The 72,089-nt window shown below is 47.8% G+C and overlaps 1 long non-coding RNA gene across 1 annotated transcript; it reads right to left on the bottom strand.

Moving 5' to 3' along the window:
• Positions 1 to 3,483: 3,483 nt before the first annotated feature.
• Positions 3,484 to 37,697, bottom strand: LOC144767460 (uncharacterized). Its single transcript, XR_013598214.1, has 3 exons — positions 37,546 to 37,697; positions 24,652 to 25,010; positions 3,484 to 5,439 (listed from the first exon to the last, which is right to left on the bottom strand). It is a non-coding gene; the product is annotated as an uncharacterized LOC144767460 (long non-coding RNA).
• Between the last annotated feature and the right edge of the window lie 34,392 nt (positions 37,698 to 72,089).

Raw genomic sequence — 72,089 nt, forward strand, 5'->3', positions numbered from 1 at the left:
AAAGTGACTGCTCCCTGTATAAATATGTGCCATCAGTAATCGGGATGATTGTTCTGCTGATACGCACAGCAAATAAAGTTTCTGGGACTGTACGTATTGGCCTAAATTTTAATTGCTAAAGTTTCATGCAGTTTCGCTGATGTGCACAGCTTATAAGGTTTGTGGATATTGCGCACTGTAAGCAGATCACTGAAGTTCACCCTTAAGTAGTAACTAGGTCAAAACATAGTACATACATAACGCAAAATGTTAATGCCCCTCCCTTCTTTTTGACATCTCCAGGAGTTCCTCCTTGTTAGAAATGGGATCTCTGGTTGGCAGAGGCTTGCGCCAAAGCCAGGCAGAGCCCACCACTCTAGTTAGGGCAAGGCAGTTACACTCCAAAGATAACCCCTGCTCAGCCCCTTGGTAGCATGGCACGAGCAGTAAGGCTTATCCCAGAGGCAATGTCTAAAGCATTTGCGCATGCACCCACCAGCAACAACATCCCAGGCTCCCCACAAAAGGAACTCCAAACAAGGTTATATCAAAAATAGCCTTTGATCAATAACAGGGAGGCCTAAACAATGCAGCTGGCACTTAGTGTGTAGGCCAAGGTAAGACGAAGGAGTGCATCTCACTCCTAGGTTCAAAAGAACATGTCCCCTGAAAGAAATACCTAAACGGTGTAGCTGCCTACTACTTGCTGTGCAGCTGGGAAAGCAAAAAATGCGGCATAGGCTCTCACTGGCCCTCAGAACAAATTGTGCCCAACGTTGGAGCCCTCTAGGCTCTAGAACAAATACTGCGGGGCGTTAGAGCCACACGGGGCGCAGTAAATAAATAATGTACCCCTGGGAGGCATCTGGTTCTGCAAACCACTGGGGCCCCGTTGGAGCCATGGAGGCTCTGGAATGAATCTGCCGCATGGAGCACCCTGGCTCCTTAGATCACTATGCGCTACTAGGGAAAAAGAACTTGCCCCTAAAATACTGTGGAGCGCACTGCTGCTTTAAAACAGGACATGCCCACTGGCGGAGCCACTCGGGCTCTTGAGGCAATATGCAACTGTTGGAGCCATCTAGGCTCGGAAAAGAAAAGCTGGGGCAACACGGACCCCTCGGTATGGGGACCTCTAAAACAAAGAAGGAAGCCCTCACTCACCAGGCTCTGGAGACTCACTGGGCTCCTCGTGTGCTCCGGTCTCGGCTTCCCTCCTTTCGTCGCGGCGGCACGCGGGGCTCTCCCTACTCATGGGACCCCCGCCACGTCAGTGCCCTGGTTCACCCGGTCCCCCATCTCAGGACCGGGACTTGGCGTGGAACCTGTGAGGCTCGGTACGGCTTCTCCCCGGCCGGGGAGAGAAGCGGAAGTGACCCTTGCGGGGCCCGCCCCCAGTCAGGCAAGAATGCCTGACTTCCGGGTCGTGCCTACACAACACCAGCAGCTCGGCGGAAGGTGTAGAACGTGGCTCAGGCCGTGGCAGTGAAACGCAGGGTGGGCACCCGCTTTAGGGCTAAAATAAAGAAGCGGCCATAATCGGGGTGGGCACCCAAAATTCAATATAAAAACAGGCGGATACGATGCATGGTGGGCACCTGCAAGTCAATACAAAAATAAGCGGGGTGGGCACCCACAAAGTTCACAGGGAGGAGGGAATCCCCAGGTAGGGGTAATCCCTTTTCAATAGCGGCACGCAGTCAGCGCTGCAGCGAGAATGCAAAGCAATCTCAGGGTACTAGGCCTGCAACAAGCCCCGGCAAAAGCAACAACAAAGGGAACAAGGTCCAGGAAGTCCTGGGCATCAGGGAGGGCAGTGCAGGGCCCAGGGGCCCGCACACAGGGCACTCCAGCAAGGAGACAGCCCCCATGGCGGTCCCTCCTGGGCCCCACCAGCAGCAAGCCCCCCTCTGTCAGGATCCAAAAGTGAGAAGGGCCCCCAAGAAGTCCTCCAGGCATCCAGGGGCAGGGCAGGGCAGGGCAGGGCCCAGGGGCCAACACACAGGGCCCTCCTGGGCCCCACCAGCAGCACGCCCCTGGTAGATTCAAGTAGCAAAGACAAGAACATTTTCATGAGGTCCCAGCCCCTTCTTTTATACACAAAATCCATTGTCTCAAAGGTGCAGGCAAGGTGTAGTAGTGAGCCCCAGCAAGACCTACCAGTGCTAGGGGTTCGCCCTTCTCTGCACAGAGTCCTCAGACCATAGAATAGAAGTTGACACAGAAGCTGGAATAGAAAATACAAGATTTATTAAACCTCATGAGGTGGAACTACATTCACACAACACCCTTCGGTAATGTATGAAGTAGCACCCTGAATGGAAGGAGCTTGCAGCCTGATTCATGAAAGGGCCGTTTTGCGAGTCTTTAATAGCGATTCATAAGGAATCGCTATTACAAACTCGCAAAACGGTATTCATTTAGGAATAGCAAAATAAATTGCGATTCCTACTCATTCCTTATTTGCGATTAGCAAATTGCTAATCGCAAATAAGGAATAACTCCCCATTCATTCCTATGGGCCTAAAGGCCTAAAGGCCCATAGGAATGAATGGGGAGTATTCCTTATTTGCGATTAGCAATTTGCTAATCGCAAATAAGATAGCGATTTCAAGGGTGCTAGGGGTGTCCAAAGGACACCCTGTAGCACCCCTGAAATGTAATTTACATTGGTGTTGCGCACACACGTCCGAAGGACATGTGTGTGTGCAACATGCAACTTTGAAAAATGCTTTTAAAAGCATTTTTCTAAATTTTCGCTATTTACCACGAGGTTTGACCTCGCGGTAAATAGCGGCCCGAAATTGCGAATTCGCAATATAAAAATGGTTGATGAATTGCATTTAAGGAATCTCAAATAGAGATTCCTTAAATTTAATTCCGCGCAATTTAGCGAATTAGCAATTACCGATTTTTGCATTTGGGATGATGAATCCTTAATGCAAAAATTGCGCTCGCAAAGGGCCAGATTCTCAGAATCTGGCCCTTTGCGAGCGCAATTCGGCTTGATGAATCAGGCTGTCGGTCCTTTTATACCCACACAGGGGCTCAAAAGAAGGCGGGACAAGTACAAAATGCAGGTTTTAGGTACATATAAGGTCATACAGAAAATGCACAGTCAACAAGTGGGAGGAGCTAACAGTTGCTAATTCTGGTGAACACATCCTGACATTTACAAACTAGGGACAGCTGCAAGGACAGCTGCAAGCTCAACGAGCATGTGCGAAGCAGAAGAGGCTAAATATAACCTGTCTCTAGGCAGATTTCAAGGGCAGACAACAGCAAGGTAGGACAGAGCACATGGTGAGCACACGGTAGCACATGGCAAACAAGATGGCTGCCAGAAATACAAAATGGATTCCACAAAATGGACAAGATACCTTCTAAATACAGGATGGCTTCTGCTAATGCTAGCCCCATCGCTGCCAAATTACAACAGTTGACCCTTTTAGCATTAGCTGAAGACAATTATTTATCTGGGGTAGTCTAGATATGCATCCTGTACATCTATTATCATTATTTCATTGATCTCTTTATGCAGCATTTGTTGGGCTTTTATTTCAGCAACATTTTTCTTAACAGGTGTACAAGCAGTGATGCAAATAGAGCAAAGCATAGGACCACAATGTATACATATACAGCATGTGAATAGTATCACCAGTTGTATGCATAAGCTAGTCAGTAGCTTCCAGCCCCAAGTGATAAAGAGTGTCCATATCCAGTTTGAAAATGTCTCTGGGTGGATCTCTGCAGCGATCTAATGCAGTTTAGAGATTGCATCATATACTGAAGGTGAGTGGTCCGGGATGAAGACACAGCAACTACACCCAATGATGTGACATGCACCACCTCGATCAGCCAGTACCACATCTAGAACCATTCGGTTCTGGAGAGCCGCGATCCTTGCAACTTGTATCTCCTCTGTAATGTTCGCAAGTGCCATAGCTGTCTGATTGTTAACAGCTTCCACAACTCTAGTCAATCGCCTTATCTTTCTGCTGTTTAATGCAGCGCCCACAAAGAAAAACAACCCTAAGTTGAAATCCACATACTGTTGCAAAGTGGTATCGGTCTGGTCCACTTCATCCATACTTATTGTTCTCTTATTTCTGTTCTAGGAAATGTCATTGTACAGTCTATAGTCCTTGTGATACGATGCAGGTGCCAAAAACACTGGGGGCAACAAAAAGGACACATAGCAGATCCCGGACCACCCAACAGGTTGTTGATAGTATCCCTTATTTTCGCACACATAATAAGTATTATGTGAAGATGTAAAACTGCTGTTATTAGCACCTTCAATGGTCAGAACTACAGTACATTCACTCCTCCCGACTGGAATTCTCCCAATACCCCTAATTCATAAATCTGCTTTAGCTCTTGTCACAGAAATTACGAAAGGTCCATTGTTTTTAATATTTCTAATATTCGTAAAGACATATTGTGTCGAAATATTGTCAGGTTGATACCCTTCCCACTCCCATTTAGTCCCTTTAGCTTGAAGATAACCATCTTTGTCTTGATAGCATACTTTATTGAGGTGAAAGTTAATCCCACCTACTGAAGGCTTTCCAGAGACAAACAAAAGCGCAAACCAAGCTTGACAAGAACCATTGTGTGAGAATGGAAGAGGAATGAAAGGTGTTCCTCTCTTTTTCTGATGAGCAGGTATTCTCCCACACACCCTACAGTTGCTACTATTCATGGCATTATGAGTATGATGCAATATTTGAATAAAAGTGTTGTTCAAGTAAGATTGTCGATGCTTCTGCTCATGATACGGAAGCGTGAAGTAATGATGTTCCACTGGCACGGGAGTAGTGGCAACAAAAAGCTGTCGAACAGGGGTCACCTTCTCCATGAACCAAGCTACTACTGCTATAGCCACCATAGTAACAACAAACCCTACAGCACAAATGATTCTTTTGTTATTCATTCTAGCACCAGCAATAATCGATCTTTCTGCAAAACTTGTTGAAACAATTGTTGGAGCTCTTATCCCTGGGCAGCCACTGATTTCTTCACCGAGGGTCAAGACGGGTGTCACTACACTACGCAGGGCTGATCCCCCCCCTTGCCATATCAGCGTTCCGTTTCACTAACCCAGGGCGGTAGATCAACCAGTCTTTTTCACAAAGGCATATTCTTTCCTTGGTCTCAGATGGTATCACAATGCTCCAGAAATCGTGTGGTTCCTCAGATTCGTCAGGTGGGATGGCTTGGTTTTTCTCCATATCCAGGATCTCTCGATGGTCGGTCAGCACAGCAGATTCCACAAAGGTAGGCGACACACGTTTGGAGTGAGTGCTGTGAACCCAATTCTTCCGGTTCGTCCCTTGAACTGCTGTCCTCGTAGCCAAGAGCTCCAGTCCTCGCCACCTCGGCTCCAAGTTGTTCGACCTTTCAAAGACCGGAGATCGTGAGCCTCACCTGTAGATCTGTCAGGAAGAGCTTCTCGACCTGTTGATGAAAAGAGAGTAAACTGTTGGTTAACTGTGCCAAATAATCATTCATCAGAACACAAGGTACATCATGTTTGGGGCGTGGCTTAGGAACTCCCCAAATATTCATCGGTCTTCCAAATCCCACCTCGTAAGGTGTGAGCCCGGATCGTGAGTGTGGCACCGATCTTATGGACAACAATGCCAGAGGTAATGCATCTGGCCACTTCAGGGACGTGGAAGCCAGAATTTTCGCTAACTTCAGCTTCAGAGTAGCGTTGTACCTCTCCACTAATCCTGCTGATTGTGGGTGGAAGACTGCATAGAATTTCTGCTTGATCCCTAATCCTTTCAGGACATGCTCAACAACTTGCCCGATAAAATAATGTCCGTTATCACTCTACAAAAATTTACAAACACCATATCTTGGGAAAAACCCCCTTAGAAGCACCTTAGCTGTAGTGAGAGCTGTATTTTCCTATGTAGGGTATGCCTCTATCCATTTACTGAAGGCACATACCACCACTAGGACATATTTTAAGTTATTGCAGCGTTCAGAGGGGGCGCTAGAGGGTGCACTGCGGGATGGCTGCCTGTTGAGACAGCTCCGCCGGACCGACCTCTGTCCCGCAAGTATCACCCTTGAAACAGACGATATTTATCTTCAGCTTGACAGCAAACTCAATCGGAATATGCCAGGCTGCAGCGGAACGCTTCTGCGACCTGATTGTGGGCAGATTTGAGCAAGAATCAGCCTCCGAGCTCTTTGGGCGCCACGAACGGAGCTCAACAAGATGGTGGCCGCCGCACTACCAGGCAGCCGGAGAGCGTGGTGAGCGGTACTGAGGGGCGGAAACACTGCAGCGTGGGTCCAGCTTCAATAGTGCCTATCTCTGATGTGTGGTGCGACAACGGCTGTGGACACCTGCCGGTGCCGAGAGCGATACAGATGGTTGCCGCGGAGATGTGGGAGCCGTGTGAACATGGCGGCCTCCTGCACACTGCTACGTTTGGATGTCTGGGCCATGTAGGAGGTACTGTCTCTCCCCGTGCCTGACCTTCCGTGTCCCTCCTGCCGGGCTGAAACCTCTGTTGGCTGCAGCGAATGCCCCCTGGCTCTACGGCGGCCCCCTGCGCATCTCAAAGTGGTCGGGATATAAAGTGCGGGCACCGGCCATATTGTGTATCCTTCTCGGCCTGAAATAGCAATGTCTATGTGTGGACGGACTGGATGTGGCCACTTGGACGCTGAGTGGGCTGTGGTTGACATACTGCCAAAACATTGAGGGGCACTGGTCTTCTAACTCTGCGGACAACGGTAGTGTTACGATTGGCGCCGCGCGGTGGCCATTTTGTATGCCCCAGGACTGGACTCTTATATTTCAGAGAACAATGGTCCTAAGCAACCAGTAAATTAAAAAAATAATGGAAATAGACCGTGATAGGTTACTATATACATCCGATGTCCAGCCGGACAAGGAGTTTTATTCATACAATGTTGGGAATGAAGTCAAGGATATTCGAAACAAACATTTATAGTGGGGCACAAGCCTGTACCCTGCAACGAGGGGGAGGTGCGGGGGAATGAAATAAGAATACAGACAATTTAAACAAAACCAAACATACAAAAATTACAGGCAAATACTTTGAGCTGCGGGACCTTGCATTTAGAGATACTTTTCAGCAAGTTTAGCCAAAATAGAAACCACAATAGTTAGACACAGTGGACATTTGTGGCACTATTTAGAAATGTCGACGTTTCGATCCCATGCTCATTACTTATCGGGATCATCATCAGGGCTAGAACATAACATTTGCCATGTTAGAACAATAGATGCCAGACGGAATGGTCCTTAGAATGTCCAGCAATTCTAGTTAGGGAGAGTTCAAGTGGTTTGCGGGACAAAAACAAGTGAATCGCTCTTAAGTTCAACGTGCAAGATGTATTGAGCGTGAGGCTCCTACCCGGAATGTGATGGTGGTTGTAAGGAGGAGAAGGCTGTTCTCCTCAAGATGTTTGTAGGGCCGCAAGTCGGGCCGCAGGGTGGCCGAACCAGGGTGGTTGATCGGCAGGCAGAAATTACACAATGGTAATGTGGCTTGGACTGGACTCTGGCGCATTAACAGAGAAAAAACGCACCATGTTGACCTGATCGGACTGGTGTGTTGAGGCGCCTTTGGTGTGACCAATCAATGCTGCAACATCGGGTCCGGATTGCTGTGCTGTGCTCTCTGGGTGCCTCTGTGTGGTGAGTGGAGGTGTTTATTCCACGGTGGGGCCCCTTGCTTTACCGTACCGCCCGTACTCTGACACCTCACATCTAGTGCACGCATCAATCATCACCATGGTGTTTGCGGCCATGGTTCCTCATGGAAGACGCCACCAATGGGTCAGCCTCGAGTGTGGAGGTTAGTAGACCCCCTAGACGCGTAATTCCACGGCATTGCGCTTCTCGCCATCTAGCGCACTCACCCTCTACCTGGCTAGCCCCATACCAGAGGCCTTTGGTCCTCCCCAAGTATAACTGATCACGACTGCCACTGTGGTACATTCCTGCTGTGTGGTGGAGCATCTGCTGTGGTGTCCTTGTGGACGGCTTAGACGACTTCCATCATTGAAGTGGTATTCCGGTCATCTGCTGGTGCTGCTCCATTTTAGTTGTTTGCTGGCGCTCATGGGTGGTGACCCTGTCCTCCACAATGGCTAAACCGGACAAGCAACAGCCGAAGCTTACTTTTGAATCACGAAGGCAGACGAAGGGTTCTGCGGTGCACTCTGACACGGAGGCTGAGACGGACACTACCACAGACAACGGCATGGAATCAGTCCTCAAAGCAATATAGTCCAGTTTACAGGACATTAATGGGAAGCTGGACCACCTTACACATCGTGTGGATAGCATGGCAGCGAAACTGGACAAACAAGGTGAGCGCCTGGACGCGGCTGAAACCAGCATCACGGCAGTAGAGGACGAGGCGCATGCTACTACTACTAAATGTGGCGGGATGGAAAAAGTGCTGGAGGTGATTAAAAACAAGGCGGAGGATTTGGAGGCAAGATCTCGCCGAAACAATGTTAGGATCGCAGGTGTACCCGAATCAACCAACACGGGCCGTATGGAGACGTACATGGAGGAGATGTGTCAGGCGATCTTCGGAGTGGAACACTTGTCCTCGATCTTCATAGTAGAACGTGCACAAAAGTCGCTAGAACCTCGTCCACCACCGGGTGCTCCCCCCAAACCCATAGTGGCTCGTATCCTGAATTATAGGGATAGAGACAGTATTTTGCGGATGGCACGGGAGAAACAACAAGTGTCATATCAGGGCAATCAGCTGGAGTTCTATCCGGATTACACGGTGGCTGTTCAACAGGCCCGCAAGGAATTTGCCAATGCCGAGATGAAACTGAGAGAGCTGAAGGTGGAGTACGCCATGCTCTATCCTGCGTGTTTGAAAGTAACCTGGGACGGTCAACCAACAATCCTCCAGACTCCGAAGGCAGCCCAGGATTTCATCAAGAAGATTGCCACCAAATGCAAAGAACAAAAACGTGCTGACCAGCAACGAGATTCGGACTGAGGTACTGGCACAGCGTGGAATGTCCTGGACCCATATTATTATCATCACTGCTATCTTTGGGTCTGCGTTGCAAACATTCGAATTGGCTGACTCAGGTACCACGTACTCTTTGGGGACTGATCTATCCCTGAGCGGTAAGTGCAAGGTTTGATCAAAAGATATGCAAGCTGGGCCTCCCGGTGCTACACGCTGCACCCACCGATAGATGTCCAATGGTAGGATTTACCAGCAGTAGTGACGTGGGACATATAACCGCAAGACTACTGAACTAAATGGTGGATTTCATGCATATCCTGTCCTCATACTGTGAGATGTGGGCATGACTATCTTCTATGTCAGGGCGGTTACTACTGCTGGGTCCCTCTTCCCTCAGGGGTGTTAACCTCGGACCTATTCCATGCGATGCTTTAGTTCACCTCAAGACTAGGTGGAAATTTGTCATAGGTTAGTTACTGGCAAAGCCGGACCTCAGGTATATATCTTGTCCTGTATGTTGGGAACATGTCGGACGAGAGATCATTAGGTAATGCTGCTTCCTCATTGTTTCCATCATTTACATTTTTGAAAGGGCTGATTGTAATTTTCCTTTTGCAATTTACAGTAGTGGAAGAGTTTGTTCATTCTTTACAAGATTTGGAATTCAGATGCATAGTACTTAGCAAGCATGGGGGTGTGGTCCTCCGGACTAAATCTATATTATTTCACAGGGGGTATGCCGGGCACTGCCTTGTGCAGGTGATGAACTGATTGCTCACATGTTCGTTTTTGCAATAATATGCCGTGTCTGGCTCTCTCCATTGTGGGTGGGGAGGATCTACAAACTGCAGCCTGTTTTGTCTAGAAAATGTATGCACACAGTAATATGGTATGAAGTTTACAGCGACATTTGAATTACTGTCAATATTATTTCATTATTTGTTTGGATTTAGTCTGTACTAATGATCGTGGTCTGTCCACATCCATTGATTTGGATGGTGTTGTGCGCCCTGGGCGGACCGTCACACGGGAGTTCCCCATGAAGTTATGGTTTAGAGGGGGATTCTGTATTGGGATATGTCTTTGGCATGATTGGGATGCTGAAATGGGAGGGGGGAGGTGGTGTTGGGGTTTGGATATGTTTGGCGGACCTGACCACTTGAGATGCATTGCTGAGATCCAATATGAGTTTTTTTTTTTGTAGTGAGATTCTTGTATTACCACACCACAGTTGCTGTATAGGGAAAGGATACTGCACACACGTTACTCTCTATTGTTATTCAATCATCCATGACGGAAAAGACTACCACTGAACCAAGTCGGTTGCACTTAAATCTGCTCACGTGGTTTACCAACCCCAAAAAAATTATGCAAGTGTTTGCTTATTTTGACAGATTGCACGTCGACATCGTGTTGCTACAAGAAACGCACATTGCCCCTCACACTAGCAGTCACTTGGGTTGCAAATAGGCTGAATCAATCCATCATTCCACGTATTCCTCATACTCTAGAGGGGTCACAGTCTTGGTGAAAAAAGGCACGCATTTTAGAGTTGAGCTTACAGTAGCGGGCAATCAAGGTAGATATATCATCGTTGAAGGCACGCTTCGAGGGCAGAAGATAGCGATTATCAATACATATGGTCCAAATATAGACGCACCTGACTTCTTTCACGAGGTCTGTCAGAAATTACACGGAGAGCTGGGTAGAACGTTGCTATGGGGAGGTGACTTCAATCTCATCTTGAACGAACACCTAGACCGTTCAGGTAATACTACAGAACCACACCGGAGGGCAAGGGCTAAGGTATTAGATATCATGACAGAAATTCAACTACACGCTATATGGAGGGCACAGGACCCGGGATGCACGACAGCGACACACACGTCAGCGGCACATGGTAGTTGGTCGTGTATTGATTACTGGATTGGATCAAAAGCGGCGCTACATTGGACCACAGATGTCAAGCACTTGCCCAAAACATTATCTGATCATAACCCCATTTTGCTGTCCCTTAGGGTACCGTCATATGTGCCGCCTCCCTATAGTTGGCAATTTAATGCAAAAGCACTTACAGACTCGATATACACAAATACCATTGCCACGGCTATTAAAGAGTATTTTCGATTGAACGTGCTCTCCACTGAGGACCCAAGCCTCTTATGGGAGGCTTTTAAAGCCACCCTGAGAGGGGTATGTATAAGCACGAATGTTGGGATCTTGAGACATATACGTGGGCAACTTACGCGGTGCGAGGGCAGGCTGAAAGCGCTTGAAAGCGAGTAAGAACTCACACAAAATCTGCAATTACTGGAGGAAATTAGGCAGGTGCTGACTGAGTACCTGTCATTTGCTGAGGAGGAACTTAAATATCTGTCCAGACGTCCCACCGCCAGGGCCTTTGGTGAAGGGGGAAGGCCAGGCAGAGTATTGGCATAAAAAATTTGTGAAGGTCGTAGCTCCCAAAACGTGCTGCAGATACGGGGGAGGATGGTTGTCTAAGAACGGACGCAACTGGTATCTTACAAGGTTTTGTAAAAACATATAGCGCACTGTATGAAACGCAGCCGGTGGCGTCGTCAATGGAGGTTATGGACTATCTGGCAGACGTTGCCATTGCATGGCTATCGGATGCGCAGCGGGCCTACCTGTTGTTGCCAATCACTGTAGAAGAGATAACAGACATTAATGAATCATTACCAAACGAGCCCCGGGCCCCGACCGGTTCACTTGTGAATTTTTTTAAGCTTTTGTCGACCTGGTAGCCCCTCATTTGGTCTAGATGTACGGGGATGCCTTTGATAAGATGATACTCCCCCTTCACTCAGGGAAGCAGTACTGATTGCCCTCCTAAAGCCTGCAAAGGACCCTGAAACCTGTGACTCTTATAGGCCACTTTTGTTACTCAACGTTGACTCTAAGATCTTAGCCAAGTTACTTGCTACACGGTTGCAGCCCCTCATGACTTACTTGGTCCTCCCTGATCAGTCCGGTTTTATACCATCTAGGGCAACTACACACAACACTCGGACGTTGTTCGCGCTCTCCCACTATTTGATACCCAGTACGAAGGCAGTGGCGGTCATGTTAGATGCCGCCAAAGCTTTTGATTCCATCAAATGGTCGTATCTTCTGACGGTGCTCTGGAGGATGGGCTTTCCCCCTATGTATATTCAGTGGGTTCAGTTACTGTACACACAGCCTGTAGCTAGGATCCGGGTCAATGGTTATATCTCTGACCCGATACCTATAGCGCGAGGGACGAGGCTGGGGTGCCTCTTATCCCCTCTGTTATTCACGCTGGCACTTGAACCTCTAGCTTTCAAACTTTGGCAGAGACATCGTTCTTCAGCCTTACAGTTCCCAAATAGACCCTTACATATTTCCTTACATGCTAATGATATGTTACTTTATGTACGTGACCCAGAACCGAAGTTGGCCCCACTATTACGCGAGTATATCAAATTTGGGAGACAGTCTGGGCTCCAAATCAATTGAGCAAAATCTTCAATCATCCTATTGACTGATACTACATTTCCACACCAAACAGAATTCCCCTTGGAATGGCAAACTGACCCCATAAAATACCTAGGAGTCTGGTCCCACCGGGATCCAGAGGTCGTTATTAGAACCAACTACGGTAGAGTGATCTCCTCATTGGAAGAAAAGATAAGTCGCTGGATACAGTTGCCTTTATCTCTAGCAGACAAAATAGCAATAGTGAAAATGGTCATTCTACCAAAACTTCTCTACCTTTTTAATAATATCCCGATTCCCCCCCAGCAGAGGTTTTCCGAAGATTGTCCTCATTAGTGCTTAAATTGATCTGGGCAGGTAAGCAAGCTTGTATAGAGTTGCGAACTTTGACACTACCGTACTCTAGAGGCGGTTTTGGCGTGCCCGATTTCCTGCTATATTATCTTTGTGCCCAGGCGCAGTACGCTACCTATTGGTCCCATCCGAATCCGTACTTAACACACACTGCCGTAGAAAAAGATGATGCGTTGCCAATGCCCTTGAATAGAATTGTAACACACCATAGACCGCCATTGCACTCCAAAGACATTAATACCATTGATGCTACTACTGCGGCATGGCATAAGCTAGGTAGTTTAGCACGTAAATTACCCCTCTATGCCCCAGCATTACCACTGCATCATCACCCAGAACTTTCTGTTACGAGAGAAGAGGTTGGTATGCGCTTGTTACATCAAGTGGGGATTGACAAAATGGGAGATCTGTATCACAATGGGGTATTCAAAATGACGCAAGATTTATCATATATTAAAATCAGACATTATTGTTTTGCTTTACATATCACAGACTTCAAGGGGCGATTAAGAAATTATACTCCAGCTACCCGGTAGAACCCCCACAGCTGAACACGTTGCAACTAATTATATCCTCCTCAAAAACACGCATTTAGTATCACGACTAAACACTATGGCACAAGATGAAATAGCCAATAACACAAACAAGGCGCTGGCAAGATGGAATAAGGCAATGGATATTCCCCTTACTGAGGCAGAGTGGCAGACTGCCTGTTCCCTCACTCAAATGTTAACGCCAAATGGCAATTTAAGGATACTGCATTTTAAGTACTTACATCAAACTTACTATACTCCTGCGAGACTTTATAGGTATGGCCTCCATCAGGAAGTGGGTTGTAAGCGTTGTGGTACTGACATGGCAGACTTTCTACATCTTGCATGGCACTGCCCGAAAGTGTGTGAATACTGGGTGAAAGTTCAATGAACAAAGTCCAGAGCACACTTGGGAGTAAAATTACACTGTGAGAGTAATAATATACGTAATGGAATGAGAAATCGCACACCAATGATTCTTTTCAAATATAATAGTTTTTATGAGTCAGAAAGGAGCTCCTATCCAGGAGATCCAAAGAACATGCACCAGCCGACACGTGTTTCGTCAATACGGGAAATACCCGTGACTCTTCAGGGCTGGGGGAGATACAAGAAAGGGTAGTACAATAATGGTTTCACAAAAGGAAATCATAAACTTTCACGATTGTGAGCAGTAGGGACACCAAGTGATTGTGGAAACCACACAAAGTGGGGAGGGTACATAACCCCTGAAGTACTTGAGCATATCAAGACCCACAATATTGTCTGGTGTGTTCGAAGAGAGCAAAAACAGACATGGAGCAGTAATATGTCAACATGGAATGAAAGAGGCTGTGACAGTAGGCTAAGGGAAGGTGTTCCATCAAAACCTATCGATGTAATGGTTAAGCCAGACAAGGGAGCCCTCGGAACCAAGTGTTTTGATAAAGCGCTACGAGTATCTCCTGTATCAACCAGAAACTGATCAGTATAACCCAAAACATGTGTGTTAGACCTGGCACCTTGGCGTGGGTCTCCCTTCCACTTTTTGTTACTGTGCCGCATGTGTTTTGCTGGTGTTAGCTGCTCAGAGGACTGTGCCACTGCCAATCAGTGCCACAGTGCAAGTGCTCCCTGTATAAAATGTATATGTTGATTGGATTCCATGATTGGCTGCTTTGGTTTACTGTCAGACCCCAATAAAGTGCACCAGGAGTGCCCAGGGCTTGCAAGTCCAAATGCTGCTAGTGGGCTTGCAGCACTGGTTGTGCCACCCACAGAAGCAGCCTTGTAAAATGTGTCTAAGGTCTGCCATTGCAGAACCTGTGTGCAGTCTGGTATTGTCATGCTGACTGGGCAAGTGCACCCACTTGCCAGTCCCTAAACCTTCCCTTTACGTCATGTGAGTCACCCCTATGGTAGGCCCAAGGTGCATTGTAAGCATAAGGTAGGACAAGCCCTGATGTGTGTGGCATGTCCTCATAGTGAATTATAGCCATTTTAGTTGTTCACTATTGGAAGGCTACCTGTTCTCATAGGCCAGAATGGGCTGTTGGAATTGTTACATCCCATGATCCTAACAGACTCAGGGAACGTGGTAGAAATCCGATTTAGTATGCCTGAACTCAGAACTCAGAATAATAAAATACCTCTTTTAGGAAAGTTTATTTTAATGTTCTGTGTTTGCAAATACCACTTTTAGAAAGTTGGTATTTGCTTGCCTAACCATTTCAGCCCGCCTCTGCTATGATGTGTATCTGCTGTCTAGAGTCACAGGGCTGGGGGATTCCAGGAGACAGGCTCGGCAGTCAGGTGGTGAATAGGAAGATTATATCCAGATGGGTGGGAGGAGTGCACCTAGACTCTGAATAGGGCTGTGCTCTGCCACTACAATGCTGGCTCCACCTCCTGTGGAGCGTCTGATGTCTCTGCCCTGCACACTGAAAGAAGAAGTCAGAAACATGTCAACAAAGTGCTCAAAAACTAGACTGAGCTAGGCAAAGGCCCCCTGGCCTCAAAGAACATTAGAATTGTGGTATAAATATTGGGACCCTGCTCCCAAGAAATTAGATCCTGATGGAACAAGAAGAACCTCTGCCCGATGAGAAGGAACTGGGAAAAATGCCAGGAGGAGTACTGTCCCTGACCTGGGGGATTGGCCTGCAGTGGTTGCCTTGCTGCAAGCAGAGAGGAAAAGACTGGAAAAGACTTTATTTCAACTTGTTCTTTTAAGATCTCCAAGGGCTTGTGAGTGAGCTTGCCCCCTGAACGGAGTCCCAGGACTATTGGACTCCCAACACCTTCACAAAGAGCTGCTGGAATTTGCCGTTTTCCCAGGACTGCTAGACCCGCGATCTAAAGTGCACCTCGAAGCCCTGACTGCCGTGGAACCTGTGCCACTGCCGCCACCGAACCGTGTGACTCCGCTCTCTTTACAAGCCGTAGCTCGCACCGTAAGCTAGCTGGGCCGCACCGCACACCGCATCACCCTCCCCCTTCGAGCCGCATCACTCGCCGTGTCCCAGCCGCTGGCCTTCTGAAGCACGCAGCGCACCACAGGGCGGAGTACGGCTCGCGCTCTTGCAGCGTACAGTTTGCCCCGCACCGCGCTGCTTGGAACTAAACGGCATCCCTGCTCTGAAGGCACGACGCGTACAAAGCACCGGATGTGGACGCCGGAAAGTCTAGGACTGTCCGACTCGCTCCTCGTGGCCCCTGCTCTATGCCTCACACGAGATGCCTACAGAGAGCCGGGGTCCGCACCACAGCAGGGCCAACAACGCTCCTGGTTCGCCTCCACTTCCATAGTGTCTCGTCCGCATCATTCCAAGGTAACTGTATGCCTCGCACTGCGGTTGTATGCGCACCGGACACGAGAGTCCGCGGCGCCTATTTGACTCTGCCTAGGTAAGTTTCGTCCCCGTGAGAGACGCACAGACAGCGCAAAGTGCACAGAACTGAAAAATGACACATTGTTAACCAAGAACTGCATTCCTAACAGTATTGTGGCCTATTTTTACGTTATTTGGTCTTGTGCTAAGCCTTTATATAAAAGATACTTATTTTTATACAAAACCTGGTGTGGTGTCCATGTGTGGTGTTGTCACTGAGTTACTGTATGTGTTCACAAATGCTTAACCCATAACGCTCTGAGATAAGCCTTGTCTGCTCGCGCCACACTGCCTAGAGGGTGAGCAGGGGTTATTTTAGAGGGTAATCCCCTTACCCTGACTAGAGGAGAGGGTCCCTGCTTTTCACAAGTACTTACCTGTGCCAACCAGAGACCCCCAATTCTAAAAATGTGCTTTAACATAGGGACCCTTCTGATCTACTGGAACTTCAACTGATTCCTTACCCCATCCTAGGCAATCCTATGCATAAGCAGAATCTTGAAAATCAGACGGCACATAGTCGGACATTTGATATTGATTTTGCCTATCAAACGTGTTAAACCCATCCTGCCCATGTGTATTAGCATCAAACCTAGCACAATCACCTGTGCTTCCTCTAGGCCCTGAATATCCTGAGCGGTTTTCTCATTTGTTTCCGACCACATGGACACTGTTGAGCACGCAGCACCGGACAATCAGAAATCCAATGTCCAAACTGCCTGCAGTATGCACACTAGCTAATGGACAAATTCGAACGAGTAAAAGACGAACCACAAGAGCCACATCTACCTCTATCATTACCTCTGGAAGGCGGACCATAAGCCTGAGCCATCATAACCTTCATTTTTAAGTCTTTCGTCTTTTAATCCTCACAGCCCTTCGCCTCTAACTCCTGGCGTTCATAATACTGAGCTATAGTCAAAAGAGAAACCGGAGAAGAGGTAGTCCATGAGCTCTCACTGGCCTTTAGGCGACTAGCTATTCCTGGCAACAAGTTGGCAACATATTTATCTATGAACAGATGTCTGCCTGTGTCATCCGTTAATGACTGGCCACTAAAATTGTGGAATGCCTCCTCAAAGCGTGTAAAGAATCCTTTTGCTTACATGACGCCAATATAGTCTTTTTAGGGGGGATAATCGTCTTTAATTTAACTAATATAGCTGCGGGGAGATCTAGAATTAACTGACACGGTTTCTGTGCGGGTTCCATTTCTACATCCAGTCGTTCTAAGTCCTTCCATTTAGAAGGCGTACCCCGTCTGCGCTTGTCTGTGCCTGGACCGCGCCCAGTGCAATAACCCCTGACCCCCGCAGGAGCCATAAAACCAGGCTGAGCTACGACACCGCCACCCTCCATGCACTCAACACGGGCCGATCATCCACCTGCTACCTAGCCACCCCAAAGCGCACCCACGGACCCTTCTCCTGCCGAACTTGCAACTTCACCTGCCTCCGCACCGCCACCCCGCCCCCTGGACCATGCAACAACAACCACCTCAAGTGCATCCTTCTCAACACCCGCTCCATCAACAAACATGCCATCGAACTCCGGGACCTCCTCGACACAACTGCACCGGAAGTCGCCTTCCTCACAGAAACCTGGATGAACGCCTCCTCAGCCCCCAACATCTCCGTAGGCTACAAGATCACCCGGAAGGACCGCATCAACCAAACCGGAGGAGGAATCGCCATCATCCACAGGAACTCAATCACAGTCATGACCAACACCGAGGACGCTCTCCCCTCTGCCGAACATCTACACTTCCAGATCCACACCGACCCCAAGACCACCCTCAGAGGAACCCTCGTCTAAAGACCCCTGGGACCACGCACACAATTCAGCGAAGCCATCGCTGATTTGATCAGTGCTCATGCCCTCACCTCCGCAGACTACATTCTCCTGGACGACCTGAACTTCCACCTGGAGACCAACAACGACACGAGCACCACCTCCCTACTTGAAAACCTCGCCAACCTCGGTTTCAAGCAACTGGTGACCACCCCAACCCACCTCGCCGGTCACACGCTGGATCCCATTTTCTCCGCCAGCAACAACGCCTCCTTCAGCCACACCACCGGCCTACACTGGACAGACCACATCTGCGTCCACTTCACCTTCCAGAAGACCACATCCCACCACCACCCACAACAGATCCCCCGCAGATGCTGGAGCAAAGTCACCACAGACCAGCTGACCACATCACTGAGCCAGAACCCACCAAACGACACCACTGACGCCAACACCGCCGCACGCAACCTCACAGAGTGGATCAGTGACTGCGCCTACGCCCTCACACCACTAAAAAAAACCTCCGTCAAGCCTAGCAACAAGAAAGCCACCTGGTTCACAGACGACCTCAAGAACACAAAGAAATCATGGCGCCACGACCAAACAGAGAACAGCCCTCCAGAATGCCACCCGCAAACACCACCAACTGATCCGCACCACCAAAAGGACCGCTTTCAAAGAACGCCTAGATAACAACGTGCACAACAGCAAGGAGCTCTTCCGCATCATGAAAGAACTCTCCAACCCCAGCGCCAACTCCAACAACATCCCACCCTCGCGGGGAGGAGCCAAGCTCGCGAGCGTAATGGTCGCCTTTTAGCTCGGCTCCCGCAGCCCTCCGGCCTGATTGCCTATCCTGTCTATTATCCTGTCCGGAGACGACACATTATCGGGGACTTGGAAACAGAACACCTTGTTTGTACTTACCGTTTGGCCCGGAGGTCTCAATGTGCAGCGGCTCCGAAGTTGTGCCCTCCGCAAGATCGGGGCCTCCGTGGAACCTAGACCGGGACCTGGCCTGTGGGATCCGACGGCTCTCGGCCTCGGCCGAGAGCGTGAACCAATGATGGGAGCCGTTGTGCGAAAATCCCGGCGATCCTGATCCGGGCCTGCCCCGGTGACCGCGCGGCTGATGTGGGTGAGATGCACCGGGGACTGATTCTGTGAAGGGGACCTCCCCCCGCCGCTGCTTTGTCCGGCGGCCCTGGTCCTCTGCGCCCGGACTCTGCTTGTTGGGGGCGCCGGTGCTGGTGTAGGCGGGGACCCGTATTGGGCGGACATCCTTTCGGCACAAGGGCTGCCATTGCTGGGACCCCCGGAGTTCTGTAAAGTCCTACATTTTTGAACTGTTTTTCCGGGGGTCGTGGAGGGCGGCGACTGGGCTGACTTCACGAAATGGCGGCCGACCCTCTGAAACATGAATCGCCCTGTGGCGGTGGGCTTGGGTTGCCTGATTGCGCGGGGATCTGGTTTGGTGAGCGTGAGCTTACGGTCAGAGATATCCTGGAAGCTCTGAGATCCCTGCGCGCATCCCTGGCCCCCGAAGTCCCTGTGGGTCCGCCACGATCTGCCGCCATTTTGGCCAGCCGTTTCTTCCTGCCGCCCTCTTGTTTCAGTGACTCCATTGCCTCGCCCCCCTCGATTGCTGCAAGTGTTGCTGCCGCTGATCGAAGATCGTTTTGAGTGCCGGTGACTTTGGAGCTCCCTGTTTTTCGAGGTTCTGACCCCGGGGACTTGGACGTTGTGCCGCGGCCCTGTCCGGCATGGATGCCTGGAACTATTGGTGGAATGCCGCCTGCACCTGCTCCTAAGGCTTTGCCTTTGACTATCGTGGAGACCCCCTCGCCCTCCCCAGCGGCGCAACTGAACTCCTGTTTTTCATCGTTCGTGCTGCGATTGCTGATGCATCTAAACTCTCTGTTTGGACTTCTGCTCCCTTGCGGACCGATTTACCCCCCATGTTGTTATGGTAGTCACCATTTTTTTCGATTGTATGCTGGTCTTGCATTTAGTATCTCATTTCACACTGTCGTGTGGTGGGTGGGATTTGTGGTTCGGAAGGGATGGGGGTGATATGCACGACTCTTGGTTGATTCTTGGTATACGACTTAGTGGCGCACTTGTTTGTACCCGTGGAGAGGTGGGAGGTCCCCTTCTCTGTACGTTTTATGGCGCTTGATGGGGTGTCGTCCTGGTCTGTTTTTGCTGTGATTGTCTGGTTGGGCGGAGGGCGGCGGCCGGCCATATTGATTGCTGTTTTTATGCTCCTCCCTCCTGTTTTTTTTCTTTCCGTTTCTGTTTCGTTTTTGTCTTGTTCTTCTCTCTTTCCTTCTCGCTATATTTCGGGTTCTGGTTTAGGGCGACAGGCACGCTGTTTGAAGGGTAGGCCATAGCCTTCTACAGGGGTGCAGGGTGGGATGGGTGGGTTGGGTTCTATTTGTTGTTTGTTTTATGGTTCTATGGCCCTTTTGTATCTCCTTTCGTAAAGCCGCGTCTGTCCTGGCCTCCCGTGGTGTGTTCGGGGTGGGGTGTGTGGCGTCGTTCACCCTCCTTTTATGGTTTGGTTGCTTTTCGTCTCGATCGATGTACCCTCACTGGTGCTGATACTCCTGTTGTCTCCTGTATTCCCGCCACGGGACGCCTGTGTCGACGTGTCTTCTTTCTTTCGTTTTTATATTTCATTTCTTTTTTTCCTTTTTTCGTTGTTCCACCTTGTCCTCCTCCCCTTCCTTCCCCCCCTCTTCCCCCCCTTTTTTCCTCGTCCCCGCCCCCCCTCCCTCTTTTTTCCTAGAGGTCACTATGACGGGCTGGTTTTGCTGTGCTGTTTCTCCGATCCCTCTGTTCTGGCTTAGCTGTGGTTTGGGTGGTGGGCATGTAACGATGATGATGCTCAGGTGTCGATTATGTCTCAATTATCCTGATCTTCTTGTGTGCATTGTGTTGTCTCTCCTGTACTGCGGCCCCTTACCCCCTTATTGACGCTGATGCTGGTTCTGGGACATCGGACGTCTCTATATTGAAAGTGAGCCTGTCGTACACCTTATCCCCATATTATAAAATTAACCTTTTTTGCTCCTGTGTTTTGGCCCTCTGGTTCCTAAGTCTCTTCTCCCCTTTTAACGATTGTACTGCCTCTGCTTTGTGCTGATTGATTCTGTAATGTTTGCCTTGGAACCTCTGATTGCTTTACACATTGCGGCCGGCCTGTTTGGTTGTAGGCCTAGACTTGTAAATCCTTTTGATGCTAATAAAGGTTTAAAAAAAAAAAAAAAAAAAACATCCCACCCTCGCAAGACCTGTGCGACTCCCTTGCCACCTACTTCCACAAGATCACCGACATACACTACAGCTTCAACCCAGACCCCGCTACCAGCCACCAAGCCAACGCCCCCACCGACACCCTTAGCACATGTATCTACCTCAGCATCGAGGACACCACCCACGTCATGAACACCATCCACTCTGGCTCACCATCAGACCCCTACCCTCACCACATATTCAACAAAGCAGACACCATCATCGCACCCCACCTCCGGAACGTCATGAACAACTCGTTCCTGTCTGCCACCTTCCCAGAGAGCTGGAAGCATGCCGAGAACAACGCCCTACTGAAGAAACCCACAGCGGACCCAAAGGATCTCAAGAACTTCCGGCCCATCTCCCTTCTTCCCTTCCCAGAGAAGATCATCGAGAAAACTGTCAACAAACAGCTGACCACCTTCCTCGATGCTAATGGCTCCCTCGACACTTCCCAGTCCGGCTTCCGAGCCAACCACAGCACCGAGACCGCCCTCATTGCAGCCACCGACGTCATTAGGACCATGCTCGACAACAGGGAAACCATCGCCCTCATCCTTCTAGACCTCTCTGCCACCTTCAATACCGTCTGCCAACGAACTCTAAGATCCCGCCTCCACAACGCAGGGATCCAAGGAAAGGCCCTGGAATGGATCACCTCATTTCTCTCCGACAGAACCCAGAGAGTCCGCCTCCCTCCCTTCCGGTCCGCGGCAACCAAAATCATCTGTGGCGTACCCCAAGGCTCCTCACTCAGCCCGACCCTCTTCAATGTCTACATGAGCCCCCTCGCTGCGATCGTACACAAACACAACCTCAACATCATCACCTACACAGACGACACCCAGCTGATCCTCTCGCTCACCAAAGACCCAGCCACCACCAGAATCAACCTCCAGGAAGGAATGAAAGGCGTCGCGGAATGGATGAAATACAGTTGCCTAAAGCTAAACTCAGACAAAACGGAGGTCCTCATCCTGGGAACATCACAATCTGCCTGGAACGACTCCTGGCGGCCCACAGTGCTGGGCTCCCCACCGACACCCACGGACCATACACGCAACCTAGGATTCATCTTGGACTCCTCGCTCACCATGTCCAAACAAGTCAACGCCATCTCGTCCTCATGCTTCAACACCCTGCGCATGCTTCGAAAGATCTTCAGGTGGATCCCCACCTAAACGAGAAGGACGGTCACCCAGGCCTTGTCACCAGCCAGTTGGACTATGAAAACGCCCTATACGCAGGAACCACAGCAAAACTTCAGAACAGACTCCAGCGCATACAGAACGCATCCGCACGCCTCATCCTGGACATCCCCTGACACAGCCACATAACCGCCCACCTTAGAGACCTGCACTGGCTCCCCGTCAACAAAAGAATAATGTTCAGGCTCCTCACCCACGCACACAAAGCACTCCACAACGCCGGACCCGAATACCTGAACAGACGCCTCACGTTCTACACTCCAACCCGCCAGCTCCGCTCCGCCACCCTCGCCCTCGCCGCCATCCTATGGATCCGCAGAACCACCACCGGAGGAAGATCGTTCTCCTACCTGCCCGCCAAGACATGGAACTCTCTCCCCGCCCACCTACGTCTGACCCAGGACCACATCACCTTCAGGAGACACCTCAAGACCTGGCTGTTCGAGCAGTAGCTGCACCACCCACCCTCCCCCCAGCGCCTTGAGACCCCTACGGGTGAGTAGCGCGCTCTATACATTTCTTGATTAATTGATTGATTCCATAATGCCCCAAAAGTCACATTATCATCAACTTTACTAACAGTTCTCCACATGTCAGGGGGTAATATCAATCCGAAAAACAAATCAATATCAGGCAGTCATAGTACAGGAACTAATGGCACCCTCAACTTCCTCATAAAAAGCTGCTGGATTTTTTCTGCGGATCAGGTAATGCAGTTTTAAGAGCCATAACATCCCCTCTATTCCAAGGAGTGTAAACCCAATTATAAATAAAATAACCTTTTTCATCCGCAGAAGTCTTATCATCACTCGTACCCGCTCCTTTAGGAGGAACATACAAAGGTGCGGCTTCCCGCATAGGTTTCGCATGAACTATCATAGTCTTATCTGATCCGAAGATAGAAGCTTGTGTCACGCCGGTCTGAGACATTTGTGCAGCTGCGTCTGCTGCCTTTTTCTCCTCTCGCAAACGGACAGCCTCAACACATAATTTAACCAAACGCCTGATAGAGTCAGCCACCTGAGAAAAGACAAACAGACCATCACGCATTTGCTTACAATCATTTGCTACATCAACAGGCTCCAATTTCTCAGAATGTTTCCTATACCATTCAACATCTTCCGCGGCAAACACCTCTGTGAAATATATTTGCTCCCTTTCCTGCCAATCCTTTATGTGATCTAATATATCAGAAGCAGAATCAGTGTTATGGGCGGCTTTACGAGCATCCGATCTAAGCTCTGTGGAACATGCTACTGGTAACATAGAGCGAGTTTCCCGTGTTTTGTCCTGATCTGTAGGGGAATCCTCATCGGACTCATGAGGCGCAGAAGGAAGAGTATATGGAGGCGGAAAACGATCTAATAAAAGGAAATCATCTTGCGGTTTATTAAGGATAGGATAAAGGGGTTGCCTAACAGCGTATTGGCCAGTTACCTGTAAATGGCGCTCCCTATCTTCCCTCTCTTTTAGTTCTTTCAGTTCTGTATTTTTCAAATCTAATGCCTTCGCATAAATGTTCTTTCGCTGTTCTTTTTCAATCAAGGCTTGCTCACGCTTCATTTGTTCACGTACTTCTTTCTCCTACATTCGTACACAGTCAAACATATCGTGCCTAGCCTTTCGCCTAAACATACATTGTTTCACATACTGAATCTTTCGTTAATCAAATGACCCCTGCATAGGCCAACGCAACTCAGGATCCTTCCTAGTATATTTATTCCATAACGTGCTGAACATTTTAGAAGAAATACCATACTTAATATACATGTCCTCATTAGGCATCCCCTCCGGTGGGGCCAGTTGTGCTTCATCGAGTCTCAAACTGGTACCACTACAAAAGCAACGCATCCTACGAAGTGTGCTAAAAACAGGCATGCCAAAAATAGTGCAGAATATGCAGTATTATAATCAAAGTAGCGCTTAAGGTACTCTTCGTACGTTGCGCCATTCAAATCAATTCAAAGTGGAGAAAAATCTCATCACTACCTGCCTATATAAATTGCAATGTATATATTACGAATTTCAAATACAAATGTTGGCCAATGCTACAAATCAATAGCCACAGTAAGCGTTACTAAACTACCTTACCAATCCAAGGCATCAAAAACCAACAGCAAGTGTTGCATCCAACAACTCTTACCAATCAATTGGTGTCCAGATTCCAACTGCCAAGTTCTCAAATCGACCAACTGGTCACTGCACGGCGAATCAACAGAAGAGATCTCAGTCGAGGGCCGGCACCACCTGGATGGTCAGATCAGAAAGTAAGGAAAAACGCCGTGGTTGCCAAGACTCGGGTCGCCTCGGGCAGCGATCGCGTCCAAAGCGAGATTCCAATCCTTCGTTTCGACCACTCCTTCGTGCATCTGAGTCGCCAATGAGCCCTGCGTTGGAGAGCCAATTTGTAGTAGTGAGCCTCAGCAAGGCCTGCCAGTGCAAGGGGTTCACCCTTCTCTGCTCAGAGTCCTTCAGACCATAGAATAGAAGTTGGCACAGAAACTGGAATAGAAAATACAAGATTCATTAAACCTCATGAGGTGGAACTACATTCACACAACACCCTTCGGTAATGTATGAAGTAGCACCCTGAATGGAAGGAGCTTGGTCCTTTTATACCCACACAGGGTCTCAAAAGAAGGCGGTACAAGTACAAAATGCAGGTTTTAGGTACATATAAGGTCATACAGAAAATGCACAGTCAACGAGTGGGAGGAGCTAACAGTTGCTAATTCTGGTGAACATATCCTGACATTTACAAACTAGGGACAGCTGCAAGCTCAACTGAGCATGTGCGAAGCAGAAGAGGCTAAATATAACCTGTCTCTAGGCAGATTTCAAGGGCAGACAACAGCAAGGTAGGACAGAGCGAATGGTGAGCACACGGTAGCACATGGCAAACAAGATGGCTGCCAGAAATACAAAATGCATTCCAATTCAATTGATAACTTTATTTCGGTCGATGACCATAAAGGTGCGCATAAAATACAAACCAGCACAAGTTGTTAAAACAATAAATAATCATTAGACTTTTAAGAAGAGAATTAAACTGGGAGTTATCAATGAAGAGGAACGGTAAAATTACATAATTACTAGCATTTAGGTTAAAAATGTTTGTCTCCTACGCCACATACTGAATAGGTATCGAGATACAGCAAACACAATGGGGGGATGGGTGTCATAAGTCAATATTCTACATGCCTGGATAAAATGCAGAAATTTGAGGTTCTTACAAATTGGAATCAGACAACATTTTCCGATTGCAGAATAAGCAGGACAAAAAAACAAGATGTGTTGTACATTTTCAATTTTGTAATCACAGGCAGGGCAACCTTCAATATTAGTTTTGGACCATTTAGTAGTAAATGACCTAATTGGTAAAGTGCCGTGCCTTAACTGAAGATACAGCTTTCTAGCAAGAGGGGGTTCAATTACATCCATGAATTCCTCGATTTTGCATTCCGATTTAACCAAGAGGAACTCAGACGTTAGCCTGCCCATAGTTGTAGAGCTCAGAAGTCTTTGGAAATTCTGCATACGTATCAGAGCATGGAGTTCTCGTTTAGGTATCCCAGCGCAAAAAGTCTCTGGTTTTTCCCACAAGTCCGGGAGACCCAGCTGGATACTGTCTGCCCTAATATGCTCCAACCACGGTATCTTTTTGTATTTGAGAGAAATCCAAATCTCAGATAGTTCTGCTCTGTAGGCGGCCAATTCTGGAACTGACCACAACCTCTTCCAGTACATGATTGGTCTTGCACTCACAATTTCCTCTATTGGCTCCATTCCAAGGTCCATTCTGAGGGGGGTCAAGGGTGTACTAGCCGGTAATCCAACTAGATTCCTCATAAAGGTTTGTTCCACCATTGAAAGGGTCGATATATATTTGTGCCCCCAAAGCTCCGCCCCATAGATTACTGCAGTTCTAACCTGGCGACAGTATATTTCCAAGGCCGGGGACACCGGCTTAAATGTTGACCCCTTGATTACTTTGCTAATACCCCCCAGGTACTGTAGTAGTTTTAATTTCGACTTGGCAATCTGTGTGTTCCACTCAAAATTCTCTGTAAGGGTAACACCCAAATAAACAAATGTCTCGACCCTCTCAAGGGAAATACCATGTAGGACCGGGTTTGGGCGTGTCCACTTCGGGGGATTGAATATCACAAACTTTGTTTTTTCCAGGTTGATTTCCAATCCCCGGAGCACACAGAACTCTACAAAACCATCAAGTGTTTTTTGGATGCCCGACGATGTTTTAGACAACAACAGAGTGTCGTCTGCAAACATCAGAGTGGATACCCTCCCCGTGGCCAGTTTGGGGGCATCATTGTCTACCACACCATTCAGATGGTCCACAAGTCCATTAATCTAAAGGCTGAATAACGTGGGAGCCAATACGCACCCTTGGTGAACCCCTTTTTGGACAGGAAATTGGTCCGTGAGGTCACCATACCTACCACACCTTACCTGGGCATAGTTGTTTGTATGGAGCCTAGACAAAATGGACAGCAGATAAGACGGAAGTCCTAGGTCTGCCAGTACCTTCCACAATTTCGCTCGAGGAACTAAATCAAAAGCTGCCCGCAGGTCCACGAAGACAAGGTAGAGGCTGCCACCCTCCACCTTTACTACCTTCCAATACAGGACCTGCAGACGAAATATCTGATCTAAGGTGGAAGTGCCGGACCTAAAGCCTGCCTGGAATGTGGTTAGAATCTCATTCTCATCGATCCATCCAAGAATCCTGTCAAGGAGGATCCTCCCCATTAGCTTTTGTGATGTGTCAATTAAGCTCATTGGTCTATAGTTCGAGGGGGTAAGCGGACAACCCTTTTTAAGGATTGGCACGATCTCAGCCCCCAGCCAAGTAGGGGGCAAGTCTGCACCCTGAAGAACCCCGTTAAATAGAACGACCAGGTAAGGGGCCCAAATTTTGGGCTGTGTTCGAAATAGATCACCTGGCAATTTATCTAACCCAGGGGCCTTATTGGGAAGCAGTTTACCTATTGCTGCCTCAACCTCTCTTAATGTAAAAAGTTCAACCTGGGGGTGAAGACTGGGGACTGTAGTCATCCTTCCACACTCTTCAGGCCCAAAGTTATTTAAAATTTGTTGGAATTCAGAACTATCACAAGTTGAGGTGTCAATCTCAGGGATTCCGTATAGGCCGCCAAAATGCCTTTCCCAAATTTTCGGGGCAATATTAGGGCCAGGCACAGAGTTAAGGCCATGAAGGCCAGTTGCAACAATAGACCAGAATAATTTGGAGTCTCTAGAAGTAAGTGCAGCTCCCAACTCCTCCCACAGGAGAACCTCCCATTCCCTCTTAGCGTCACAAATTGCCTTTTTATACAGAGTACGTTTAACCTTAATAGCTCCAACGTCATTAGTTTTTAATACTGATAACAAGGCTTTTTTTGACTTACGACATGAGGCGTTAAACCACAAGTGCTTATTTGCCCGGGGCTGACTAGTCCTTACCAAAGGGCAAAGGGTATCCTTTAGACTGGCCACCAATTGATTATGTATGGCAGTGGCCCTTCCCATACAATCAGGATCCCCCATTTCAGCAATAAATGGAATGACGGTCTCATACAAGTCAGCAAGTTTGGCTGGGGAGTCCTGAAAGTCTGGCCATTTAACCCTGCGCCTACAATTGGTGATTATTAATGGTTGTGAAGCACTTTTTTGGGAAGGTGGTGGATTATTTAACCCAAAACTCCCCTGTTTAAGAGAAAGAACTAAGGCATTATGGTCGCTATCATACCTGTCGACAACCCTAAACTCAAGCAACCTATCCCAGTTCCTGGCTTCCATGAATATGTAATCAATCACAGAAGTCTGGTTTAATCGATTGAAGGTAGTTCTCCCAGGCCTGTCAGGCTCCACCCTCCCATTGCATGCTCGTAATGAAGTGACTAGGGTCAATGACTGCAGTTGTAAAACAAGTGGGGATCCAAGCCTTGACCTGTGGGATCAGCGGATCTGGGATAGACCACAGCAAATCAACTTCATCTGGGTCACCCAGACTCGGGTCCACAAGAGGCTCAAAATGACAATTGAATTCTCCACACAAAATTATCACAGTGGAAGAATCAATCGTCTGTATAAATTTTAATAAAGTTTCTATAGCCTCAGACTCCAAGCCCCGCCTAACTGGCCTCGAGTATACATTAATCAAAGCTATCTTTTGCCTATTTTGCGTGGTTAGGAGTACGCACTGGACATCTAAGGAGTTAGTATTAATATGCGTTGCATGAACCCCCAAATGGGTGCCAACCCAGATGGACAACCCACCCGATGGCCTTCCACGACCGCCCATAGTTGCTAGAATATTAAAAGTTGCAAAACCACTGGGACTATACTTTCTTTTAACGCCCAGGTTTCCTGTAGCATGCAAATATCATGTAAGGACATAAAGGAACCCCAAGCTGAAATGGGCAGTATGCTCTTCAATCCCGCAACATTCTAGGAAAGAATTTTGATTTCGGAGTCAGCTATACCTTGCTTGATCAGCGCACCATCCCAGGGACCAGAGGGTTCACTAATTGCGTTAATACTCACATCCACCATTTCCTCTGCTTCACCGCTTAATGTAACTCGGTCAGCAAGGGGAATAGTGGGTGGAGGTTGAGATACCTGTTCCGATACCAGGGGTTTAGCTATAGTACTATGGTTTACAAATGACTCCGTTTCTTCGGTAGTGGGCAGAGGACTGCCAGGAAACCCAATCTGGCAATCACAGTCGTCGATGCTAATGAGTGCATTGAATCTGTTCGTCACCTCCAATGGGGTAAGCGGGCCCGATGGACCTGTCCACCTAGTTCTGTGATGTCTAGGTGGAACAGTATCCCACCCAAATACTCTATCAGGGGCCATGGGGTAGGATGCATGGGGCATATATCGTTTTTTAAAAGGTATAGGACGATTAGATTGGTGGCAGGCCAAAGCCCCAAGATGCATTGTAGGAAACACTAAGGGCCTTGGGTAAAAATACGTCAGATCTTTGGGAATGATAGAGTTGCTACCAATACCTGGGAACCTGCCTAAAATGTATCTGACAGCTCCACGGTCTCTAAAATTGACAACAATAATGTCCCCCTCAATGTCCTGGATACTGTTTCCCAACCAGGGGAGACGCCGAACGTGCAGGATCTCACCGTTTATGTTATAGGGGAGTGGTCTATGCTGTCTGAGCCAGTATATGACTTTATGTTTTAGCTGATAGAAATCCTCCCTTTTACCATCTACTCCCGTAACGACCACCACATACGGTACCGCTTCTGGAGGCAATTCCACTGGGCGTCCCTTAGGCTTATCTACCCTGACTGGGCTATTACTACTCGTCCCATCTTGTACAATTCCTAGGTGGGCTGTTCTATTTCCCATCTGGTCCTCTCTCACAACGTTCTGCACTGGTTTGTGTACCAATGTAGGAGGAGTTGCCCTCTGTTGTTCATGGGTAGTTGGTTTAACAATTTTAGTTACCTCCTTGTGAGAGTTAAAGTTTGGGGGTGATGCAGGAATTGAATATAACAGTTCTGGCTTCCCAAAGTCCTTAATTAGCCCTGTATTTATACTAATTGCCTGTTCTAGGATCCCCAACCTTTGCACCAATTTTTTTAGTCTTTCTACAATCGGGAGTGTAAGGGATCTAATGAGCTGTTCCATGCTTCCTAATAAAGCAGGACACGGTGTTTCATTAGCCGGGAGGTGTGGTGGAGTAGCTAAGTCTACCGTATTGACTACCTTCGGTGTAGGGATTTTAGAGGTTTTACCAAAGTCAGCGTGACTAGTCTTAGTTTTCAGCGGGTCACTCCTCCTCTTTCGCCTTTTCCTTGGCGGTGGACCCTGTACTTTGGATGTCTCTTTTTTTTGGGCCTTTTTTTGAGTTACCTCAGCTACTAATGGGGGCAGCTCAGATAGTGCTTCTACCACTTCAATTGAATTGCTAATGCGGGGTGTGGTGTTGGTTGGCTGGACTATGGGCATATCGGATAGAGGAGTTGTCTCGCGAAATAGCATAGGAATGCTATCTAAATGCGAGATATCAGGGTCCTTATTTAAAGTAAGGGATGTCATATGCACTGTTGTAGCTGACTGCTGAGGATCCAAGAAAGAGCGAGAGCCTTTGATAGATTCAACCGAGCGGCATTCCACAAAACGGACAAGATAACTTCTAAATACAGGATGGCTTTTGCTAATGCTAATCCCATCACTGCCAAATTACAACAAATTACAACAAAGGGAAGAACCAGATGCAACTGGTTCTGGAGCACTTTGTTTTGCTCAGCCCCTCTCCCTATTCACAGGACAGGCCAGGGACACCAGACACACCACGACGGGGGGAACAAGCATTGTGGAGGGAAGGCCCAGCCCTATTCAGGTCCTAGATGCAACTCTTCCCTCCCATCTACATGCAGATCTCCCCATTCACCACCGGCAGACCCATCCTGACTCCTGGAGCCAAGCACACCAGCCAGCTCCTGTCAATCACAGTCCAGACAGTCAATTTACATTCACTGCACACAGAAATGGCAACTTCTAAAGGTGGCACTGCTACACTAGACACATTAAATCTGCGCACACCGTCACGCAGCATTTAATCTCACGAGTTCGCACAAACAAAACTCGCCCCTGCACTCCTGTCACATCAGGAACTACCATGGACACACGTATCCCACATGCATTCCTATGGGAGGGCAGGCCAATCTCACCACATGCACTCAGAGAGCGCACGCACTTTACACTGGGCCACAGTGCCAAAGTGCGCAGAGATCAGAAATCACAACCATTATATCAGAGTTCAATGCGAAAAGTCCAACGAGCTACCCTAAATATCTAAAAGAGTGCTTGTCATGTGGGCGAGGGGAGGAGAAAGGCCAGCATTTAAGGGGTTTATGTGAGCTCTCAACAAACATTTCAGGTAGATTTATTTTCCAGAGCGGACCATTAGGGGAATTTTTCAGCAGAAAACTACTAATCCAGACAAATCTGTAGTATTTGCACATTGGATCTTTCGTTAGTTGAAATGGTTCTTTAAACATGGAGCTCCTGGTTTGATCGGAGTTAATTACAGGGCAGAAGTTACACAACATTGTGAAGACAGAGGCAACATTGAGCACAGGGGGGCAGTAACATTTGTTGTACATGCACATGCAGTGCCTGCCTTTGAAATGTTTTATTCATGAGTGAACTTTGATCCTATAGATGCCGGTACTACGCTTTCCACTCCTACAAAGATGCAGCCGTTCTGACTCAGCCCCAAGCATATCACGACCCGATGGACCCTTTCACCCTTCCAGTTCACAAGATTGGTTTGTTGGTCACTTAACCCCCACATACCTCAGAATGCCCGACTGGGTTCCCTAAATCAGAGGGCTCCTGATACCGTACTGGCTCGGTATACACAGTGTCCTATATAGGTAAATCAGACAGTATGTATTTCAGAACAAAGCAGGCAGAGCGTGCTGAGTAGGACCTGTACCATAGAAACAGGGTTCCGTACAAGCAATCTGTCCACGGACTACAAGCGCCACTATGGGCAAAGTGCCCGTAAAAAGCAACAAAACTGCCTTCTGGATCGCTTGCAACACCAACCAGAGGAGCAGCATTGTGGAGATGAGACGTCCCCTTGGGTTGGTGACACCTTCATAGGCGTACAACACCTGGGAAAGTATCTACACTGCTACGCAAGGCACACCCTCATTGGCGGTGCTACCTGATGAACTAAGGAAAGTACAAATGAGTACAAGGCAGCACCAGCCCTAGATCTAGGAATGAGATGAAGTATCAACCATACTACCCATGGCACACCCTCATTGGCGGTACTACCCGATGAACTAAGGAAAGTATAAATGAGTACAAGGCTGCACCAGCCCTAGCTCTAGGAATGGGATGAAGTATCAACTGTACTACCTATGGCACGCCGTCATGGGCGATACTACCCGATGTACTAATGCAAGAACAGATGAGAATAAGGCTGCACCAGCCCTAGATCTAGGAATGAGATGAAGTATCAACCGTACTACCCATGGCACACCGTCATGGGTGGTACACCCAATGTACTAAAGCAAGAACAAATGAGTACAAGGCTGCACCCTCCCGAGATCTAGGAATGAGATGAAGTATCAACCGTACTACCCAATGCAAGCCGTCATGGGTGGTACTACCCGATGTACTAAGGCAAGAACAAATGAGTACAAGGCTGCACAAGCCCTGGATCTAGGAATGAGATGAAGTATCAACCGTACTACCCACGGATCGCCGTCATGGGCGGTACACCCGATGTACTAAAGCAAGAACAAATGAGTACAAGGCTGCACCCTCCCGAGATCTAGGAATGAGATGAAGTATCAACCGTACTACCCAATGCAAGCCGTCATGGGTGGTACTACCCGATGTACTAAAGCAAGAACAAATGAGTACAAGGCTGCACCCTCCCGAGATCTAGGAATGAGATGAAGTATCAACCGTACTACCCAATGCAAGCCGTCATGGGTGGTACTACCCGATGTACTAAAGCAAGAACAAATGAGTGCAAGGCTGCACCAGCCCTAGATCTAGGAATGAGATGAAATATCAACCGTACTACCCATGGCACGCCGTCATTGGCGGTACTACCCGATGTACTACGGTAAGAACAAATGAGTACAAGGCTGAACCCTCCCTAGATCTAGGAATGAGATGAAGTATCAACCGTACTACCCATGGCACGCCGTCATGGGCGGTACTACCCGATGTACTACGGTAAGGACAAATGAGTACAAGGCTGAACCCTCCCTAGATCTAGGAATGAGATGAAGTATCAGCCGTACTACCCATGGCACAACCTCATTGGCTGTACTACCCGATGTACTAAGGCAAGAGCAAATGAGTACTAGTCTGCACACTCCCTAGATCTAGGAATGAGATGAAGTATCAACCGTGCTACCCATGGCACACCCACATGGGCGGTACTACCCGATGTACTAAGGCAAGAAGAAATGAGTACAAGGCTGCAACAGCCCTAGATCTAGGAATGAGATGAAGTATCAACCGTACTACCCATGGCCCGCCGTCATGGGTGGTACTACCCGATGTACTAAGTTAAATACAAATGAGTACAAGGCTGCACCCTCCGTAGATCTACGAATGAGATGAAGTATCTACCATACCATCCATGGCACGCCATCATGGGCGGTACTATCCGATGAACTAAGGAAAGTACAAATGAGTACAAGGCTACACCCTCCCTAGATCTAGGAATGAGATGAGGTATCAATCGTACTACCCATGGTACGCCGTCATGGGCGGTACTACCCGATGTACTAAGGCAAGAACAAATGAGCACAAGGCTACACCCTCCTTAGATCTAGGAATGAGATGAAGTATCAACCGTACTACCCATGGCACGCCGTCATGGGCGGTACTACCCGATGTACTAAAGCAAGAACAAATGAGTACAAGGCTGCACCATCCCTAGAAATAGGAATTAAATGAAGAATCAACCGTACTAACCATGGCACACCCTCATTGGCGGTACCACCTGATGTACTAAGGAAAGTACGAATGAGTACAAGGCTGCACCCTCCCTAGGTCTAGGAATGAGATAAAGCATCAACCGTACTACCCATGGCACGCCGTCATGGGCTGTACTACCCGATGTACTAAGGCAAGAACAAATGAGCACAAGGCTGCACCAGCCCTAGATCTAGGAATGAGATGAAGTATCAACCGTACTACCCATGGCATGCCATCATGGGCAGTACTTACCGATGTACTAAGGCAAGAACAAATTAGTACAAGGCTGCACCAGCCCTAGATCTAGGAATTAAATGAATGTGAAATCTTAAAACAGTTTCCTCAATCATGCTGAGCCGAGAAGCAGCGGCTGTGGCTATGCGTCAGAGGCTGCAGCAATCCCTGTTCAAGAGTTTGAACAGGAGCCACCTAAAATGATTTTGAAACATATACTTCTGTGGGCGTGACACCTTGGGGTCATGAGCCATCAAACCGCAGCTCACAACAAAAAATGAGACTGAGTGTTCTGGTGAGGAAAAAACAACACCAGAGACTAGAAAGGACATAAAAAGACGAAAAAGACAGTAACACAAAAAGAAAAGGACTGGATTTCCATCAACTCAGAAGTCCAGCGAAGGTGGATACAATTTGACGGACCATACAAAAATATAAAAGCCAGACTGGCACCTGTATTCTAATAGCATTACTTCTCATTCTTTTTGGGCCAAGAGGGCTTGACGTACCGAATACCACAGAAAAAGTGAGTGTACTAATCAGAAAGGCGAATCAGGACAAGCCGCTGAGGTTAGTGTAAAGAAGGAAGAGAAAGGTTGAACTCTATTACTCACTCTAAAAAAGAAAGAAAGGAACTTGATTAACTAAAGAAAATGCCCTGCAAACTACGGATACTTCTGCGGAACAGTACTTGGGTGACGGCGCTGGTGGACAGCCCAGCTGAAGTGAAAATAGTGCACCAGATTCTTCGAGAACTTCTGTTGGTGAATCAGACTGAAGAATACATACAGTCAGAAACTCTGATGGACATGTAAATCCTCCAGATCGTGTTCAGATTGTAAAAATACTAATTGAGGGCGATATATACACAAATTTAATGTTATATTCTGCCCACATTTATCAGCTGCCGACAACATCCTTCTTGCAGAGGGTCACAGTCCCAAGCCTTCATAAGGGATGAGCCCTCAGGAGAGGAGGTAAAATTGTTAGCATTTTTCTCCTACAAACCCGGGGACCTGAGGGAAAAGAATGCGTGTGAGTAAGCTTTAAAGTAGGCTCCAGCGCAGTATTGAATCCAAGAAGGGTGGGATAAAGAATCTATTCTACAAGCCATTGCTGAGCCCCAAACACAGGCTCAATAGCTCCAAAGCCTGAAGCAAACACAACATTAAAGCTATCCGCAGTCAGCTGAAGATCACGCCATTATAATGCCTTGTAGTTGTACAGTTTTAAAACCTGATTGAACATACAGAATAGTTTTAGATTAAAGTCACACACACTCTCATAAGCTGTACAATGGACTTTTCAGACAAAATATAGTGCCTGAGAGGGAGTGTCTAAGCTCTTTCTCAGTTCTGTTATACATGATTGCCAGTGGCTTTTAGAATGGTCCTGGTTTATTTGCAGCATCAATTATGGATCTCTTACAGAAAGATCCAGAGGCGCCATCTTACATTGACAACATTTACACAACAGATGATGACGCGGAACAACACCCTACCAGGGCGGAGTGTACAGTGACAATACCGGCAGCAACAGATGATGATACAGAACGACACCCGACCAGGGCGGAGTGTATAGTAACAATACTGGCAGCAACACATGATGACGCGGAACGACACCCGACCAGGGCGGAATGTATAGTGACAATACTGGTCACAACAGAGGATGACGCGGAACAACACCTGACCAGGGCGGAAAGTATAGTGACAATAGTGGCCACAAAAGATGATGACACGGAACGACACCTGACCAGGGCGGAGTGTATAGTAATAATACTGGCCACAACAGATGATGGCGCGGAACAACACCTGACCAGGGCGGAGTGTATAGTGACATTACTGGCCACAACAGATGATGACGCAATGGCCTGCATCTTTAAGTGGAGTTGATGTAACATTTGAGTATGATCTGACTCTCGGCATTTAAGAATTTATGCACTATACACAAAATATACCACAAAGTTCTAATATCCTACCCACGGAGGACTATAAGAGAGTCTTCTATACAGATGGCTCTGCATGTCCTGTGGTTGTTATGACACAGAAATACTCCGTGACATGTGCTGCATGCAGGGAAATTGTGAAAACGCCAAACTCAAACCACTATAGATTCACATTAAAAACTTTGGTGAGCGCACTGCACAGCTCACACACCTTTCTGCTTACATGACTGAAGTGTCAGATTCATCCTTCCGTGCGAGGGTACAATGTCGATTTAGCACAATGGCATTTGAAAGGTACCAGAGGTTCAAAAAGGAAACCCATTAAAAATAAGCAAGCGCAAGGTAAGCGGTTTTATTTTTTTTAATTTTAATTTTACTTCGTCGGCTGTTGACTCCCTCCTCACCCCGCCCCGCCCCACCACCCTTACCAGCACGGGCAGCTCCAGTGCATAGATTCCTCATAGTGCACTAAGATGCAGTGCACAGATCCCGGATAGAAGAGCCTAGCTCAGCCCACAAGGGCCCCTGGATAAAAGAGCCCAGCTCAGCCCCAGGGGCCCTCGGATAGAAGAGCCCAGCTCAGCCCCAGGGGCCCCTGGTTAAAAGAGCCCAGCTCAGCCCCGGGGTCCCCGGATAGACAAGCCCAGCCCAGCCCCAGGGCCCCCAGATAGAGGAGCCAAGCTCAGCCCCAGGGGCCCCGGATAGAAGAGCCCAGCTCAGCCCCAGGGGCCCCCAGATAGAAGAGCCCAGCTCAGCCCCAGGGCCCCCTGATAGAAGAGCCCAACTCAGTCCCAAGGGCCTCCGGATAGAAGTGCCCAGCTCAGCCCCACGGCCCCCCGGATAGAAGAGCCCAGCTCAGCCCCAGGGGCCCCAGATAGAAAAGCCAAGCTCAGCCCCAGGGGCCCCGGATAGAAGAGCCAAGCTCAGCCCCAGGGGCCCCTGTATAGAAGAGCCCAGCACAGCCCCAGAGGCCCCCAGATAGAAGAGCCCAGGTCAACCCAAGGGGCCCCAGATAGAAGAGCTCAGCACAGCCCCAGAGGCCCCCACATAGAAGAGCCCAGCTCAAACCCAGGGGACCCGGATAGAAGAGCCCATCTCAGCCCCGGGGTCCCCTGATAGAAGAGCCCAGCTCCGCCCCAGGGTCCCCAGATAGAAGAGCCCAGCTCAGCCCCAGGGGCCCCCGGATAGAAGGGCCCAGATCAGCCCAAGGTGCCCCCGGATAGAAGAGTCCAGCTCAGCCCCAGGGGCCCCCGGATAGAAGAGCCCAGCTCAGCCCAGCTCCTGCAGAGATTCCCTCCAGGATTATTCAGTCTATTTCTACAAACACAGCAGAAGGTGCTGACAATCTCCTACCTGAGCAGAGATCTGTGCAGACGTGTCCAGGCTCCCTCGCCCTCCTGGGGGGCCGTGGTGGGGTAGGGGGAGATCTGGGGCCTGAGGGGGGTCTGTAGATGAAGGTAACTGCACAGACAGATGAGGTTCCTTCCTCCTCGGCAGCAGGCTGCACACAAGGAGAGACAGGAAGTGATGTCACCCCCACTGCTGGTGCTGTCTCTGCCGCTGCTGACCCGGAAGAGGAAACTCTTCTCCTTACATCCAATGTGCAGCTCAGTGGGTTTCATCAGCAGGCGAGGAGTGCCCTCTGGTGGCCGCTGACGGAACCGCCGCAACCAGGCTCCAGCAGAGAAACAAGCATTGGTGCCTGCAAAGACACATACATGATTGTTTCACTCACAGTCCATGACAGGGTCTCATATGGGAAACAAGCATTGGCGCCTGCAAAGACACAGACATGGGTGGACACTCAGAGTCCATGACAGGATCTTGTATGGGAAACAAGCATTGGCGCCTGTAAAGACACATACGGGGGGACACTCAGAGTCCATGACAGGATCTTGTATGGGAATCAAGCATTGGCGCCTGCAAAGACACAGACATGGGTGGACACTCAGAGTCCATGACAGGATCTCGTATGGGAAACAAGCATTGGCGCCAGTAAAGACACAGACGGGGGGGACACTCAGAGTCCATGACAGGATCTTGTATGGGAATCAAGCATTGGCGCCTGCAAAGACACAGACATGGGTGGACACTCAGAGTCCATGACAGGATCTCGTATGGGAAACAAGCATTGGCGCCAGTAAAGACACAGACGGGGGGGACACTCAGAGTCCATGACAGGATCTTGTATGGGAATCAAGCATTGGCGCCTGCAAAGACACAGACATGGGTGGACACTCAGAGTCCATGACAGGATCTCGTATGGGAAACAAGCATTGGCGCCAGTAAAGACACAGACGGGGGGGACACTCAGAGTCCATGACAGGATCTTGTATGGGAATCAAGCATTGGCGCCTGCAAAGACACAGACGTGGGTGGACACTCAGAGTCCATGACAGGATCTCGTATGGGCAACAAGCATTGGCGCCTGTAAAGACACAGACGTGGGTGGACACTCAGAGTCTATGACAGGATCTCGTATGTGAAACAAGCATTGGCACCTGCAAAGACACAGACGTGGGTGGACACTCAGAGTCCATGACAGGATCTCGTATGGGAAACAAGCATTGGCGCCTGTAAAGACACAGACGTGGGTGGACTCTCAAAATCCTTGACAGGGTCTCATATGGGAAACAAGCATTGGCGCCTGTAAAGACACAGACGTGGGTAATTTTTATTAAGACGCTCGCAGTCCATGGAGACATGGTCTCTTTTTTTTTTTTTTTTTTTTTTTTTATTAATCATCATCATCAGACATAGGACATTATCATTATCCAATTATAACCTCCAATTCATATATCACAATCTTATATACATGGGAAAAGGAATGCATATATAAAAAATTATACAGTATAACTCCTCGTATTGAAACAACATACACATTATATTATCCAATTACATTTGGACAACAAGAAAGAGCAAAGGAAGAGAAAAGAGCAGGAGAGACAAGAGAAGAGAAGAGCTGGTGATAATTTATAGATTTCTAGCTATTTTCTAGCCTTTGTTTCCATTCGGTTATGGGGGCCCATATTCTTTTACCCAGTTGCTTTATCGTCGGGCCTTTTTTATCATACATTGCTTTTTCCAATACATATATAGCTAGCAACCGTGATAGCCATTGTTGGAATGTTGGCGGGTTTTGATCTTTCCACATTGTTGCGATACATAGCCGGCTTAGGGTCATTGCTAGATATACAAATTCTAAATGAGATATTTTTACGTCGTCCCTGGTGACCCCTAGAACCATTACTTCATTCGTTATACTGATATTAATCCCTAGTTCTCTACCGAGAAATTTCTCTATTGAGCTTTTGAATGGACCCAGGGCTGGACAGGCCGCAAACATATGTATGGTGTCTGCCTGTGTTGCTTGGCATCTGGGGCAGACAACCCCCGAAGTTCCGCCCCATTGAGCAATTCTGTATGGTGTGTAATAAAGCTCGAATAAAGTCTTGTATTGCTGAGCTTGTAGATTAGTCACTCTTAATACTGAGTTTAACAGCTGGAATGATTTTACAACCTCATTGCCAGATAGGTTTAGCTTAGAATTCCATTTTTGTGCAGCCCTTCCACAATCATCCTCCTTGAACTGAATCAATTCCCCATAGATCTGGGATATCGAACAACCCTTCTGATCTCTTAAAAATTCCATAATTTCCTCTCTCTTATAGTTGGTTTCCCCTCCCTGTTTTTTGCCAATACTGACCTTATTTGTAAATATTTAAAAAAATCTCTACGATCTAAGTCGTATAACTGCTGTAAATGCTCAAATGTCATGAGGCCTGTCATGTCTATGAGATCCCCAATAGTTTTCCCTCCCAATATATACCATCTTTTCATTACATAGTCGTGGAATATCACCGGTAGAAGTTGATTCTTGTACAGAGGTGTGTAAAAATTCATTCTCCCCATTTTTATTTTCTTCCTGAGGGCAGACCAAATTAATACTACTGGTCCGAGGGTCTTAAACTTAACTTTTTTGTAGTAGCTGGCTTCATTAAAAGTAAGAAGCCACTTGCTGGAGCCCTTGATTAGTAACTCATAAGTGTCGGGGACGCTTTCCCCCTCTCTCCACTGGTCCTCCATATTCCCGCCTACTAGCCCTCTAATATATTGTAAGACAGTTGCCCAATAGTAGGCCTTGAAATCGGGAGCTGCTAAACCTCCTCTTTCCCTTGGCAGAGACAGGAATTTTAATGCTCGTCGTGTTCTTCCCTTGGCCCAGATAAAGCGATTTGTAACTCTCTCTATTTCCCCAAGCCATTTATTATTAAATTTCAGTGGGATAGTTCAAAACAAGTATAGTACTTTAGGCAAGAATGTCATTTTTATTAAATTGCACCATCCTATTATTGTTAAGTGCAGATTATTTAATCTGTCTAGGTCCTTCTTGGTCTTTTTAATTAGCGGTCCCAGGTTCATTTCAACTATCTTAGAAAGATCTGAAGTTATTGTTACACATAAATACACCGCAGAATCCGTTACTCTTTGATCTATCATCGTTATCTTTTTATTAATTACAATTTGCGTTTTGCTCTGATTTAATTTATAGCCCGACAATGCCCCAAATAGATTAGCTTCTCTTTCTATTTCCGAAAGTGCCCTAACCGGACCCGCAGAGGTTATAGCTAAATCGTCGGCATAGCCTAAGATTTTTGTTTCAAATCCATTCAGCACAATTGGTTTAATATTCTTATTTAGCTCTATCTTTCTAATAAAGGCATCTATATAAAAGGCGAAGAGCAGCGGAGAGCAAGGGCATCCTTGCCTAGTTCCTCGTCCGATTTTTATAGTCCCACTCTGTTCTCCCATTATCCTGAGTCTTATCGTCGGGTTCACATATAAGACGCTTAGAGCCTTTATGCAGACATCGCCGATATTTGCTTTTGCTAATGCCGCCCATAGGAAGCCCCACGAGACCCTATCAAATGCTTTCTCAGCATCTAGTAATATTAGAGCCATAGGGTCTCGTGAGGCAGCCGTCCCGTCAAACATGGTACACACTCTTCTGATGTGATCTGCCGTGCCCCTGCCCGGGATGAACCCATGTTGTCTAGGGGATATAATTTTGTCGATAATTGAGCTTACTCTATTGGCTAGGATCTTAGAAAAAATCTTTGTATCGCTGTTCATCAAGCTTATGGGTCTGTTGGAGGTTTGTTCTTTTTCAAAAATGCCACCATAGTGGCCTCGCCCCAAGACTCTGGAGGTGTTGCTCCTTTCTGTGTTGACACCATAAGCTGATAAATATCCTCTGCAAGATTTGGTAGGAAAATTTTATAAAATTCCAGCGGAATGAGATCGGGGCCCACAGCTTTTTCAGCAGGTAGATCTTTAATTGCTGCTTGTATTTCCTCCATCGTAAAATCCATTTCCAACCCTGCTTTATCTACTGCTGTAAACTTCTCGACTTGTGCGCTTTGTAAGTATCTTTCAATCTCCCCAATATCGGCGTTGTTATCGGCATTATATAAGTTCTGATAAAAATCTTGGAAGATTGAACAGATCCCCCTTGGTGTTGTAGCCGAGAGCCCTGCCTCGGAGACAATTTGTGTAATCTGCCCTTTAGTGGAAACCAGGCGCGTTCTGATAGCTAATATACGGCCGATCTGCTCACTGAACTCATATTGGTCCTGCTTCCATGCTGTATACTTTCCAGCAGCTTTAACTGAAAGTACCTCACCTACTGCTGCTTTTGCTATGCTTAGTTTTGTAGTATCCCTGTTAGATCATGCTTGACCCTGATTGCTTCCACTAATTCCTCTTCAGTGACAGCTATTACTCTTAACTTTCTCTCTATTTCCTCCTTCTCTGTCCTATTTCTCCTTATCGAAAAGCTAATGGTTTCCCCTTTTATACCAGCCTTCATAGTGTCCCAGATTATTGCAGGAGAGGTGGAGCCTCTGTTTATTCTAAAGAATTCTTTTAGCCAAGAGCTCATCTGTGCCACATACTTGGGATCGTGAAGCAGAGCTCTCTCGAAAGTCCAGTTACATTTTTCTTTTTGAAGATTTACAATGGAGACATCTAGGGCCAGAGGGTTATGATCTGACATGGTCTCATATGAGAAACAAGCATTGGCGCCGGTAAAGACCTGGGGGTTTAGATGTGACAGTCTGCGTGATGTGAAAGTAAACTCGTGGTTGGCTCGCGCTTGTTTTACTTGTACTCCTCAGCTTGTAGCTAGCTGTTGGTCAGTGCGACGCTGCTGTTTATACTCGCGCTCTTCAGCGGATTGCTCCATTCAATGCAATGGCGACTGTTGTCTTCGAGGGTAAGGAGATCACCGAGCTGCGCGTCGTGGCCTGGAGATCAGGGGAATCAAAACTGCACTCATTCCTCGCCTTAAACAGCTGAGGCACTGTTACAGTTCTTGTGCCACTTTACAAAGGGTGAGGCCGCGTTTAAATCCTGCCTCTGTCTGGGCTGTGGTTGTCAGTCTGGGCTGTGGTTGTCAGTCTGGGCTTTGGCTGTCAGTCTAGGCTGGAGGAGATTGAAGAAAGTGTGAGAGGCAGCGGGTCCTCCTGGAATCCCCAGCAGCCACCCCTGGCCTGGAGGGGCTCAGCACTCAGAGCGCAGAGCTGGGGCTCGGAGGCCGGCGGACAGAGGCAGGGCTAGGGGAGAGAGGAGGGGGTGCAGGCTATGAGGGCACAACCTAGGGGACACGGGCTAGGGGAGAGAGGAGGGGGTGCAGGCTATGAGGGCACAGCCCAGGGGGCACGGCTCTTGAGTCTCTGGAGGGAGGATGAGTCAGATAGAGCACGGCCAGCGACTCGCCCCTCCTGGCCTCTTTACAACCGGGGGGTGCAGGGCTCTTAAGTGTCTGGAGTGAGCAGGACCAGAGAGCCCCCCTCCTGCGAGATCCCTGCACTCCCCACCCCCGGCGGCAGATGTGACCGGCCCAGGGGGGAGCAGACTGCACATGGGACCACCTTTGAGCACAAGCGCCGCACACTTGCTTTGAGCAAAGATAAACATAAAATACATACACAGGGATTGATTGCATTTCACAATTTTAGTTCAATTAACGAGCCGCGCGCACTATTCTTGCAGACTGCCCGGAAGTGTGAGAGTTGTCTGACAGGCACCTGGTTTGACCACTAAGTAATCTGTCTGCTACTTCACCAGTTAACTACAAGCTTCTGTGAAACCGTCTTGGTGTGATCTAAATCAGCCGTTTCAATATTTCCACATCTGTCTGCTGTAACTGTGCTCTCATAAATGGTGCTTCCTACAAAGAACGAAGTCTTTATAGGAAGCATTTTGAGAAAATTTGATTACGTTTAAAAATGTTGTAGCCAGCTTGTTCCGCCACAAAAACCACTTTCTCAGGCCACACAGTACTGCCTTATCTCTATAGCCAATTTAATTATTTAGGAACATAGGTAGCAACCTTTTAAGTAAAAACATGCGTCAGTCTCCATCCAAGTAAACTTAAGTTGAAACTCCAATCTCTGGTGCAGTAGGTTGGCCACCGAAGGCGCCGCAGTATCTAATCAGAAGTTTGAGGCGCTACATTAATGCAGATGCAAAGCTGCTCCAAACTGACCAGCCACCATAATGTTCTCCCATCCACTTCCACCGCTTTTATTTTAAGATTACAATTACCATGAATTCGAGAAAAAATAAATCATTTCTGTTAGAAGTCCCTGTCAGGAGGTGACCGGAAATAGAAAGTGACCGGGCAGCTGGGCACAGTACCAGCTTGTGCTAGAGTGTCGCTGCCAGCATTGCCGTTAAAAGACACTATGCAGGAGCATCACTACAGCTCCTTCTGCACACAATGACCCAAAGTATTTCCCAAAGCGGGACACTTTGAAAGGTGCTCTGGCCACCTGGCTCCAGTGGGGTTTGGCTTCTCTCTAGCGGTGATACTGCGCTGGGGATGGCCTCCAGTCTGCGGTGATACTGCGCTGGGGATGGGGCCGGTCTGCGGTGATACTGCGCTGGGGATGGCCTCCAGTCTGCGGTGAGCATCTCGGGACTCACACCCTGTACAGTCTCAATAGAAGTGTTGATTAACTCTCGATAAGGCCCAGTCTGGAAAGGTGCGGCCATCAGGCTGTGGAGTGCGACTCCTGTCACGATTGAGGTGCCCTTACTCCACTGCGAGTTTCCAGCACTGATCCATTCAGGCCTTCCACCTCCTGAAAAAGTGCCTATCGTGCCTTCAAGTGGAGGTTCCATATGCTTCATGGCGTTCGCTCTATAAGTCCTTGCTGCACATTTTGACCTTGAACATGAAGATGTGTTTTCCGCAGTAATAGATTTGCTGCATTTGCCATATATTCCACCCCCTGCAAAATTTAACAAAAAAAAGTTTGAGCTGAAATGGTTCAAAAGTTACTATAAACATAACGACTTTATTTTTAATTGATATGACAGGTAAATAATAAGTTGATGAACGTATGGTTCTTTTTAGGTGGATTCCAAATAATGAGTCATAAAATGAAACTGTGCTATGTTAGGAGGATCATATACATCAATATGATTTGTTGAATGTAGGATGTATGTGTGTTGAATGAATGCAGTCAGAATGCTGTTTATTTGTCAGTCTCTGTAGGACCTTTGTTTTCCTATTCTTATAATATATGTTTTTATGCACAAATAAGAATATTAAAAAAAAATTATAAATATAATTTTCTTCTTTTCTAATCATTAGTGTCACTCTTGGTTATTCCATATACATGTTTTGAGATTTGTTGAAGTCGCCCTAGAATAAATACATTAAGGTTTTTTGAAAAAGAGCATTATTTAAACACTCCACAGAGAGCTGGCGCTTTATGTCCTTGTCAAACTGCTGAAATGAATAGTTTGAGAAATGACGGCAATATGATGATTATCTCATTTTTTGACACGATATTATATGAGCACGGCATGCAATAGGGGATTATTTCAGTTAAACATCACTAGAAATATCTTTTAGAAAGTGTGTTTTATGAGTTTTCTGTGACTTGGTTGGACATGGACCGACAACTGAATAATGGCTGATAATAATGACGTGTTCATGCTGGCATCGTTTGTTGCCATGGACTGATAATGATGATGTGTTCACGGTGGCGTTGTTTGTTGCCATGGGTGATAATGATGACGTGTTCACGCTGGCATCGTTTGCTGCCATGGACTGATAATGATGACGTGTTCACGGTGGCGTCGTTTGTTGCCATGGGTGATAATGATGACGTGTTCAAGCTGGCATTGTTTGCTTCCGGTGTTCTAACTATATCACCACCCCCATCGTTTTGTACACCCCCTACGTCAGAGGGGTGCCGATTCATGCAGGTTCTGCCTGTCTGTTCGTGCTCCCCTGTCTGGCTGTGCACAACCTACGCGTGTCACTCACTTTGCGCATGCGAAGGACTCTGTGTTAGAAATACTATGTTTTGACAATCCATTGAACAATGAGTCATACCAATACTGCTGTGCAGACTCGCAGCAGATCAGCGTTCGGGCAAAATACACCAGCTACTCTGGGACTCGAGGTGATTCTCGAGATCAGTTCTTGCCACAAAGTCTCATAAAAAACATATAGTTAGACTGTGTGGGCGACTTGCCTGTAGTGTTGCCGCTCTAGTGGTTCACGCTACGTCACCGCGTAGCGTGAACAGCGGCCATTTTGGGTCGCGCCTGTGAGCGCGATCATTTGGGTGCCGGAGCGGAGTGAGACACACGCTCGGCGCTCTGTGTGCGAGTAGCATGTAATAAGAATAAACGACCTCCTGTACCACAGTCCAGTGTCCGCCTCAAATGTACAACGCCGCAGCTCAACAATGGCGACGAGGTGTTTAGAAAACGGCATGGATCAGTGAGGAACACTTTGGAGAGATCGCGCGAAACGGTACAGAACCCACCGCAGAGGCAGGCTGGTTGGCGGACGGTCCCTCACACCACCGCACGAGGCAAGGTGCGTGGGAGGAAGCTTACAACTGCAGAGAGGCAAGTGCAGCACACAGAGCGTGGCAGCAGCGCATGGTCGGGAGACCCAGGTCCTATAAGTCCAGAAGGGGCCAGGAAGGGAACCTCAGCCACACCCCGCGCACCCGCAGACGGCCAAAGGCCAGGACATCCCTAGCAGGGAGACCACTGGTGGGTCTGCAGCGCTGGCGGAGCTAGGAGCCGCAGAGACAGTGGAAAAGGGCGACACTGAGTCCCTTCCAGGTGAAGACGAAGAGAACGGAGCACCAGGAAGCCCCAAGGCCCAGAACGTTGCGTCGAAAGGGCGGGAAACCATGTGCGCCCAATCCACCTCCGCGACAGCGCCAGTTCCATTCCTACCAAAACCAGGAGAACCCCTAATGAAGTGGGAGGATTGGAAGGAATACATAACCAACTATATTGAGGTCCTGGAGGATGAAAATGAAGAACGATTCACGAGTGTAAGGAAGAGGAGAATCTTGCTACATAACTTGGGCCTGGTGGGATCCGAGTGTTCAAAAACTTAGTTCCCAAGCAACGGCAGTCGAGTGACGATGACGTCTACGCACATGCCCTAGAAGAGCTAGACGAACATTACCGCCCGGCGGTCTGCGTATCCATAGACCGATACAACTTCCAACAGCGGAAGCAAGAACCGGGTGAGTCAGTTGAGGAGTACGTCGCGGTGTTGAAGAAGTTGGCATCCACATGTCAATTTGGCGGCCTCCACGATGACTTCATCAGAGACCAAATAGTAATGCACACCACGATAAAGTCGGTGCAGGATAAACTGTGGTCGAGCGGAGACACCACACTGAAAGAAGCAATAGCGATGAGGAAGAAGGCAGAATTGGCGCGCAGGTGCGCGGAGGCGGCGAAAAGGGAAACTGCGACAAGGCCCATGGTCAACAGGATAGAGGACGAAGAACCGAAGGGAGGACACAGGAACACGAGCTCCAACTATAAAGGACCCAATAGATGGCAAGGGAAGACGGGTCCTCCGGGAAAACAACCAAAGGGGACCAAGTCATCGTGCTACAGATGTGGCAGCTGGAACCACGAAGCAAACGACAGACGGTGCCCGGCCTTCCGGGCCAAGTGCACGTTCTGCGGAGTCATGGGACATTATGAAAAGGTCTGCCGGAAGAAGATGGGTCGCAACACGGTAAAGTTCATTGAGGGCGACCAGGAAGCTGGGGAAGCAGAAGACCAAGAGGAGGACGATGAGATACTGTGCATCGAGGACCAGGTCTTGAGCGTGAGTGGCAGGAGATCGAGCAAACCGGTGTTGGACATGACGATAGGGGGCATAGCAATGAGCATAGTGGCGGACTCAGGCTCCCCAAACACGTTGGTACAGAGGGCAGTATGGAGAGAGAAATTCCTGCCTCGCCTTGGCCCACATCTGGAACCACCGGACATTAGACCAGTCACATACCTAGGTAACCGCATCCCCATCGCGGGCTATCGACCGTTGACGTTTGAATTCAGGGGACGCACCGCTGATTGCAAACTGTACGTGATGGAGAAAGGTCCCTCGGTGCTAGGGTGGATGGACCAGGGCGATTTAGGCATAAAACTGGACCCTGGAGGAGCAGTCCAGGTATTGTTAACGGAACCGGAACAGTGGCCAGACCTGGAGAAATGGAGGAGAGACTTCCCCAAGGTGTTTGGAGGAAAAATAGGAAAGCTAGAGAAGTTCTCTCACAAAATCGTCCTCAAGAGTGATGCCACACCAGTATCGCACAAGGTGCGGAACGTCCCGATTGCGGTGAGGGAGGCGGTGCAAAAGGAATTGCGCGGTCTGGAAGAAAACGGCATCATCGAACCCATCACATGCGCAGAGTGGCTGGCCCCCTTGGTGGTGGTGATGAAACCAAACGGAAAGGTCCGGCTATGCGTGGACCTCCGAGAGCTGAACAAAAGCATCGTTGTCGAGAAATTTCCGTTGCCCCGCATAGAGGAAATGCTGGCGAAAACGGAGGGAAAGAGATGGTACTCCACCATCGACCTGACATCGGCCTACCACCAGATAGCACTGCACCCGGAGAGCAGGAAATTGACGTCGTTTATCACCCCATTCGGTTGCTACCAATTCTGCAGGATGCCATTCGGGCTAGAATCAGCAGCTGCTGTTTTCCAGAAGCTGATGCATCGCCTCTTCAAAGACGTTGAGGGAGTCCAATACTTCCAAGATGACATCTTGGTAATGGGAAGCGATCAAAGGGACCACGACGTCAAACTGTCCAAAGTATTGGGAGTGCTGGAAGAAAGGGGGCTGACAGCAGAATGGGAGAAATGCCACCTGGGGATGCCGTCCGTCACCTACCTGGGACACGAAATTGGAGAACGAGGGGTGACTCCGAATAAGGAAAATGTCACGGCCTTTAGAGCTCTCCCTAGTCGGGAGTACTAGGGCTGCGAGCTAACTTGTGTTCAGCCATCAATTCTGCTGGATTTTAGAACTGGAAATATCGACTTTTTAACTTGTGAAATTTTTATGTGTAAATTTTCATTGGGGGCTCTTAATTAGACTGTCTGTAGCGGGAATTGAGGTTAGGCACACTGACACCTTTCACGCTTGAAATATTTTCTTTCTGCCTCGCCTAGCCGCTTTTGTTTGCGCGAAAGGCGGCGGCGGGCGCCATCTTGGGTGTGGGCTGGGGCTGCGCTCCAGTCGCGCCGGCCTCCCACCCTCCTCACGCCCTATATATTGGGAACCATGTCCAGACGGCGCAGCGGGCTGGCGCAGCGGGCGCGCGCCGAAGCCGCGCCAAAGCCAAGCCCGTCTGCGCCCGTCCGCGGCCGGATACGGCCCAGGGCCACAACCCCTGGTCCCCGACTGCTGTACTCTTCCCGGTACTTACAAGAGCTGAATCCCGGTAAGACTTGTCAGGCCTGTACTAGTGCCGTCCTGACTGCTGTGATGCCCACTCGCCCTTTCATGTGCCCAGGCTGTAGCTATCAACTTCCCCAACCTTGTCTACCAGCCTACTTTGATCTAAACCATGGCACACCACATGTCAGAGAGAATGCTTCTCCACATGGTTGTCGAGCTGCGCTTATCAATGCGCGCTCGCTCCCATGTCATAGTTTTCACATTAATGAGTTTATTGTCACCCATGACTTGGATCTATTATTCGTTACTGAGACCTGGGCAGATGCCGGGTCAGGTCCGGATTTCTGCGATGCTACTCCGGTTGGATATAGTGTCGCCAGACATGATAGGCCTATAGGACGAGGTGGGGGCCTTGCAATCATCTACAAGGACAAATATCGCACCACACTTGATCCTATAAATTCGGTTAACTGTGAATCAGCGGTTTTTGCTATTAGTATCAACCCCAAGCGGGCACTAAAGGGTATAATACTCTATCGACCCCCTGGCCCCCGTAATTCTTTTCTTTCTACCCTTTCTGACCTGAGTGACAACGTCATCTGTTCAGATAAATACACTATATTGGGAGATTTTAATTTCTATTTGGAAGATCAGGATAACCCCGATACCGCCCAACTTACGGCAGACTTTGCCAATTTAGGACTGCACCAATTAGTCAAGGGTATTACACATCAAGCTGGACACTCCCTTGACGGGCTATTTACTAATGACCCTGACATTACTGTGTCAGACATCATTCCAATTACATGGTCAGATCATAGGGCTATTATCTTTCAATTAGATACACGATCCGTCGCCCTTCCACTCCCCAGGCCTCGAACCAGGATGGGTACCCGGGCCTGGAAAAATGCAGATCTCCCTCAGATGTTACACTCCTTGGCCTCCTCCTGTCCTCAGGGAGGAAATAGCTCGGCACTATCGGCTTCAGAGTTTCAGGACTGGATCCGAAGTGCCGCTGATCTAGTGGCCCCAGAGAAATTCACGAAACCTAATAGAGCATCTCCTTCGGCCCCCTGGTATAATGAAGATCTTCGTTTACATCGCCAACACTGCAGGAATTTAGAAAGGCGTTGGAGGAAAGCCTACTGGGGTGCCGCTCGCAGCTGTGTGCAGAGTCCGTGACAATCATCTCTACACCCTGTTCATTTGCCCTCTACAGTGACTGAGTGGAACTTTGGAAATATCACCGTCGCCGAGGAGAGTGTGAGGCGCTTTCGACAGGGGCTGGGACTGCGAGACCCAGGGTTCCGCGCAGGACTAACGCAGCGCACCTGGAGTCTCTTCCCGCCCCTGCTCCTCCCTGTTTGCATCGCCTGGCTTGCCCCTTCAAAAACAGCTCGCGGCCCCCGCTTCGCGGGTGCCGCTCGCAGCTGTGTGCAGAGTCCGTGACAATCATCTCTACACCCTGTTCATTTGCCCTCTACAGTGACTGAGTGGAACTTTGGAAATATCACCGTCGCCGAGGAGAGTGTGAGGCGCTTTCGACAGGGGCTGGGACTGCGAGACCCAGGGTTCCGCGCAGGACTAACGCAGCGCACCTGGAGTCTCTTCCCGCCCCTGCTCCTCCCTGTTTGCATCGCCTGGCTTGCCCCTTCAAAACAGCTCGCGGCCCCCGCTTCGCGGGTGCCGCTCGCAGCTGTGTGCAGAGTCCGTGACAATCATCTCTACACCCTGTTCATTTGCCCTCTACAGTGACTGAGTGGAACTTTGGAAATATCACCGTCGCCGAGGAGAGTGTGAGGCGCTTTCGACAGGGGCTGGGACTGCGAGACCCAGGGTTCCGCGCAGGACTAACGCAGCGCACCTGGAGTCTCTTCCCGCCCCTGCTCCTCCCTGTTTGCATCGCCTGGCTTGCCCCTTCAAAACAGCTCGCGGCCCCCGCTTCGCGGGTGCCGCTCGCAGCTGTGTGCAGAGTCCGTGACAATCATCTCTACACCCTGTTCATTTGCCCTCTACAGTGACTGAGTGGAACTTTGGAAATATCACCGTCGCCGAGGAGAGTGTGAGGCGCTTTCGACAGGGGCTGGGACTGCGAGACCCAGGGTTCCGCGCAGGACTAACGCAGCGCACCTGGAGTCTCTTCCCGCCCCTGCTCCTCCCTGTTTGCATCGCCTGGCTTGCCCCTTCAAAACAGCTCGCGGCCCCCGCTTCGCGGGTGCCGCTCGCAGCTGTGTGCAGAGTCCGTGACAATCATCTCTACACCCTGTTCATTTGCCCTCTACAGTGACTGAGTGGAACTTTGGAAATATCACCGTCGCCGAGGAGAGTGTGAGGCGCTTTCGACAGGGGCTGGGACTGCGAGACCCAGGGTTCCGCGCAGGACTAACGCAGCGCACCTGGAGTCTCTTCCCGCCCCCTGCTCCTCCTATTAAATTGTGCTCCAGACGCATAGCGGGACGCGTGTGCGGGACGCCGGACGAAGCCCGGACAAAGGGCGGACAGTCTTAGACAGTCCGAGACAGGCTGAGACTGGACTGGACACGCTACTCTGCCCGTACTGTCTTCGTTCAGTGTGGTTCTGCAGTAAGACTATTTATACTTATACTTATATTTATTTCCTGGATATACCATCATCCATTATAACATTCTTGTTACTTGGTTATTATTACTCTCTTAAGAAGAATGTCTAAAAAGAATTTAGTGGTGGGAGGTAACTCAATAGAAAATTATATGATACATGTAGTCTCTAAGATTAACAACGAGAGGCGCGAATCGTTAGGTCTTAGCCTGTCCCCTAACTTATCTCCCCTAAGTTCTTCACCTGATTCACCCTGGATTGATATACCTTCCCAGGTTGAGGGAAGCGCAGTTTTAGACTCTGACACCCCAGAACATGGCATTTTAAACCAGAGTACTCACACAACACAAGGTCAAGATATAGCTCAGGCTAATGATTTGGATTGTCAGGTAGTTGACACTGATTTAGACCAAGATCAAATCGTGCAGGAGAGTGAGCAGTCAAATAATGAAGCCGATCCCCCAGTTCTAGATCGTGTGCCACGGGCCATCAGAAAATGTAGAAAAACTCAAATATACCGTGGTGGACCTCTTCTAGGGAAGAAGAGGGCTGTGTCACCTGTAAGAAGTAGGGATAAAAGCAGGGGGAAAGTAGATGATTCTGAGAAGCATAATATGGATGATGAGTTATTATCAAGGTTAGCTGATCTAATTGACACTAAACTTAAAATCTTAATTAAACCAGTAGTGTCCAAATTGGACAAGCTAACTGCTGATATAAAGAAACTTGGTGCTGATCAAAAAAAGTTAGCAGAAGCTGTGTCTAATATATCAGACACAGTTACCAGTCTAGCTCTTCCTGTAAAAGAGGCTCTTCTTCCTTCATCTGAGGGAGGTTCTACCTCAAACATTATACACGCAAATTTACAGGAACAGCCCTCAACTACAGTGACACATCACCTACTGCCAGGAGTTACAATATCCCCAATTCCGCCTGTATTACCTACACCTATTACAGAAGAAGCCACGGTACAGTTTCTGGAAGACGCGGCTCCACTAGTACTGGTACTGGCAAATGTCCCCCCACTAGCCCCAGATCAATTAGAATCCCCCTCGGCAGTAACAAGTAAGGCCCTGCACTGGTTATCAGGTAATATGCAGCTGGCCCCGTGGGGGAAGCAACAGCTAGCTGGAGACATTAAGTCAGCCAGAAGAGTCCCTTGGATAGGTCAAAACCCTAAAAAATTCCAGGGTGACTGCATTATAATAAACTTTACCAATTCTGCAGTTTTACCAAACATTCTGCCAAATATTTCGCCGCCGCAGCGCAGAAGAGGTACTATCATTCCTCTCACCCTAGAATTTTTCGGCAAAAAACAGCGGAGCATGTCCTATCCTAAGTCTACTCATAATTTTACTAGGCCTATATGGCCAGCGACACCAAAAGGCTGGGGTTTTGAGGTCCCAACTAACAACTGGGGGTATAGTCGGGATAGAAGGGAACGTCCAACACGGCCACCCCTCCCAGATCAATATTACCCTACTCATCTTTTTAATAATCACTTTAATATCCCCACCTCTAACAGGTATGGCATTTTTTCAGACGAGGGGGGATTGGATGGGGTGGAATGACTACCTGACACACCAACTAACCTCTTCCCCACTGACCGAACGCCAGAAGTTACAGACCTCGTAGATATTCCCCAAGGGTTAGACGGGGGCTTGGATGGCAGGAATCAATCAGATACATTAGGTTTATCCACTGATATAAACCCAGTCTGCCCTCAAGCTTGTTCTTCGGCTAACCCCGGAATAGACCGGGCTCGCTGCTGTATAGGCCTAACACCTATTATTCAAACTGCACGTGGAAATATGGCTATATTACAACACGAACCAATTAAATATAAAGAGGGGCTATTATCCTGGAATATAGCTGGTCTGCAGGATAAACTGTCTAATGTAGAATGGTTATCTTTTGTTAAAGACTACCCTGTTATTTGCCTCCAAGAAACCTGGGTAGTGGGCAAAAATATATACATAGACGGTTATGAGAGCTTTATAATCTCGGCAGTTCCTTCATCTAGTGGTAGAGCTAAAGGGGGTTTGGCAATCTTTGTTAATTTGTCACTAATATGCCTTAAAACTGTACATCACTCTGGCAATAATAATATCCAGGTTGTTGAATTTAAGAGGGGCAGTACAAGTTTCGCTTTGGTCAACTTTTACAATGCAGTGAGTCAGTTTGGTGATTGCAATATTGAGTCATTGCGTGAATTCCTAAGGGCCAAAGACGATTCCCTTCCCCGCCTTAAGATAATAGCGGGTGATTTTAACACTCATGTATGTGGGAATCCTAACCTGAGTCCTGCCGGTCACTTGGGCTGTAACCAACTGGAAGGAATACACTTTGATCACTCGCGAAGGGGTTCATGCTTAAATGACTTAGTGAATGAATTTAATCTTTTTACTGCTATGTCAATAGTTGAGGAACAGACTGTATTTTCAACCCCTACTTTTAAAGGTCACGCCACAGGGTCGTTTATAGACCATATTCTTTTATCGGCAGAATTTGTTAATTTTGTTGGGGTTTTTTTGATTATTCCAAGCATATTTAGCGATCATAATCCTTTATGTATAACTATGGGTGTGAATTTATTCGAAAAACATATCACTCGCAAGGACTGTGGTACCACTAAATGTATTAATGGCAAGCGACGTTTAAAGTGGTCAAAGGTGGACTGTAAGCAATTCTATTCTTCTATTAATAATGTATGCCACCATGATCTGATAACGTGTACATCTACTGCTTCAGCACCATTACAAATTCTGATGTCCTTCAATGAGATTACTAAAAAGGTGGAGTCACTTTTAACGTTACCTACTAAGAGGATAGCTAACTTTTCCAATAATCCAAAATGGTTTGACAGTAACTGCTCGAAAGCCGGTCGTGAGCTTAAGAAAGCACTAAAAACAAAACCGAGAGATCCCTCAACCATTAGGGTGTTGCGGGTTGAGTATAAAAAGTCTCTTGCCATTCGTAAACGTGCTGTCAAGAAAAACGTTTGGGAGTCTTTGCTAGATCCAGAGATACTAAAAAACAGTTCTAAGTTCTGGGAGATCATTAATAAGCCCTTATTTGATAACTCCAGCATTTCAAGTATAGGCACTAATATCCCAGAAGAAGTTTGGATTAACCACTTTAGCTCCATTTTTAAAGGTAACGGCCTCCAGGTACATTGTAGTTCAAAAGAAATTAGTGAAAAATCCTTGTTCTTCACAGTTGATGAGGTAATTAAGGGCATAGAAGGCCTATCGAACAACAAGGCCCCAGGACCGGACGGTCTCCCCCCTGATCTTTTTAAATCTTGTAAAACACTCTGGGCACCGGTCCTTACAGCTGTTCTTAACGCTGCTGTGCTCTGTGGATGCCCAAAATCATGGGGGGTATCCACAATCGTACCTATTTTTAAAAAAGGAGATCGCAGTAGCCCTGCCTGCTATCGACCAATATCTTTAATAAACTCCGTGGTTAAAGTTGTGGGAGGAGTAATATTGAATAGATTGGTCAGATGGTCAGAAGAAAATAATATAATATCTCCAATCCAGTATGGATTCAGGCCTGGGCACTCTACGATCTCACAATGTTTGAACTTATATCTCATCATCGCGAAGTATACTAAGGCCCGAAGAGGAACGATCCATATGGCGTTCATGGATCTTTCCTCGGCTTTCGATTGTGTGAGCCGGGGAAAACTCTGGGACGCCATGCTAAAAATGGGTGTGGACCCAAACCTGGTCGATTTGTTAGATGATATGCACTCGGACACCAACGCAAATGTCAGATTCACTCAAGACCTGAATGCGACCAAAGACTTTGAGGTGCATCGTGGTGTCCGTCAAGGCTGCATCCTGGCCCCATTTCTTTTTAACTTGTATATAAATGATCTGGAAGAGCATCTTTTAAGCACCAATACGGATTTTCCATATATAGGACGTAGGGGGCTGCCAGTCCTTTTATATGCGGACGACGCAGTTCTCCTATCAAGAACAGCAAATGGACTTCAAATCCTATTAGATTCCTTCCATTCTTTTATGGCCTCAAGAGAGTTAAGTATTAATAACTCTAAATCATACATAATGAAGGTCGGACAGGGAAATAAAAAAGTAAACTGTTTAAATGTAAATGGTGTACGTATTCCTACCACACGTACATTTTCTTATCTCGGGGTCCTCTTTGACAGTCAACTAAACTGGGGTCCCGTGATTGAAAAAAAGAAGGGAGAAGTCACTAGGGTAAACGCGGCAATAATGGACTTCTCTAAGAAAGTGGGCAATAGTCCAGTAGCCGCCCTACTCCAACTCTATCAAGCCAAGAGTATCTCCACAGCGTGCTATGGTAGTGAAATTTGGGGTTATGTTCCTCCGGATCCCATACAGACTATTGAGAATAATTTCTTGAAATCAGTATTAAGGGTCCCTAGGGGCACGGCCAATTTTTCCGTGCACGAGGAACTGGGGGTTTCTTACGTAAGTGACAAGATTGCTGTTAATCCCATGTTATGCTGGATGAATTGTTGGTTAAATGATAACATTCCACTAACCCAGCTTATTTTAAGAGAGTCACTCACATGGGACAACAGGATGAAGGTCCCCTGGTTAAAGTATCTTTTTAAGTGCTTTGCAGATCTAGGCCGCCCTGATCTCTTTTCATCTCCTGAATCGATCACTAAACTGGATGTTATAACGATCAAGAAAGCCTTTATTGATCGCAGAATTCAAGATAGGGAATCACGTGAGCTCAAAAAGGAAAGTGTTCGTAATCATGTATTAGTAAAGACCACCTTGCTCATGGAACCCTATTTATCCTGGCAATTGTCCAGCTATGACCGTTTCTTACTGATCAGGTTCAGGTTTAATTTGTTTCATTTCTTGTTGGCTGTACCTAGGGGTTCTCACCGTGGACAAGTGTTGCCGGCTTGCGGCTGCGACGACATGTCTCCGCAAGACCTGGCACACTTTCTTTTCTTTTGTCCCTTTTATACTGTACCGAGGAATTTATATCTAAAACCCTGTTTGAAAAAACTAAATTTTACAAAATACCGTCCTGCATTGCACTTTCTACAGTTATTAAGTTGTGAATATTCCTTGTATTTATGTTGCTTTTTAAAATTGGCAGTAAAATTTAGAAATAGTATGGAAGGATAAAAATAATATATGAATTGCTATCACCTCTCTTTTACAATGGACTCCGCTAAATATTCTGATTGCTTGTTGTATATTTGTCTTCACCTGTTTATTTTACAATTGTATTTTATCTTTATGTATTAATTGTGTTATTTTTATATGTAGTGTAAATGCTTTTATGGTTGTCAATTCGTACAACCGAATAAAGTTTTTTGACTTGACTTGACTACTGTCCTACAGCCAGACAAACTTACAAAGATGCCCTTATGATCTACAAAAAGGCGATCCTGGCTCGAAAAACAGTTTTTTACTCAGCACAAATTAAGACCGCTGCTAATTCTGCCAGAGAACTTTTCTCCGTCGTTACCACCTTGTCCACCCCCTCCACCGGGCCTGGAGTGGAGCCTTCACAGACTTTCTGCAATGAATTAGCCATCTTTTTTACCACAAAGGTTGCAGATATTTACGCTTCATTTGAAGATGATATTAGAATTGAACATAGAGGTGGCAGCAGGAAAGAAGTACTGTCTCACCCTAATCCTGATTCTTTTCCATGTTTTTCACCTGTCTTACATCAGGACGTGATTAAAATCATCTCTACTATTAAATCAGGCTCTCCCCTGGACCCTTGCCCTCCGTCTGTGATGCTAAAACTCACAGAAGTGATTTCCCTCCCTTTGACGGAAATCTGCAATAATGCATTCCTGACAGGCCAATTTCCTAGTATATGGAAGAAGGCTGTGATTAAACCCCTTTTAAAAAAACCTTCCTTAGATCCTACAGCCGTCGCAAGTTATAGACCGATTGCGTGCCTGCCCTTTCCTGCCAAAGTATGCGAATATCTGATGAACAGGCAGCTCTCAGAGTTCGTCGAGACTCACCAACTTCTCGACGAAACGCAGTTTGGGTTCAGGAAAGGGCATGGAACAGAGACTGCCTTGATAAAGGCCTCTGATGAGATCAGGGCGATCATGGATCAGGGAGGGGTGGCTGTCCTTATCCTTTTGGATTTGTCAGCAGCCTTTGACACGGTCGACCATGTCACTCTTGTCGACCGTGTCACAGCTTTGGGGATTAATGGTCGGGCCAAGGATCTTATCTCATCTTTCCTGGCAAACCGTACCCAGACAGTAAGGCTGGGAGATTTTTACTCTCCCATCTCTGCACTCCCTTGTGGAGTCCCACAAGGCTCCTCGCTAAGTCCTATGCTTTTCAACATCTATGTAGCGGACTTAGCGAGGATAATAAAGGCCTATGGGATACAGTTAACATCGTATGCAGATGATACCCAGCTGGTGCTGGGCATCCACAAGGATGGCCTTACTGTAGCAGCCAACTTCCAGAAAGCTATGCTTGAGGTCAGTACTTGGATGGCCTTGAATTGCCTTAGGCTCAACTCGGACAAGACCGAGATCATGACCTTTGGAAGACTCTCCCCTGAATGGTCTCTCGGTTGGTGGCCAGAAAAGCTTGGCCATCCACCTGTCCCAGTGGAAAAAGCCAGAAATCTGGGAGTGATTTTTGACAACAAGCTGGTTTTTGACCTCCACATTAATAAGGTCGTGTCATCTTCATTTTTCATTTTGAAAAAGATTAAGAAGTTGCTACCTTATCTCCCTCCGTCAGCTGGGAAGACCCTGGTTTCTACCTTAGTCTTCTCAAAAATAGATTATGGCAACGCTCTCTTTCTCCATACTCAGAAGCGTGTCATAACGAAGCTGCAATCCATTCAGAACGCGGCTGCTAGGACTCTTCTCAACATCCCTCGCCGCAAATCTACCACTCTTGGTATTCGTCAGCTTCATTGGCTGAGAGTTGAGAGCCGCGTTAAATTCAAGGCCCTCTGTATTGCTTATAAGGCCATACATGGCATAGGACCCAGGTTCCTGATCGAAGCCTTTCAGCTGTATACTCCCAGAAGGCAATTAAGATCGGCTAATACCAGTCTCCTGCCGGTGCCACGTACAAGATCGGTCACCTGGGGAGACAGGCGTTTTCTTGTGGCCACTCCAAAACTTTGGAACCTCTTGCCAATGGCCATTAAAGCCGCTCCGAATCTGATGAGTTTTCGCAGGCTTCTGAAAACATGGTTGTTTAACCAGTGAGAAGACGGTAGGATGATGAATTTCAGTTGCTCCACAGCGCCGAGACACCTTCCGGTATTTGTCGCGCTATAAAAGTTGCGTAAATAAATAAATAAATAAATAAATAAGGCGATAGGTGATGCTCTACCACCAACTAACAAGGAGGAGGTCAGGTCATTCCCTGGCATTGCCGAGTACTATAGCAAATTCATACAGCACTTCGCATCGAAGACACACCACATGCGTATGCTGACAAGGGAAAAGACAGCCTTCATATGGTCAGAAGAGACCCAGAAGATATATTCTGAACACTATGACAAGAGGAGGAATGTGAAGGACACACAGTTAGAAGAAGGAGAATGGGTGAGAGTCAAGTTGGCTACGCTTCAACGCAAGGGAGACAGCAAGTATAGCAAACCCTTACAAGTCCAAGAAGTGTTGGGCCGAGCTGCCAGATTGAGTGACGGAAACGTGTGGTCCCAAGATCGCATGGCACGATGTAACAAAGTAATGCAATGGGCTTCCGAGGCTCGAGAACCTGAAGCATTGGCACAAGGCACAGAACAAGAGAACGCCGACGAACAGGAAGGAGAAGAAGACAATGCAGAGATGGATTTGGGCGCGGAAGGTGTAAGCACCCCACGGACAATCAACCCTGGCCTAAGACAGGAAGAATCGAGCGGCCTGGTGAGAGAGTTGACCCACGAAGATAAGAAGGCGGAGGCGATAAGTAAGGGGGAGAAGGAAGCTGCATCCACTCCGGTAAGGTGCACCAGAGGTGGGCGCAGGGTGGTGAGGCCGGCAAGATTCAAAGACTTCCAAATGGGTGAAGGACTATAATGCCCCACAGACTGAATGTTGTCATTGGACAAAAGGGGGGAGATATGTAGTGTTGCCGCTCTAGTGGTTCACGCTACGTCACCGCGTAGCGTGAACAGCGGCCATTTTGGGTCGCGCCTGTGAGCGCGATCATTCGGATGCCGGAGCGGAGTGAGACACACGTTCGGCGCTCTGTGTGCGAGTAGCATGTAATAAGAATAAACGACCTCCTGTACCACAGTCCAGTGTCCGCCTCATATGTACAACGCCGCAACTCTACAGTGCCAAAAGCTTTTTTACTGGTAAAAAGTCTTTGGATTCAAAAAGAGGAAAAAAATCCAACAAATAACTTGCTCGGCTATCAACATTCTAGTATGTGAGCCTGGCCTGGATGCAGTTATTTGGTTAATGTGTGGGCTTCCACATGATCTCTTTAGGCGTAAAGTTGCAGTAGCGTCAAATTTATAATCATGGAATTCCAGACACCGGTTACACATATGTTACCCTCTATAGTAGTGCAGCTGCCTTGCTGTGTCTGCTATCAATAAATACAATTGATACTTCCATCGTTCTGAGCTGCCAGCGCCCTCTGCCTTTAGTTTACTGTGTCTGAGAGCTGTGCAGCCGCTGCCTGGCTCCCTTCTGCTCTGTTTTCAGTTGCTGCCTTGGCTGGCAGCGATGGGGTTAACGCTGCTCGAGCAGGAGGAGTGTTCGCCCTGGATCTTGAAAGCCCATGCGTGCAATCACACGCATGCGCACTCAACGGCCAGAAGAGTGGGGAGCTTAAAAATACAGGAAGCCAAGACATGGGGTTTCCACGCATGCGCATAATTATGCGCATGCGTGGAAATGCGGGGGGTGTAAAGACAGATGGGGTGGGTCTATTGACAGTACAACGGAGCCTTGTTCAGTGTCACTGGACCCTGTGACCCCTTCCATCGGCAGGGCACTCTTCTCCTCAGCGGCCGAGGAGGTCCCGCGCGGGTCCCAACCGCCCCCGAATATTCACATAACAATTGGTTCATTGGGGAAAAAAAATTACTTTTATTGTCTCATACACTGTGTAGACATTTGAAACACAAAACAGAATCCAAAGACCATCAAAGTATTTATGTACTGTTTTATAAATTTCAGTCATTCATAAATACTGATTTCATAAGTAAATCACAAAGAAGGCTGTACAAGAAAGTGATTAGTGCAAAAGGTGACTAAAAGTGCTCAGTGCTTACGGCGCAAAAGTGAGAGAACTGTACAATTATTATATACAAGGAGGAAAAAATTAACATGTGGTCTGTGCGTATCATACAATTATCAATCTGTACACCGTATTAATCAGTACTTGGTACATGATATCTATGCACGTAATCCACTTATTCGTCGACGTTTCGACCCTTAACAAGCAGAACCCCAGGAAAGGATTTCCTCCCAGTGGGGTTCGTGGGTGGTTATAAACTGGTATGAACTGGCCCGCAATGGAGTGAATAAATCCTTACTTATCTGAAAGGTTTGATGGAGTAAACCGATGCTGTTCGCCGGGGAGAGAACATCCTTTCCTCACCCAGTTTGGGGTTATAACCTCAGTGAGCCTTATAATTAGAACATCAGTCGGGCGGAATCACATGCTACACCGATAGAGCGGATTAATACGGCTTAATTTGATTACGAACTTGGGAACTCCAGTCTTGTCCAGTTCCGGAATCCCACTGGGTAGAATAGTCACTTCCATACCCAGATGGGCTTTCAATATTGATGAGCCTCAAAGTAAATGGTTAGTCGTGGCGGAACTCTAAGCCCCACCGACAGAACAGATTAATACAGCTCATCCTCCACCTCAACCTGACTGGGTTGAACGAAGGCTGTTTGCTGTCCCCCACAGTCCTGATGAAGACCCGTTGTTGACCACAAATGTTTGCTTGTTAAGGGTCGAAACGTCGACGAATAAGTGGATTACGTGCATAGATATCATGTACCAAGTACTGATTAATACGGTGTACAGATTGATAATTGTATGATACGCACAGACCACATGTTAATTTTTTCCTCCTTGTATATAATAATTGTACAGTTCTCTCACTTTTGCGCCGTAAGCACTGAGCACTTTTAGTCACCTTTTGCACTAATCACTTTCTTGTACAGCCTTCTTTGTTTGTTAGCTTGCACCAGTGAATAGATGGGGCAGCCACTTTTTGTTTCAGTGTTTCATACCAATTTATGTGAGATATCAGGTTTTTCTTTTTACACGACGGGCTTTAAACCGCCATCAACTTCGATGTGCAGAAGTCCCGTTGGTGTTCTAGACCGTCTATCCCAGGTGCTGTTTTATTTCTTCTAAAGTAGTCTTTTCCCATTTACTATATACCATGTACGAAACAGTAACAATGATGGCACTGAAGACCCACGGCCCCGGTGCTTTGCCAACAAACATTGGCACCTGAGTGACCTCTGAAGGGAAACATCCTTTACAACGCGGTGTTTACACCGTGGGGCCTTTACGACGCAGCCATCACAACGCAAGTTCTTACTACGACTTGCTCAAAGAATAGTTTAATTTTCTACTCCAACACCTAACCTACAGTTACGTGGGCTGGAGTTGGAATAGAAAATTTAAATAATCCACAATCCAGTGCCCTCCAACGCAAGTCGTTGTAACGACTTGCGTTGTGATAACTGCGTTATAATGGTAGCGTGGTGTAAATACCGCATAGTAATGACATACCTCCCCCATGAGAGCTTCTTGAAGCCCGACCGCTACTTCAGTACAGTTGCAAGCATTAATACGTTTTTTTTCCGTCTTGTACTTTCTTAAATGTGATTGGGGGTCAAAAATCGTAAATTATTTCCCTTACTCAACACTTTATGTACTCTGTCACTTCAACCAAAAACGAAACGCATATTATTTGCATAGTGGACGTTGCCCGTTTTGCTTGTAATAAACTGCGCACACTGTAGTTAATTGCAACGTTCCCGCTAACTTCAGCAATAAGAACTGCTTGCCTACAGCTGTCATTTCGAAGCGTCTAAATGAGTCCAGGCAGAGCACTGTATTTCTGAAATCCTGTCTCTTGGTCCAGTTGGTGAGAGAAGGCATTTTTACTTCTGATTCTTCTCAAAGTGCTCTACATATAACAGGTTTAGCTAAAAAGCCTAATCTAGTCCATCTCCAAGGCAATCAGTGAAAATCTAGATTTAGGCATCGTGGGAACTAAGAGGTATTAAAAGAAAATCTCATTAACCCCTTCCCATTATGCCACCTTTTCCGTGAGCTAAAAGGAGTATGATAACAAAAAATAAAAACTTTAACTCATGACTGTCATTGGGCCATATTTGGAGTCTGAGACCAACCAGCATTGAGAAAAAGGACAGCCGTAACCAGATTTGTATTGGTTCTCGACGAGGCAGCCATGTCTCTGAGTGCCCAGCTGTAGCGGGACAGTATCTTTTGACACTTTTCCTAGCTGAATGATGGTCTATCAGCCATTGCATTTCCTTCAGGTGTGACTGTTGTAGAGCTAATGGTTTGGATGTTTATGACACAGCATTTGCCTGTGAGGAAAGACTAGCTTTTGCTTGACCCTGTTTTGTGACTTGCATCATTGGGCTAATTTTTTTTATAAAAATGCAATCAATGCAACACATGGCAATACTGGAAATGTTAAACTAAATGAATGTTTCGTGATTACATTCTGTATTTATGATCCTTTAGACATGATCCAGTTCACCAGGTGCCACACTAACTTGGATGTTGTTTGATTTAGATTGAGGTTTGCCAAGAAAGAGATCATTTCAGTGATCCTCTGCTGACTTAATCTGTTTTCATCCAAAAGGCAATCTGATAATATAGCATCTTGTATATCTTGGCTTTTTTTGTTTCCACCCATGGAGCACCGGCCAAGTACTGTATCCTTATGCTTTAGGTGTTTATATGTTCCTTTGGGGACTCCTTTTTTATTTCTTGCCTGCTCATGTTTAACTGTGGGTGCGTGTTCTCTACTCTGACTTCCAAAAGCACTTCTTATCAGTGTTCTGTTTTGCCTTTTTGTTCTCCTGGTTCATCGCGGCACTCACTTCACGTCTGCCTCACTTATTTTTTTGTGTGCCTCATGCTCAGCACACTGCACACTGCACACTTCAAATCTGCTGTGCTTTACATTCGTTTTGTGTTTCTAATCCTTTACATGCTCGTGTTACACTGAGGGTGCATGTTAAGCTTTTGTGCCTGTTGCAATTTACTTAATCTCGACTGCGCTGCCCTCCCACCACCACCTCCTCCCGCCCGGATTAGATCTAAATTCATCCCAGCTGCACAATGTTTGTAGCTTATTTGGAGAACAAACCCTACTGTGTGGTTCGCTAATAAACCCGCCATCTTAAAACTGCCAATATTCTCACTTTCAAAAAACACTAAAGCAGGAAAAGTGCATACATAAAAAAATGAATAGGATTTAGACAATCATAATAAAAACGTTCTTATATTTATTCATCAGAGTTTTGTCATTTATGGCACTTTTTTGTATACAATATACCTGCCACTAAACCAGAAAAAAAGGATTCATATAAATAGTTATAAAAAATATAGACGCATATTTTCTAATTATGCATTGGCAGCAGGCATTAACAACAGCCATAGAGTGAAGGAACAAGGTACACATCTTACTGGCTAGACGTCCAATGTCAGAATTACATTGGTGGGAGTGCACTTTCGAGGCGGGCTAGGAGTGAGGTCCATTCAGCAGTTTCCTTGCACTTTCTTGGTGCTGCAATGCTGCAGAATCTTGCCCTGGAATTGATCTAGCGGTACAATGGGGTATTTGGAGCCTTTCGGCACTGCCCAAAACAAACAAATTCTACAAACTAACAAGTGAGCATCTGGGGCTTGTGTAAGCAGTTGACGTGATTTGTAAAAGTGGGGGGAGTTTTAGGGTTTGATTAACTGGTGTGGTTGAAGTGGAATATAGGTAACTTGTTTATAACACTTCTTGCCACTTGGTGCTCCCTCTTTATGCATCTGCAGCATGCTCTCCCCTTCTTTCTCTCTCCCTCACACACTTTCTGAAACTCCATCTAGAGTTCATTCATCACTTCTTGCATAATTTACCTATCCCTCTATATCTTAATTTCTATCTATTCTATACAGCTCTCACCCACGTATTCAACCTGTGACATAATTGCACTACATCAATATTCTGCACACCACACAATTCCACCCCATAAAATTCCACAACTAAGAATTCCAATTCAGCCCAAATACTTCCACTCCAAATCACATACATTCACTCCACTCCAAACCAAAACACATAGATAAAATACATTGTCATTTTCAGTGCCAATAGCTCTCTCACAAATGCAAGACCTATTGCATTGTAAAGGCTTGTTTAAATAGTGAAAGATTTTACTAAACCATTCGCATTATCTAGCATGATTCCCCCTACTCAAGAACTCTGCAATGGATTATCGGACTTCTTTCAAGATGACATTTTAGACATTTACTCTACGTTCGGCCCTACTCTGGATTACCCGATTCAAAACTCAGTGGTAACCAATAGTGAGCCATTCACCACCTTTCACCCGATCTCCACCCTATGTAGCTCTCCAGAAATTGCTTGCCTGTAAATCAAGCTCCGCAAAGGACCCCTGCCTGGCATTATTATTTAGCTCTTTAGCCCCCTCATTATCTCTCCTTTGAACTTGATTTGGAACACCTCCCTGTAAACTGGGGCAGTAGTGGCCCCCTTCTTGAGTTAGCGCTGGGCTGTGGCGGTGATTCCTGTCCACGGCGCTCAAGTGGAGGCGAGGTAGGCTGCCGACCTCCTCTGACGGGACGGCGTGTTCCTCTTCACCTTCCCGCCCGGGACTTCGTGGCTTTCACGCGGGGCTCTCCCCTCCACCAGGGAGCCCAGCCGTTCACTCGCGGTGCTTCTCCAAAGGTCCCCGGGCCTACGGTGAGTTTAGACGGCAATGATGCGGGCTGGGCACCTGCTGGGTTAATTAATCACGCCACACGCGGGGTAGGCACCCGCTTGTATTTAGGGGGGCAGTAGGGCACAAACACGCGGGGTAGGCACCCGCAGCACTTTCCAGGCAGTCAGTTCCTTTTTGGGCCACACAGCACTTCTGCAGCACAGCGCTTTGTGGGCACAGTGATTCCAGGCAACACAGCGCTAGACAGCAGGACTACAAGGGGCACGCAGGTAAGACCTGGGCTGCGGCGGTGAGTCCGATATATATAGCGCTTCACAGGGGGACGTGGTGGGCACAGAAGCAGCCTCTTCCAGCTGCGCAGTGCTTGGGAATGACAGCGCTTTGAGGTTAGACAGCCCCAACAGCAAGCCCCAGGGTAATGCTCCTCACCTCCGGGGGGGGGGTCCAGTCCAAGGTGCTCCTTCCTTTCCAGGTGCTTTTAGATATAGCGCTCGTGTAGCGCCAGGTCCCCGCAGCCTCAGGAACCTAGGCTGGCACTCCTTCCTCAGGGGCCAGGGAACAGAGCAGCAGGCACTACTGGGCCAGGTCAGCAGTTAGTGGGAACTCATAAAAACAGGGCGGTAGGCTTTCACCATCCTCCACTGCAGTGTGGCCCTCCTCCTACACAGCAGCCTGAACTCCTGCAGTGGGGCTTCCACTAGCCCTGGAGACAGCAGAGGGGTTCTAGTAAGGTGCAGGGTCCAGCACACAGGCCCAAGTGGCGGTATCCCCTGGCAGCAGGTCCCCTCACGTTCCTGTCCCTGCTCTGCCTCAGCACATGGTGGCACAGCCTCCTTATTTATATGCCCCTCACCCCACCTACCAGACAGTGCCAGAAGCTTCTGGAATCCTCTGGTGAACTGGCTCAAACTGGTTCAGGGGGAGCAGCAGAGCACCCTGGGTACCAGGCTTTTCCTCCAAATGCTGGGGTGGCTGAGTACCAAACAACTAGACCGCTAACCCACTGCAGTCAGATTGCACACCACATAGCCTTGGCATCCATTTTAAATGCGACATTTCAGTAAGGTGCATTTTCTTGATGGGGGATTTATAAGTGCTCACACCATTGCATTACATGGTCATAGTAAACCGGGCATTTCATACCACACATGGCCTATACAACTTTATTACCATGGGGGAGACATCCTAACATAGGGGGGTGAAAAGTGAACAATTTTGGGGGGAAATGGGCCAAATCCAACAACCAGAACCCACCCACTGACCACACCAACCCAGACGCCTCAGCCCGCAACCTCAGACAGTGGATAGACGACTGCGCCAACACCCTCGCCCCGCTCAAGTAACCCTCCACCAGCCATGGCAGCAAGAGAGCCACCTGGTTCACTGACGAGCTCCAGATCTCCAAACGTGCATGCCGGAAACTGGAGAAGATATGGCCCCACAAACGCACACCAGACAACCACGCAGCCCACAAGGACACCACCCGCAGACATCACCACCTCATCAGATTAGCCAAGAGAGCCTCCTTCAAAGACCGCCTGGATAACAAAAGACACAACAGCAAAGAGCTCTTCAGCATCGTAAAGGAACTCTCCAACACCAGCGCCAACGCCAATGACATCCCACCCTCACAAGAACTGTGCGACTCACTAGCCATCTTCTTCCACCACAAGATCACTGACATCCACAACAGCTTCAACACCACGACTGCCCTGACTATGCCAGACTCCGCCTCCCCTGTGAACACCACCAGCGCCAACCGCCTGACCTCCTGGTCCAACGTCAACGACGACGAGACACGCTATGTCATGAACTCCATCCACTCAGGATCTCCGTCAGACCCGTACCCACACCAAGTATTCAACAAAGCAGACACAGCTATTGCACCCCAACTACGGAAGGTCATCAACATCTCCTTCGAAACAGCGACATTCCCGGAAAGCTGGAAGCACGCCAAAATCAATGCCCTCCTCAAGAAGCCCAAGGCGGACCCCAAGGACCTCAAGAACTTCTGGCCCATCTCCCTGCTCCCGTTCCCGGCGAAGGTCATCGAGAAAATAGTCAACATGCAACTGGCCCGCCACCTGGAAGACAACAACGTCTTGGACCCGTCCCTGTCCGCGTTCAGACAAAACCACAGCACCGAGACAGCCCTCATCGCCGCCACGGGCGATATCAGGTGCAACTAGACAACGGCGAAACATCAGCCCTCATCCTCCTGGTCCTGTCAGCAGCCTTCGACGCGGTCTGCCATCGCACTCTACAGACATGCCTCCCAGAAGCCGGAAACCAAGAGAAGGCCCTTGACTGGACCACGTCCTTCCTTCCAGCAGAACCCAGAGGGTCCGCCTCCCGCCCTTCTGATCCGAAGCCACCGACATCATCTGCAGCGTCCCCCAGGGCTCATCCCTCAGCCCGACGCTGTTCAAGCTCTACATGGCCCCCCTCACACAAGTGGCCCGCCATCTTGACCTCAACATCATCTCCTACGCCGATGACACCCAGCTCATCCTCTCCCTTACCAAGGACCCACACACCGCCAAAAGCAACCTCTATGAGGGAATGAAGGCCGTCACCAAATGGATGAGGAACAGCCGTCTGAAACTGAACTCGGACAAGACAGAGGTCCTCATCCTCTGACCCACCACCTGGGGTCTGGGACGACTCATGGTGGCCGACCACACTGGGAACAGCACCGACACCCAGCGACCATGCACGCAACCTAGGATTCATCCTCGACTCCTCCCTCTCCATGTCTAAACAGGTCACCGCCATCTCCTCCTTCTGCTGCAAAACCCTCTGCATGCTCCGCAGGATCTACAAGTGGATCCTGACCAAAACAAGAAGAACGGTGACACGGGCCCTCGTCAGCAGCAGACTGCACTATGGCAACGCACTCTATGCAGGAATCCCAGTCAAACACCTACGACGACTACAAAGCATCCAAAACACCTCCACCCGACTGATCGTCAACGCCCCCTGCCACAGCCACATCACCTCCCACCTGAGAGACCTACACTGGCTCCCCGTCAACAAGAGGATCACCTTCAAGGTCCTCGCCTATGCACATAAAGCACTGCACAACGCCGGACCAGCCTACCTGAACAGCAGCCTCAGCTTCTACACCCCCACCCGCCAGCTCCGCTCCGCCAGCCAAGCACTCGCCGCTGTCCCCTGCATCCAACAAATGACCTCCGGCAGCAGATCCTTCTCCTACCTTTCCGTCAAGACCTGGAACACCCTCCCTACCCACCTACGGCAGACCCAAGACCTACTCGCCTTCAGAAAACTCCACAAGACCTGGCTCTTCGAGCAGTAGCAGCACTCCCTCTCCTCAGCGCCTTGAGACCCTCAAGGGTAAAAAGCGCACTTTACAAGTACTCTGATTGATTGCTTAACATGCTAAAGATCAGACTTACTTCTTCCCTCGTACTAGACTCAGGTTAGGTACATTGGGGTAGGCGTATTTTAGAAGCACCAGTTGAGTATTTTAGCCTGTGTTATTTATGTATGTATTTTTATATGTCATAGCACCAGACAATGCTATTACAGTATTATTTTATATTCCTGTTTGCTCTGTACGCATTATACTTTGCATTCTGTCTAACGATTGTAGCATTTCACCTCTCTTGCATGAGAAAGAAGACTGTTCAATAAACCCCTTTTATTGAAACACCTGTCTCTCTATTTTCTCTGCAACTCTGGAGAAACGAAGCATGCACGATTGACTGAGTAAAATAGTTATCTATTGTTTCCATGACTCTGAAGATACGTTTTATTCTTGGAGAAACAAAGTTGCCATGTTTATGCGGTTGTCATAAACTAATCCCTTCTTGTGTATTCGAGAAAGTTTCTAGTGACCTCTGAGCTAGCTGGCACTCACAATTAAGTTTAGTATACTTGATAGAGACATACTGACCTCAGTCCTATGTCAAATCTATAGGGCCTCATTTATGAGCCCTTGCGTCACTTTTACGCCGCCGGTGCGTCACTTTTTGTGACGCACCAGTGCGCCATACTAACAAAGTGACGCATCTAGGAAGATGCGTCACTTTGTAAACCCCTGCGCCACATTATACCTAGGCCAGGTATAATGTATGCAAAGGGGGCGTATTGACGCAGGAAAGGGTCATTGAAGTGACGCAGTGAAATCTATGAGATTTCACTGCGTCACTTCTAGGACACCGTTGCGTCAAAATATTGCACCTGCCTCACAGCAGGCGTAAGACTGACGCAAGCCCTTTCACATGGGGCTTGCCCCATGTGAAAGGAAGCATTGCTGGTGTTGCGTCACTTTTGTGACACACTCCAGGAATGCGTCACTTTTGCGCTTACAGATACGTCAGAAATACTGACGTATCTGTAACTCCTTTGCGACATGATGCGTCATAAATTAAATATGACGCATCAGATATGTCGCAAGGAGTGCGCACTGAGAAGTGCCGCATCGCTGCTTTCACCCAGCGATGCGTCATTTCTGATAAATGAGGCCCATACTGTATATTATTTCAATGCACAGAGCCTAGTGTGAAAATAGGAACTACACTGCATGGCGCCCAACGGTTTGGTAAGGTACTAATTTAACACTAGATACTGGAGTAACTCAGTCGTGCGTTTTTCAGAGACCCCCTTTTCCCTTAACCCCTTCCATGCTCATGACGAGCTCAGCTTGTCATGCAGTACACTGCTTGTGTGCTCATGACGAGCTGAGCTCGTCATGAACAATGGGAGTCCTAAAATATCAGCACAGAAGGGGAATTTCTATAGAATTGATGATGTTAATACTCCAATAGACTTCTGTAGTTGTCACAGGGATAATATACGCCATAGCTGAGTAGGACGAAAATCCTATGTATTAGCTTTTTGGTGTGTTCAATGTTGAAGGATACAGTGTTCCAAAATATTCTGCACCTTTTCTTTGTTTCCTTGAAACTTGCTTTGCAAACTTGCAAACAGGGCTCAGCAGGGGGCAGGCTCTTAGAGCAGCTCTTTCACCACTTCTCACCTGGGGGGACCAGGCTCTTATAGCAGCTCTTTCACCACTGCTCACCAGGGAGGGGGTGACAGGCTCTCATAGCAGCTCTTTCACCACTTCTCACCTGGGGGGGACAGGCTCTCAGAGCAGCTCTTTCACTACTGCTCACCAGGCAGGGGTTAGGGGGGACGTAAACAGGCTCTCAGAGCAGCTTGTCTTGCACCACGGCTCACCCGGATCCTGTCTGGGCCGGGGGTAGTGGAGGTAGTTTAGGAGGAGGGATCAATGCCCCACATCCTGCTACTGCTCACCAGGTGCTATCTCAGAGGTGGGGGAGGATGTTGGGGGTAGGAGGGGCGGGGTAAATGCCCCACGTTCTACCACTGCTTGCTAGGGCCTATCTGGGGTGGGGGGAGGTTTGGGTAAGAGAAGGGAAGAATGGATGTATGACATTACAACGCATGCTTTTACCACGCATGCCTTTACAACGCTGTTTTTACAACGCATGCCTTTACAACGCATAGGGGCATATTATCAAGGGGGTTTATCTCCGCTTTTTTGGCTTTAAAAGCCAAGAAAGCGGAGATAAAATTATCTCCCTATTACCTAACTGTCGCTAACACCAGTTAGCGACAGCTAGTAGGAGATAGCGACCATCTTGGGCCCCACTTTGCATGTCAGTGATATTTATCACTAATGACATGCAAAGTGGGCGTGCCGAGATGTTAGCGACTGGGAACAGTCGCTAACATCGCTATCTCCTATTACCAACTTTTGGAGATATTTGCAATAAGCGCGAATATCTCCAAAAGCTAACACCTGCCCTGAGCAGTTCTTAGCCATGTTATCCAATGGGAGGTGGATAACATGGCTAAGAGCATTAGCTCGGTAATGCATGAATATCGCTGACTTTTCAGCGATATTCATGCATTGCGGACTGTAGTGTAGTTCCTATTATCCCAATAGGCTCTGCGCATTGGAATAATACCTTCAGTAGTAAAGGCCTAGACCAGACGTTAACTAGGTCTACTACTGTCGATATTAGACTTAAAGTTTTGGGTTTGCCAGCTAGCTCAGAGTTCACTAGAAACTTTCTCGAATGTTCAGGAAGGACTTAACTTCCCTGATTAGACAAGAAGGGATTTAGTTTCTGACAACCATAGAACATGACAATTTTGCTCTCCCCTAATCAAGAGTATATCTCGAGAGTCGTGTGAACAAAAGGCAATTTATTTTACTCAGTCAGTACGTGCATTCTTAGTCTCATCAGATTGTAGAGAAAAGGAAGAGACGGGCGTGTTCAATAAAAAGGTGTTATTTATTGATCAGTCTCTTTTCTCATACAAGAGAAATGGATCGATATTATTGCAATACTTATAGCTAAGTAAAGTGCATACATTAAAAGCAATAGTATGAAATAATACTGTAAAAACATTGATATGGTTTCTAAGCCATAAGATGTTTTAAAATGAATAAAATATATTACATACACATATACATTTGACTAAACGTACTCAACTGGTGTTTCTAAATACGCCTACCCCGTGTACCTGACCTAAGCCTAATACGTGGGCGGGAATAGAAAGTTACAGTTTAAGTTAAGTTTGTTTTTGCCAAGTGAATAACTAAAGAATTTTTTGCGAGG

The sequence above is a fragment of the Lissotriton helveticus genome, chromosome 1_1 (genome assembly GCF_964261635.1).
Source record: "Lissotriton helveticus chromosome 1_1, aLisHel1.1, whole genome shotgun sequence".
In the NCBI taxonomy this organism is placed as follows: Eukaryota; Metazoa; Chordata; class Amphibia; order Caudata; family Salamandridae; genus Lissotriton; species Lissotriton helveticus.